The sequence below is a fragment of the Setaria viridis genome, chromosome 4, assembly GCF_005286985.2.
Source record: "Setaria viridis chromosome 4, Setaria_viridis_v4.0, whole genome shotgun sequence".
Lineage (NCBI taxonomy): Eukaryota > Viridiplantae > Streptophyta > Magnoliopsida > Poales > Poaceae > Setaria > Setaria viridis.
In genome coordinates this window covers 36,588,623-36,651,753 of record NC_048266.2, presented here as the reverse complement: position 1 = coordinate 36,651,753, position 63,131 = coordinate 36,588,623, and the positions used below count along the sequence as shown (strand labels likewise).

Below are 63,131 nucleotides of genomic sequence, written 5' to 3'. Positions count from 1 at the left end.
ATAATGGAGAATACACAGCTACCTCGGCTTACCGGGTGCAATTCATTGGATCGACACAAACAAAACATTGGATCGACACAAACAAAACTTTGGAGCAATTGTAGGAAAACATGAGCTCCTCCAAAATGCAAATTCTTTGCATGATTGTTGTTACAAAATAGGATGTGGACATCCGATAGACTACAAGCTCGCAGATGGGCTAACTCTGGAAACTGCCCCTTATGCAGAAGAGCACCAGAGACCACGGCCCACCTTTTCATCGAATGCAGATTCACCAAGCGGGTTTGGGGAGACATTGCCAATTGGACAGCCACAAGCAACTTGCTTCCACATAATTGGCCACAGAGGGTCTCAGTACATCAACGGTGGTTGGAACTGGCTACGACGGTGTGCACGGATCAGCGCAAGCTTAAATCACTCATTATCCTAGTGCACTGGGAAATATGGAAGGTTGCAACGCTAGGATCTTTGACCGCAAAGAATCGACAACGCAACAGGTCACGCAGCTCATTAAAGACGAACGGTCCATGTGGATGATGGTCGGGGCGAAGCACCTAGCAAACCTGCTGCACCACTCCTAGTGTTGGTTCCCTGATTCATCCCCTCGGTGAGGGGTGGGGGGATCGTAGCTTCTCTATTTTTTCTTTCTCTTTTTTACAGCTATGTTGTAACCATATACATTTTTGACATGTCTAGTCCTTCATCCTCTTTTTAATATAACATGCACCTACCGGTCGTTGAAAAAAAAAACTTGAGGCGACATGGTTTGCGTTGTGCGAGTGATGATCCAAGTTATTCCCAGACTGCCTAAATGATTGGGGTGAGCATCGCTACTGCACCAGGAAACAGTCCTGGATCTCAGGCACTTGCAAGCTGGATTAGCATTAGATAGACCATCATCAGTAGACAGTAGTAGTACCACTACCACCAAAAGTTCAGAGTGAGGCGCTGCTCTAACATGAATCCTGCACGGTCTACTCTACCCTAAAGCGAGCCTTTAACTAACACCCTTTCAGGCGCCGCGCACCTCACTGTTCGTGTTCGGCACTCGGCAGTCAGGGATCAGCTGGTCACTTCATCAGCTTCAGATTTCAACACCAATAGTGGACAGAAATTAAGCTCCTGCAGCAGGCGATTTAAGGCGGTCACTGCATCCAGCTCAATGCTCGCAATGGCACTGTAGTGCCTCTAGATTCTAGTAGGTCTCAACTATACTGTTGCAGTAGAATCCATGCACGAGCTCATTGCCCGAGTCAAAATCCAGACCCTGTATGTGCCCTGTGGGTGTTCGTTGTTGTCAGGCTCCACTGCTTCTTGTCAAAGCTTCGCTCCACTTCTGGCTTCAGGTTGCATGTCTCCCAGATTCAGTCATGGCCAAATTTACCTTTTGCTACTACATTACTAGATATAACTGACGACCAAAACTGCTGAGATAAAAACTGGTGCTTTTGAACAGCTCAGACCTAGCAAGGCTCATCTGCATTCCCTGATCTTGACCAGCCGACGCGGTCTAAGTGGAAGCAGCTGGCCTGCTGGTCCATGGATTTGAAGGAAGTCTCTTTAGCAATGTCATTGACGCATCAAAGGTCGCAGTACTCCCAAGGGTCTATATACTACACTGGTCCTCTAATCATATGCAAGTTTGGCGCCCTAGGGGCCGGGCCCACTCTCCAGTTGTCTGTACTCGAGCAGTCTAGCTTACCAATTATGTAGGCACTGATGGAGATTGTGCGCTCGTTTGGACGGATACAGTGAAAGCTTTGCCTATTACAGCCTGCGTTGCTGCATCTGAATGAGTCCAATTTTAACCTGATGCGCGTGTTGCAGCTGAATGAACCTGTCAGAGTCTGGGAGATGCAAGTATGACCGTGGAAAGACAAACAGAACATGAGCTGCTCGGTATAAATTTCATGCTGAGTAAGATTTCGATACACCTTGATGGTCTGAATAGGACTGCTTTTGAACTCATATGGTGTGGTTGGACTATGTGGGAGAGCAGGAGTAGATGCATGTACTAGTCCTGTCCTCTTGTTGTTTCAGGACCATTTGTAATCATCAAGGGATTAAGCAGGTATGGCGCATACAGCTATGGGAGGTCTTGTATCATTTACCGAAAGGCAATGATGATGTTCCTCTTATGGTGAATTTGCGCAAGCAACATGTGTTGCACGAAAATGGAGGACCAGATAGCTGCAATCTTGGATCTCTTTCCAGTCCTGGCCTGGGCCAAAACAATCATCTCACTCCATGCAATTCAATTGTCTGCACTAGCCCTCCAGCGTTTAGTGCTACTTACACAAGAACTGCAGAAATACAAACCGAAAGAAATCCACAGCTGAAATCACATGTTATTACTGCAGAGTTCACTAGCTAGACACATGAAGAAGGTTCAGTATCTAGAGCTAATTTGAACTGCCAGATGAATATCTCCTGCCTGTCTGTTCTTGTTGGTTTTGCTCAGGCGTAAATTCAAAGGAAAGACAAGCTGTTTCAACGGCAGTTCAAGCATGCTAGGTAGCCACCGATAGAGGCATAGAGCGACCTGGCCCCACCTGGATAAACATCAGGGACACCCATATATTTGGCACGTTGTCAAACATATAAATCTGACAATGGGGCTCCTCCTGTTGTGAGGCCCATCATTGCACCAGAGGCACACAGCTAGCTCAATCATGCATGGACACACATAGCAGGAGTGACAGGGAGGAGTAATTTATCTGAAACCAAAGTCTCTTCAGACTGTAACATCCTACTAGCAGTAGATAACCATCAGGAAAAAAAATGGTGAAGGAAATGCAGTTCTCTCCCTGTTGCTCGAAAATTGCAGGCTTGCAGCTGCAGCTCATCAGTTTCATCAGTCATAAGGTTAGAGCAGTATCATGCTCTGGTCCATCCCAGTCACTCACAGTGTAGGCAAGCGCATCTCCCGTATGATTTGTGCTTAAGTGAGCAGGCAGAGAGATCCAGCCACAGGACGCCCCAAGGGACATCATGAGGCGACATATAATAGACTGATGTTGGCTCCATACACTTCATTTTCATCTACACCCTGTGCAGACAATAAAAGGTCCCTTGAGCCAAGAACCAATCAGCTGTACTGTTACACTGGCAACCACTTGGTTCTTGCTCGCAACTGTGAGATTTGTGGCCCAGAAACTCTCCTCTCCTCTTCTCTAGAGTAAAGCAACTAGATTAATCTCGTCAGTAAAATGCTTGATCCCAAGAGCCTTTATCAGGCTTGTAGTTTTGCACTCGTGGCAACTGATGAGAGAACTGCAAATATCTCTGCGACATTCAGATTGCTGAATAGTCGCTACTAGCCTGCTAGGCTGGGCCATGGCCCGCTTGCTACTCGAAGCTCGAAGGGATAAGCCATGACCACGAGTCACTTCCCTGCATGCGCTGCCTTTTGTTCAGAGAAAAGGGCCACGAGATGCTCCAACAAGCTGCCAGGTGCAATCGGCAGAGCGGCCAGCTCCGTTCTGATCCGATGAGTAGCCGCCTAGCCGAGGACGAGGAGCGGCGGCGGTCAGGAAGAGATGGCTGGCTATTTGTCGGTGCGGCCACCTGTCGGCATCGGCGCTCCGGCACCTCGGCTTGCAGCGACCGAGAGGCCGCTGGGAAAGCTAGCTGACGAATCAATTCATTGTCCTTGTCGTCGCGTCCGCGCGTGGCCCTGGCCTGTGTGCCTCCGTGACCGCGAGCCCTGTCACCTTGCGCCGCATGGAGACTGGAGTCAGCCGGACGAGAACGAGAGCATGGAGTGGAGCAACGTGTTGAATTACCAAGATTGTGCGGACCGTGTGTTCATCTAGTATCTTCTTGCCGGAACGCGGAGGTTTTTTATCATCAACCTCTGCTAAAAAAAACGCGTATCCTGCAATGTCGGTTGCATGCTGAAAGCCTGGGCCTTTTTCGATCGCCATCGTGACAGATCGAGACAAGTATGGATCTGTCGTGCGATTAATGGAGAGAGAGAGGTTGCTGTTGCTGCACCAGTAGTGCGAAACATCTGGCGACTGCAACATTTACTTGCCGCCATGCCGATCCGGCTTCCGGCAGGTGATGCCATCAACGGAAGCGGGCAGCTAATTTTCAGGGTCCGTTTAGTTCCTGAACTCCCAACTTTGACACTACGTAAAAAGAAGATTACCCATCATATTAAACTTGCGGTACATGCATAGAGTACTAAATGTAAACGAAATCAAAAACTAATTGCATAGACATAGAGTACTAAATGTAGACGAAATCAAAAACTAATTGCATAGAGTACTAAATGTAGACGAAATCAAAAATTAATTGCACAGTTTTATTGTACTTTGCGAAAACTAATTGCACAGTTTTGTTGTACTTTGCGAGACGAATCTTTTGAGCCTAATTAGTTAATATTTTGACAATAATTCACAAATACAAACAAAACGCTACAGTGTGCTATAGTACTACAACAGTGATTTTGTATCTTCAAAGAATCTTTTGAGCCTAATTAGTTAATATTTTGACAATAATTCACAAATACAAACAAAACGCTACAGTGTGCTATAGTACTACAACAGTGATTTTGTATCTTCAAAGTTGGGAGACTAAACAAGGCCTCAATTGTGTGTTCAGTAGACAATAAACTGACTGACCCAATATCAATGCCTGAAAAAGAAAACAAGAACTGCCGATCGATTGACAGAGTTTTCAATTTTTTACGCGGGATATATGAATCCCTCGAGAAATCCAACCAACCACAAACATCACAACTTCCAGTGCATAAAGGAGAGCACATGTTACGTGTACACAGAGCAGCAAGTGAAGAACACGTATGGGTTTTGATATATTACAGACGGACATGAACACCAAGTGTTTGATGATTACATGACACGAACAGGGGGTGGCGGAAGCAGAGAGAGGCTACAGACAAGACGGAAGAATTTACCACCAGCTACCGCGTTACAAGTCCCACGAATTGCCAAATCCTTATTTATTTACCACACTGACGACGCCACCATGGAAAGAAATTCCATGCCCTTTCGTCCTGATCCGGGCGGTGATCGATGCAGCCGCCGCCATTGCAGCGGAGCTTGATGCAGAGGGCTACTGCTGCATGGAGCACTCGGCGGGGAGGCCCTGCGCGTAGCGCTTGGGGTCGGTGCAGTAGTTGTAGATCATGTACTTGCGCTGCACCCAGCGCATGCGCTGCTGCAGGGTGAGGTCGAGCTCCTGGTTGTACCAGTCGCCGGCGGCGGCGCCGGCGGAGCCCTCGGTGCCTACGGTGGCGCCGCAGCGGGTCTTGCCGCCGGCGACGGCGACGCAGGCGTCGGCCCTGAAGTTCCGGTAGGAGGCGGAGAAGGGGGCGTGGGACCAGTCCGTCTTCACGCGGCCGCCCTGCGTGGCCCAGTCGTCGGCGTTCCAGAGGCTGGAGTAGAGCCGCATCGGCTGGTTCTTGGGGAACGCGATCCCCTTGCTCTCCAGGTTCCGGAAGTCCCTGATCGGCAGGTCGTCCACCATGAAGCTGCACATCCATCCATCGACCAAGAACATTGTCAGTCAATCGATCGACACTCTCTGATTGATCAAGAACAGAACGGAAGTGATGAACAGCAGCTTACATGACGTGCTTGGGGTTCCAGAGGATGGAGTAGGTGTGGAAGTCCTTGGTGGGGTCGAACCAGAGGCGGAACTGCTGCTCGCGCTGCCCCTGCCCCTGCGTGAACACGTTGGTGTGCAGCGTGTAGGGCTCGCCCGTGACGTTCCCCAGGAACTCGAAGTCGATCTCGTCGTGGGTGTTCCCCTGCGACGACAGCTGCAGAGGTACGGTACACATTGATCGATCGATCAGCCAGCAGGCCAAAAAATCAAACAAAACGCACATGTGATCCTCATCATCAATGGGTTCTTACGTAGTAGGCGGTGACGGTGCCGGCGGAGTTGCCGGGGACGAGCTTGAGCTGCATGTCGATCTTGCCGAAGAGGTACTCGTGCTTGGACTGGAACCCCGAGCCGGAGGTGCGGTCGAGCGTGAGCGTCAGGAGCTGGCCATTGTCCCGGATCTTGCCGCGGCCGTCGCCCCAGGTGATGTCGAACTCCTGGTTGAAGTTGGCGGCCGCAAGCGCGGCCGAGCAGGCGAGCAGCACGCCCAGCACCAAAGAGACCCGAGCAGCCATGGTTGTAAGGAGAAGATACCAGAGGAAGAAGATGTGTGGAGCTCGAAGGAAAGGAAAAGGAGAGATCGAGCTGGTGTTTTGTGAGTGGAGAATGCGGGGGGCGTGAGGGGTTTTATAGGGGGTTTGGGAGAGATAAGAATGGCAGAGCGTGCCGGGTGGATGGTTCCGCGATCGATCGAGTAGCCAGCCCAGCCAGCGAGCCCCAGCCGTGTGATCTTGGAGGTAATGCGTGTGAGTTGGCACCAGAGGTGGAAGAGCAGCGCAGGACGCTGCGGCGGGGTAGCAGCAGCGGCTTGATGAGGGACAGGGGACGCCACGGCGACGGCACAGGCACACGCGCAGCAAGATATTTAAAATCGATCGGGACGTGCAGCGGATTCATCAATCATCACTGACTGATGCATGACAGGGCCCCTCGCCCCCTCCTCGCGAGCTGGATTTTCATTTTTACTTGCAGTACTAGTGCTACACTTACCTCGCTTTGAACGGTGAAACCTGCTGGGATTTTTGTTAGAAGTCCATCAAGTAGCTTTACCGGTTTCATGTATGGATTGTAGTCGTTGATCACAATTCACACCGTTCGCATATGTTCGTTTTGTTTTCCTTGAGAACACACACCATTGGCATGTTGTACCACTGCAATTTCCCACTGCACCTCTTGTGGACATGGAAAGTGTTCCAAGCAGAGTGAGGTGCTGTTGAACGTGAAGATGCAATGGTACATTCTCACAAGTCACAACCATGTTCTGGCTGCTCATTCTAGGTGCCTGAACTGAACTGGTCGTACCGACAGTCGACGGGTATGCATTTTGTAATAAAAGTACTCTATAAACAAAGAGACTAATGCGGCGAGGCGCTAAACGCAAGTCAAGTACAAGCACCAATGCGTGATAAAAAAAAATGGCGTTGTGATGACTGCTGGCACTATTGTACGCACTGCATCAGCACTACCGCAGCCCTATCTTGATTCTTGCGTTGAAACCATAACCTGTCAGGATATTACTCTGTCGAAGGCCATGGTCCAAATTTTTCAACTTATTTTATCAAAAATGTGTTTTCTTTAACTGAGTGACATCATGGGCCAATAAGATAGTGCGCAAATATCACAATGTCTACTGTTAGGTATACTTGGGATATTGCTGTTAATAATCCTTATCGTTTTAGTTTTGTACAAATTAAACTATTCTAAAATCTAAATAGAACATGCTAAAATTTATAGTACCAAATAAATACGCATGATGAGCTTAGCTAAGATGATTTGATATGATATACGTTAACTTTTTCTATAATGTTTGTCAAATATGCTACATTTTCGAATGGATGGATCATGGAGTAACACTATTTTTTTTTGTTTATATCCTCGAAAAACTCAGTTTATCATCATTTTGCACCAACGCAGACTGCACCAGACCCATATGTGTTTAGCATCCACCTAGAGCGTACAGAGTACTCCTGTCTCGGATCAGAAGATTAATAAACGATGAAATTATCCTGAGTACTGTTGGTTGCTGAACTTGAGAGCATCACCTCAGTCCTCAGCATAAAACAGCATGCACGTTTCTTCGGAAAAAGAAAGGGGGGGGGGGGGGGGGGGGGGGGGGACTTGGTCTGGCCGTGTCATTCTTCAAGTCCACCTTAAGCTGACACGGAACTCATACAGCACATCCACACCGTGTAGTACGTACGTCGGACGATGCACTTACTGCCCTAACCACCGCAGATCATGCTGGCAAATACATGGCACGGCGTGGTTAAGGGAGCGAGGCACTACGGCTAGTATTTTCTCACGGCGGGCCGTACCGTACCGTACGTGCCTCCTCTCCTCAAGTTGGCACGATGATGGGGGGTAAGGGTTCCTGTGACATAACATAACTTTCCCCGTGCAAGAGGTAGAGCCGGACTGGTCCAAGAGCTAAAACCTCCAAGCTCACAAGTGAACTCGTGAAAATCCTAGACAAATCTACGGGCATGTACGGGGCACAACGGGGCCCGTATGTATGCGTCGTTGCTATCCTCTGCGTAGCCAACACTAGAAAATCCAAAGTCTGAAAGTCCTTGTTTGACATCAGAAAAGGGTCAAGCGAATAATGCAAGTGCGGTAGCGGCATAGCGCGCACGGTGGCACGGGGCACGGCCAAAGACGACACTACTGCCGCTCCGTACGATACGACTCCGGCGGATCTACTGCTTCCTACGAGCTCGTACTGCCACGGCGCCCTGGGTGGGTGGATGGGGGGGGGGGGGGGGGGGGGGGGGGGGGGGGGGGGGGCAATGATCGGGTGCCAGCTCGATCGATCGTCGGTTCGATGATCGGCGGCACGGACGACGGGATGGGCCAGACCGCCATACGCCCATACCATCACCACCGATCGATGCTGCTGGTGTCATGCACGGTCACGCATCAGGCGTTGCGAGCTGGGGCCTGGGAGGCTGGGATGACGAGCGATGGATCGGAGCAGCTAGCTTAGCTTAGCTAGCTGGCGAGGCGAGGCGTATTGAATTTGGGATCGGACGACGGGGTTGAAAGCTCACACGCATGGGCGTGGCCGCGTGCTCCCCCCCCCCCCTGTCGTCGCCGGGGCCAGATCATAGGGGGCCATGGGGGGCGCCATTGGGTCCGTCGCGTCGAGTCGCAGAGCGCGGAGTTAGACCCCTGCCGGGCGCACGGGGCGCCCCCCGCCGCACGCCTTAAACGCTAGCCGGGCATCATCAATTTGGCCGCAGTGAAGTGCAGCCACGCGCTATCATTGGCAATGGCCGATCGCCAATGATTTTTCCATTTCATGAGTATGGGGTTGGGTTCGCTTCGTGGGCGCTGGGCGTGTTGATTACTTGGTTACGGACGGGTCGCCGCGCAATTACTTGGCGTGGTACTGCTACGGGCGTACGGGAACGGGGTCTGTCTGGATGACACCGGCAAATGAACCATCAACGAAGGACTGCTCCATGTACATACAGTGGCAACGAGCGCGCACGCTGCCTCTGGAACGAACGTACGGATCCGCGAGATCTCCCGAGACCACGGATCGAGCCGATGGACTCGAGCGCCGACCGCGTGCGCAAGGGCACGCTGGCTGCGTGTGCCAAGCCGGGAACGGGCGGCATTGCCACGCGCGCGGCGCAGGAAGATATGGCGTCGTCAGGCCCTATCCATGGCCCGGGGCCCCCGCGTGGGGTCTCGTCCCCGCCCGTGACGGCAGTGCGCGGCGGCTGCTTTCCAGCCTGGTTTCTTCCCCCGGCCCGGTTCGGCTCTCGATCGGTCGCGCAGGCCGCCGTGGCCGTGCATGCACCCCGCCGCGTCTTCGCGCTCCGTCGCCGACTCGTCGTGTCAACCCTGCTGCTCTGCTGCGGGGACGGGACGAGGGGCTGTGCTGTCACGTGCTGTCCTCGCCTGCACGGCCGTGGCCCGTGGTCCCGTCCCCACATCCGCGCGCAGCGGCGCAGGCCCAGGCGTGTCGCGTTGCTACTTCTTCTGCTGCCCCAGCTCGGTGCGCTGCTCGCTTATCCGATCCATCGCCTTTTGGCTCACGGGGTACGGGCCACGGGTCGGTATCCGGACTCCGGAGCCCCCCACCGACGCCGAGGTTCGGTGCACCTTGCATGGTGGCCATCGCTCGGCAACGGCAGGGGCTCTCGAGTCTCGCCTCCGGAAGCCGAGCGACCCATATCCGATGAATGGATCCAATCATCCAGTCCAGCCAAAAGGGTTTTCTAATCTCCATCGTCCCGTCTCGTCTTCACCATCACCAGCTAGGTGTGTCCAGGCGGGCAGAGGCACAGCTGCTGATTCGAATCATTGTTTGGACGCAACGCCGCGCCCCCATTTCATGCACGGCATTGATGCCCCACGGGAGGGCGAGGCAGCCGTCGTCGTCTCTCACCAGTCTCCCTCCCTCGCCAATGCCCATCCTCGGCCGGGGCCCCCGCATGCTGCGTCACCAATTGATCCACGTCCCCTCTCCCGTTTCATTCAGCGTAGGACCGACAGCCCTGGAAACGAAATGAAATCTAGTAGGCTGCGGGGCCAATCGCGCGCGCTGCGTCCGAATCCGCCAGCAGGGAAGGGCTGCTGGCTCCTGGCTGCCATTGCCCATTGGTGATGCACGCACGCACACGCACGGGATTGCGGCTTGCCTGGGCGGGGCAGGCTCCCTCTGTGTGGCTGCGTACGGCGGGGGCCGAGGTGGGAAGGCGACGCGGGAAGGACGTACGGCGCTGCGCATGCATTGCATGCTGCGGGCTGGCGAAGCAAATGGTGGCAACCAGCTGTTGCGCTAATCATGGTCCGGCGCTGCCCGTCCGCTGGGTCCCGGCCGCCCGGCGTGTCAGCGTCGTGCTCCCCTGTCGATGCCCTCCACGTGGCGGCTGCCGGTTCGTGCATGTTTTCTACTCGCCTTCGCCTATACTCCGTACCTACTAGTATCTGGGCTGCGAACATGCAACCATGAACCCTAGCACTCGTATCCGTAGGAGGGAGATTAGGATTAGAAAGATTTATTTCACACGGTTTAGCTCTCCGATCCATCAACTCCTACGATTACTGTTGCTGGTGGACTGTGAGGAGCCTCACCAGTCAGTCAGCACGCGAAAGGTGAAGCTAGCGAGGTGAGATCCAGCCGAACCAAGTGTAGCACTCGCAGTTACCTGCTAGCTGCCGGCGCTATTTTGATCAGCTCATCCTCTTTTCTCCGCGTTTTTTGCAAAGAAGTTCACTTCTGCTTTCTGTGATCCAAGCCAGCTCACTTGATTATGAGCACCAGTTTTTTTTTTTTTTGAGGGAGAGAGAGGAATTAGCACCGGCTCCAATCTGTGTATCCGTCGAACAGGCCCAATTGTTCTTAGGTGAGTGTGGTGGATCGGCACGTTTTCGCTCGGAACTGGCCCATCGGGAATCTCCTCGCCCTCCATGCATGGTGGGCTCAAGCCCGTTGTATGCCACCACAGGCCTAAAGGATAGAAGCCCATACACGAGAAAAATATCCAGCCCACCTCTAGCCTTCTACAAAGTTGCACGCTACTTGGGCCTTAGCGTTCATGTGTTCACCGGCTTGGCGGCGGCCACCGCGCAACCGCCATGGCGGCAAGCTTCCGCGCCCCTCGCGCGGCGGGGAACCCCCGTTCCCGGCAATCGATGCTGCTTTCTTGGAGGGAAATTGGGATGAGATCGAGTGCCGAGGGCTTGTTTGGATAGTGGTGGATTGAAGTGGAATAGAAGGAATTGGAAGGAAAATTAGTTTATTTTAGACTCAATCACTTTCGTTCCACTTCAATACTGTTCCATCCAAATTAAGGCACGGACACTACCAATTCACACAGTTGAAAGCACTCTAGCCACTAGGTGTCATGATGAACGACTGAAAACTGCCATCAAGTGCAAAATGCCCACTGGCTTCTTCTGTAGGCTTCATATCGATCTACAGGCTCCTTTACATTTGATAATTCCACACCAAACAGTTTCGGAAATCGATGAAGGGTACAACGACACGCAACTGCACGAGTCGGCGAACACTTCTGTAGTAAGCAGTTAATTTCCTGCAAGAGATTGGCGATCTAGCCACACGTACAGAGTGCAGACACAGAGCAAGCACCAGTGGCAAGATTTTGAGAACGGATATATATCAAGCGCTTAAACACAATTAGAATTGCCAATAGTCACGGTCTCACGGAGCAAAAAGGTAACTGCAAGTTATTTTTTGAAAAAAAAAATGAACTTTTCAGGCAGTAGGATATAGAGAGAGAATATTTCAGACAAATCAATAAAAGGATCAGATTTGTTGCAGAATATAGCATGCAGATGTATATTCCACGGCATGCTATGGTGCACGACAGCTTGAGCTATACCATCATATGCAGATGCCAGCAGGAGCAGGTTACAATCATATGCAGATGCAGATGCTTGCCGTCTGTGGAGTTGTCACTTCCCCTCCAAGCATAACGGTGTGGTCGACATCTGGTGTAATATTGTTTCAAATGGCATAAACCCTATCTCCTCACTCAGTTGTAACTCCTCGTCTAAGGGCAACATACTCTGTAAGGAGCCTCGCTCCGTCCATTACCGACTTCTGCCGGCATCAGTGGTAAAATCTACAGATGGGGATACTCATCCCCTCCATTGTTCCTTAAAAAAACAATTCTGAATTTCTGATGCTATGCGCCGCATCAACTGTTGGTGCAGTGTTTGGTGCTGGCCCACCATCAGTACTTCGCGACTAAAACCCAACCCGCACCCGGCCCAAAAGGATAGCAGCCCATACACTTGGGCCTTCGCGTTTCGATGCCTCCTCTCGTTTGTCGTAACCCCGGCATGGCCACTTCGTCATCTCTCCCAGTCCCACCGCCACCGGCCACCGACCGCCCTCGCCTGAATAGTCGCAATCAGGTGCCCTGGGCAAGAGTTGAGCATCACATTCATCAAACTGATGAATCATATCGATTTCTGCAGACTTTTCAACAGTGCGTCTCGTGCGCGCAGCGCATGGATTCTTCTGTTACCCCATAGTTCCATGGCACGGTGTATTGCAACTCTGCACAACGAGTCACTGAAGGTTTCGTTCTGTAACTGTAAGGATCAGACTTTATTCCCTGCAAATTGGCGATCTCGTTCTACACAGTTTGTACATTGGAAGAGAGTGATGTAAAATTGTAAACACATTTATACGCAGATCCAAGCAGGTGCACGCCTGTAGAGGTTTCCCATCCTGAAATTTCTGATGTTACGTACCACACCGTCAACTGTGTGTGGTGGCGGATCTGAATCTCCGGGAGCCCTAGCAACGCAGCCAATGCTGCGTGCCATTTATGGCAACGCCGTGTACCCCCAGAGCAGAGGCGAGCGAATGATTCGACGTCTGAAAAGCACGCACACCGCTCGGCTGCAGAACCCAGAAGCAGTCGTACGTCCCGGCGAATTACACTGTCACGCCCCACGCAGGACGACGACGACGGAGCCATTTCATCCAGGATTGCTATCCCATCACTGGCGAAACGAAATGTCACTGCCTCATCCACTCTACGATGATGTAGGATCAGCTAATCATGTGGTACATGCCGGACACATATACAGGCAGGATTCCTTTGAAGTGTGGAACTGAAGTTTGATTCAGAACTGAAGCTCCCTTACTTTGAAATATCGGTATCTGACTTGCCTGTTTTTGAACTTGAAAGTTTGATTCTGAAAACTTAGTTTTTGTGCAGGCACGGCTGCGTGCAAATCGACTGCCGCACGTCAACGACGTAGGCGGCATGCGTTTTTGTCAGTTCCTCGGAGACACTAGGACTTGTTGCTGATGCTTGTCTCACTCGCCAGTCGCCACCACCTCATCAAATCATGGAAGCTAAAAGCGGAAAGGGATAGAGGAGCAGCTGGAACAAAGGCCAGAAACATAAATAAACTTCTCACTTTATTTGAGCCAGGCTTTGCTACTTACAATGCTGCATCTACCGGCCCATCCCTCGCTCGCTACGTTTTTAGTATGAAGCAGGAGCGGGTAGCTGTCTTGAGACAAACGCTAGAGAACGCTGGGGACGAGCCAAGAAAAGCTTTGCGATCGACATCATCGCGCAGGAACCACAGGAGAAGTGATCGATCATGGGCGATGGCTGCAATTTGCGACTGCAATTTGGACGTTTCAGTTTGCCTTTCCTGAATACTCCTCTCTCCAGATCAGTCCACACTGATGTATGAAAAACATGGAGGGTTTTTGTTTTTCTTTCCCCTCCATGTGTGAGTGCAGAGTGCAGACCATATGTGTAGTTCCCGAGCAGTAGTACTATGTATAGTACGAGCCGCGACAAAGATCGAAGGCAGAAAACCACGCAAGGAGGAGTCACTGTTTCAGCGCAGCAGCAGGAGTTAAGTAAGGCATCACGTCACGTTCGCAGAGCTGAAAGCCATTCAACAAACCATCGCCTTTTACAGTACGTGTATGTGTACAATACAGTAAACTGTACTTACGCAGTGCAAAGTACTTGGTAGACTAGTAAGTTGATGAGTACGTTAGACAGTGTGGTATCTTTTAATAAATACGGCAAATTTGACTGTTCTTTTATTCCTCCTCCCGCGCGCAATGAGCAATGCACGAGCTAGAAGCTCTCCTCGATTTCTTTCTCTGAACTTGTATTTCCTCGGCAACGCTCCTGCAAGCAAAGTTTCCTGTTTTTGAACAAGGTGTCCGAAGCTGTCAGTAGCAATTAACGGCATGTGTTGCGTGGTCTGTGGAGCAGAGGAGCTGAGAGCTGCACGTACTACCGATGAGGCGAAGACTGAAGAACTGCCACCTCTATGATTTCAGCGCAACGCAGAGCAAAGCAGTCCAGTTCCTCGGGGTCGGGGACATCCCCCCACCAACCGTACCGCTGCGCTGCTGACTCCTCAGCCATATGCGTTCATGGCATACGAGCTGGATCGACCAGTCTACGCACGCTATCCTCGCTTACCCTAGCCTAGAGAGGAGACCCCCGGCACCACTGACCACTCTCACTTAGCAATTGAATGGGGACTCGTCCAGCTGAGCTCACTTTACTGCTGAAGAAGGCGGCATGGGCAATTGGGCATGTCCATGGGTCGCGCCTTCTTGCTTGCATTGGAACATCCTACTCGTACTGCACGCAGGGCATCTAGGCGCCTCGCCGACGCCTTGCGCTGCACCGGTGAGCATGGAAACGGCAGCAGGTCAAACGCGCCTGGCCGGGTAGCATTCCTCCGTGCGTGTCTCGTCGACGTCGACGTCGACGCCTCCCATACCGCGCGTCCGCGCCGGCGCCATCCACGGCGGCCTCGAGCCCCTCGATCCTTCGCGTTGCCCGGCGCGTGCCGGAACTGGAGCTCCCTCCTTTCCTCCTTCATTTATCACGGCAACGCACGCACCTCCGGGGCCGGCCGGGGGTCTTTTCTCGCAAAGTGAGGGAAGCGACGGGGGAGAGTGAAGGCTCATCAATGTGGTTCGGTGGGTGCGGCATGGCGTCGCTACCTGCGCTGCGCTGCGCCGAGGGATGGGGCTTTTGCTCTTCTGCTGCAGGCGTCTCTTTTTACTACTACTCGGCACAGTCAGTACCTTAATCTTCACCATTACTTACACCCTTTGCTTAATTTTCACCTCTACAAATTCTACCTTAATGTTCAGGGAAACTCCGATGTTATTGGATCCTCTAACTACTAAACGGCAAATCCTGCTCTGCCTCTCAGTGCGGAGTTACACGCGGTTAGCCGGGCTCGTCGCTGCAGCAAAACAATTACTGCTTGGTCGCGGTCAGAGGTCACCACGCGCGCCGCGCGCTGTTAAAACCCAGGGCCGGCTCGTCTAGCTGCTCTTCCAAGAGTCAGTCGAGTCCCCTTCGTTTCGCCACCGCCTCACCTGAGCACCTGCCCGCCCGCCAGCCCGTGGCTCTCCCCATCCCGTCGTCTCCTCGCACGTCAAACTCTGCGCGCCCGTGCGCTGCCAAACCAAACCAAAAACCAACCTCGACCAGGCGCCGTGAGCGGTGATCCCCATGAGGCGGCGGCGGTGGGCGCGCGCCGCCGGCGCGGTGTGCCTGGCCGTCGTGGTCGTGCTGCAGCTCGTCGCCGCGGGCGAGGGGAGGCGGCCGCTGCTGCCGCCGGAGCGCGCGCGGGGACACGCCCACGCTCACAGTGGGAAGGGGCTGCCGCCGCCGACGGGTAGCACATCATCGTCGCTGCCCGTGCACCATGACGTGGCCACAGCCGGCGCGTCCGTCAGCTTCAATGCCGCTGGCGCCCGGTGCAAGAGCAACGGGCGAAAAGCTGGCGGCGCTGCCGGAATACCAGCCGCTGCTGGTGGCGCTGCATGCGCCGAGGACGACGACGACGACAAGCGGCGCATCCCGACGGGTCCCAACCCTCTCCACAACAGATGATCGCTGCTCCTAGGCCGCAAGGAATCGGTGCCAAACAAGAGTCAGAGCAAGAGCAAGAGGTTCAGGGCCTCAGGGGAACAGCAACATGCACAGCCAGCAGGCATGCATTGCATTGCAGCGAAGCTCTTGCCGTCTTGGTATTTGCGAGTTCATCCCCTGTTCTCTCTTCCTCTGTTCATCATGAACACGGACTAGATAAGATAGTGATCTAGCGGTAGCTCAGTTCAACGGTGAAATTTTTTGGATGGTTAGATTCTTCTACCCATTTCCTCTTCTTTTTTCGAGCTTCTGTCAGCCAGCACCCGGTGTATATTCTGCCTAGCTGTTGGTCTCTTGTCGTTCTGTCAGAAAAACAAGAATTGCTGGGCTCAGCTCTCTCCCAGCTTTCCTCCGCGGGGTGTTTGTTCCGATCCTGGAAATGGAAGATTCTTCTGTTCATCATATCTGAATTGCTTCTCTCTGTCCGGCCGGCACATAAGCTTCACAAGGCACACGATCCTCTCTCTGAACGCAAAGATTTCCAGGGATCCTACGAGTATCATATCTCGTGTAGGGCCTCTGTGATCATGGCAGGAAGGGTAGAAATTCTAGTATTGGGGGACGGTGAAAAAAAAAACATAAGCCGTGTTTTTAATTGCTAGCTACTCGGATAACACTGTTCTAGCCCATCACCTGAACTGCTCTCTTCGAACGGGCAAGTGTTAATGGCCTTGTACCCTTTTGCCTGTCCTTGGTCTTGATCAGTATAGCATGCCTGTGATGCTTGAATTGAAGGCCACTCTGCACACATGTCTTCTCAGATTTAGTACTGGCGCCAGGACAATTGCTGGGCATGATAAAAGTCAGCCAGCCAAGCTGCCAATGTGTGTATCTCTGACTCTGAAGATATATGATCCCAGGAAAAAGGCTGTGGCCGTCTACGGTGACCGCTGCTCTGCTCCTAGGTGCAATTGCAATGAGTAGGAGACGTGCTCTATGGGATTGTTCTTGGTCCAGAACAAGAAATCTCTTGCTGCCAGCTCTTCAAACTTTGGTTGGAGATGCAGTGGTGGTCCAGCAACAATCTCCAATCCAATCCGTTTGGTTCTTGGCAATGGCTCCTGGAGCCTTTCTGTGGATGGCAGGAGAGTAAAGTTTTTACAGATACAAAGGCTGTCCCCATTCCTATCCTAGTCTATTTGTGGTAGGAGTAAAGGCTTGTGCTCCTGGGCCTCAGCTGGTTCTTGTCCTCGGGGAGGCTGGGAGGGAAATGGCATGTGAACTCTGTAACCATCCAAAAGCATGTACCGGCAGCAGCTGCCGTCGGGGTTTTCATTCATCGGCTGCTGGAGATTGGGTGGTCCAATGCTCTGAACTCTGATAGAGCTCAATGATACCACTACAGATCATATGAAGCGAAACCGCTGTATCATCGTCGTGCACATATTGGAATCCACGATTCAATATGAAAACAGCCTTCCCAGTGTAACAAACCAAAAGATAGAACCACCATAACATTATCCACCAACTACTGGCTTAGAGTGCTCGGTTGCAGCGACTGTTTGCAAGTCCATGATAGAAGTCATTTCTACCAATTGAAAGCCTTACCACATACTGGCCTACTGGGTGGAAGCTGGGTACAGTCAACAAGGTAACCGGCATTTTAAATAACCAATACATTTACAGTTTTACAGCTTCCTGATAAGAAGAAACAGCCTCTGATCCAGCTCGAAGCTAGCTGCACTGGAACTATCGCACCTAAGCAGCAGCAGGAGGCCACCAAAAGATGCATAGATCTCCCTGGAATGAGGGTATGGGGTATTGAGTTAGAAAATGTAGCACATAACAAACTGGGAAGAAACACTTAGCTGAGAAATAAACATTGATTCGGGTATGCCAAGAATGTGCGCACATCAATCTATATTGCAATTTTGCTCACTGACATACTTAGGGCTTAACAAGATGAATAAAGTTTAAAATGTAGCAATGCCATGCACTCCAACTGTTTCACAAAATAAACTGCTCCAAGTAACTAAGCCCACTATCTGTAATCATGTATTCATAGTTACTGCTCAACTGAAGGTCTATAACCCATACATCAGATTCGTCTATTAAGACTGTCACTTTAAATAATCTTGCTTCTTCCTTTGGGTAGAATAACCTTGCAATTATTTTCCATTTGTTTGAGACTGCTAGACAAGAACATCTAGTATATAAAACCTAACCCATGAAGCTTCCATTGATCAAATGACATGATTTCTTCAACAATTAGCAATAGACGGGCACATGGCCACAAGCCAAGGCAGTATAACTAGAGACATTTTACTTTCAAACGCCATGTATATCTCTGAAGTAATTTCATCTTAAAACATAAAAGAACAACCTTAATCAATAAGACTACCTTAGAAATTAAAATTTAACAGGATCCAATAGACCATGTACTAGTGCTTGCTAAGAATTGGCAAGACATTAGGCATATATCACGAGAAAAACATGACTTGCATCCTCATATTTATGTACTTCAGAGACTGTTACCATGTGGGATCAATCATCCCTGTTCCAACTTATGTTGAGGAACATTTCTGTAACTTTTAATTAGTTATACAGGATTTTAGTAACTTGGTAGTGCAATTGTAGGTCACAATCACCTTTAGTGGTTCATATATATGAATTTAGGGCCCAGAAAAATGTGCAGAACAAGGAAAGAAACCAGTGTAACACTAAATGATGTAGCATCGTACACACAGAATAATTGTCCAAGTTTAAAGAAGGCATACACTTTAGTAGATGAACTGGTGGAACTGTCGTCTGAGATCTTGTAAAGCTTTCCATGCATGACATAGTCAAACTTGTCAGCAAGTGTTTTCCTTCCAGCCTGAATGAAAGGAATGGAATCATATTATTAATCCAATAAAAATTGCCTCACGGAAGACAAGTCAAAAGAAACAAGAAACATATCGTGGCACCTAGAGCACATTCGGATCTGTATTTCCATCACAAAATTGTCACTATGCCAAGATCAAGTTATGAGAGGAATTAGGTTCGTTGCATCACCTGTGTGTAGTAGCCAGTGTCTGGTGTTCCATCCAGATTCAGAGTAGGAGCTATCACCATGTTGAATTTGTCGCCAGCACGCAGAGGAAAGATCTCAGTAGCAACATCTAGCTGCATGTACACTTGCTCGTTATGAGCTTCGACGCGAGTGACTGTCCAAGCACAACATGGGGAAAAAACAACACTACATCAGCCCATATTTGAAGCAAGAGAAATCCGAACACTCATGTTTCAAGCACTCAAAGGACTGCATAACATAGAGCAAAGTAAGCAATCACTAACAACTACTTACAGGACGTATTCGCAGAATTGGAACAGGAAAGCACATCATGGACTCAAGATTACTGTAGAAAAGCTAGCGATAAATTACCTTTGTCGAACTTCTTGCCATCAGGATCGAGCCTGCTCACACTGAAGTTCTCGTCGAAGAGATACTCGACCATTTCCCCTGTAACACGAATTAAGTTCACAAATCACAACAAAAAAAAACACAGAGAAGTTCAGCATAGCAAATAGCAGTCTACTGCAGTTCTATTGCATAACATGGCAGTCTGAAATTGAGGAAATTATTATGAGCATGATAGCGATAAAGTGCCGCTTGGAACTGAGGCTTCTACATCCTCATTTCGTCCACTCTCAACATCAGCCCACACCCACAGGACCGAAAGACACAGACTTTGTGAGGATGCAGAAGCTAAGCCTACGCAGCTACGCTAGCAGTACTTGAATACCATATACTAGCGGCAAGGAAAAATCAAGGGAGAAGAGCACTGGATAAGGAAGGGGAGCAAAGAAATCTAGCAAGAAGGACACTAGACTGGAAGGGGGAGAATGAAATCAAGCCAGAAGAACTGAAGAAAAGAACAGGTGTCACTGGAGCGGAACGGGAAGAAAGAAATCAAGGAAGAAGAACGCCAGATCGAGAACTGGAAAGCCAAGGAACTCACCGGAGGTCACCGCCGGATCGCCGACGGCAGGTTCGAGTGGTGGTCGCAGGCGGACAGGCGCACAGGAAGAGCGGGCGGCTGCGTCCGGCGTGTGTTGCGGCGCTGCGGCTTTGTGCGGTGTGAGAGTCGGGGGCTAGGGCACGCAGGGAGCCGTGTGTAATGGGGCAGTAACTGGGCCTGGAGTGGGCCGTATCCAAGAACATTCTCGGAAAATCCCACCCACATCCGTAGACGTACGTGATACAGGAAACTAGGGTAACCTCACGGATTCGTGCAACGCAGATTTAGCTTCGTGAACGGCTACGTACAAAGCACCAGCGCAGTCCATCATGTTAAAAAAAATTACATAGATGTGATGGTTGCTTGTTAGCCTACGTTATAACACTGATTGTTTTAAGCTTGCATCATTTGTTACTCCACATGTACATGCTGTTGTTGTTGTGATTGTTAGCCTATGCTATGACATTAATTGTTAGCCTATCCACGTTACAAAATGATTGTTACTTTTATCAAAGTTACAACCATTTTGCAAGCACAAATTGATTACATAGGACCAAACACAGGGGCAAACTAGAAATGTCATGGACACAGGATATTAAGATAATATATTACCTTCATTTCGTTGTTGCATCTCCGAAACATCAACATTGTGATCTACTTCAGGCACATCAACATGTGCATCTTCCTGGAGTAGATGGGAGTGAGCTTTGTGGAGCTGATGGACTTCATCATCTTATAGGACTTGGACTTCATCTTTTTGGAGATGATGGATGGATTTCATCTTCTTGCTCATCCGGTAGTTCTTCATTTAAATCAAGTAAGGGGTGTCCATCTCTTTCATCTAGTATTGCATTTAGATCAATAGACATGGCTTATTATGAAGTGGATTGCAGGATGGAGTGGATGTCTTTCGTTTGGGTGAGTTGGAGCTTGTGATGTGTTTATATAGTGGGGTACTACTACAATGGAGCTGTTCGAAATTTGAATCTCTATGTAATTGTGTCACTTTTCTCTCTGTAACAGTTGGCTGATCGCCCTCAAATAGGAAATCGGTCGGCCCACCAAAGGTCCATCATGGAAGCAACAACCTGACCTAGTTCATGAGGAAAGGATTAACCTATCTTATTTGTTTCCTATTTTGATTTTATTAAGTTAGGTGAAGATATGGTGATAGAAGATCTAATTGGGCTTTTTGGACCTGGCCTGAGTGAGCCATGTAGACGAACACTTTTCGCTCTAGCCCAACAACCAGCCCACTGCAATATTCTAGTGTTGAACAAAATTTACCGAGCTGTCACCACGAAGTTCCCTAGTAAAATGGTTTCGTCAAAAGAATGATGAGATGTTTCGAATTTGTTCAGAGTTTCTATTAAGTTCGCATAGTAGCTCTGCGCAACAGTAGTACTAGCAGATATAGTAACCTGTCTATACTTTTTACTGGATTGTTCTTATTAATCAAGAGTGTATGCTCCATCAAAAAAAAAATAGTCAAGAGTGCAGCTCATTAGTTCCTTGGCCGCCACGGCTCCATTGACGAAACTTGCGTTGATCAGTTGGTGCAAGTTCTAATCCATGGCTATTCTAATCATTATAAAAGGGAAGTACCAAGGAAATGGCTATTCTAATCCATGCAGTACTCTGGCAACTGGCAGTGCCACCAATCATGTTCTGATCCCTGTCAGAAACAGCGGACGGACGCTCCGATGTCTATCACATCGAATATTCAATGATAATTAGAAGTATTAATTTTAATTGCATTGAAGTGTAATTCACAAGACGAATTATTAAGTCCATGATTTGATAACGTGGTGTTACAGTAACCATTTACTAATGATGAATTAATTAAGCTTAATAGATTCATCTCGCGAATTAGCACAGAGTTCTGCAGTTAGTTTTATAATTAGCACATGTTTAGTTCTTCTAATTAGCATCCGAACATATGATATGACACTATTAAAGTTTAGCATGCAAGTCAACTTGGCTCATAGTTTTTGAGCGACCTCTACTGACCCAACTTGCGTCAGATCATTGCGCCATCGTCACCGACGCGACCTCGGATGATTGCGAGTTCAGAGACGGTTCCGGCGAGCTATATAAACCCACGAGATGGCACGGATGATCCAAACCGTATGCGAGTCGCATTCATTCACAAGACACACATCAACACAGTCCATCTGACCATCTCCATCGATACGGTGGCACAGTCACGTCAGAGACAGAGAGAGCCCTTACCTTCTTGCGAGCTGCGACGGCATGAAGGCAGCCATGAGCTGGGGCTCCCTGGGCTCGTTCGTCGCCACCGCCATGGTGGTGCGCGCGGCGGCTCGCGACGTCCTCCCGCCGGAGGCGCACGGGGCGCTCCGCGCGCTGCTGGCCCGCGCCGCGGCCGCGTTCGCCCAGCCCACCGACACCATCGTGGTGCACGCGGTGGACGCCAACGGCGTGCCCAACGAGCTCTACGAGGCGGCGCAGCTCTACCTCGGCGCGCGCTGCCTCGCGTCTGCGCCCGCGCTGCACCTCCACAAGGCGCACGGCGCGCAGGAGGCCGTCGCGTCGCTCCCCGACGACCACGCCGCGCGCGACACGTTCCGGGGCGTCCGCGTCGAGTGGACGTCGCGGACCGGGGAGGCGGCGGGCGGTGGCACCGCCTACTCCTACTCGCCGTTCGGTGGCGGCCGGCGCGGGGGGTTCGGGGGTCCCCCGGGTGGCGGCGCGGGGTGGCAGCGGCGGTGCCTGCGGCTCGAGTTCCCGCGCCGCCACCGCGACTTCGTGCGCGGCGCGTACATCGACCACGTCCTCGCCGTCGCGGCGGCGCTGCGGCTCAAGATGCGGGAGCGGAAGCTCTACACCAACAACCCCAGCATGTACTGCGGCGGCAGCGGGATGGACGACCACCAGATGCTGTGGTCGTCGCACCCGTTCAAGCACCCGTCCACGTTCGACACGCTCGCCGTCGACCCGGCGCTCCGCGACGGCATCCGCGCCGACCTGCTCCGCTTCGTGCGCCGCGGGGAGCACTACGCGCGCGCCGGCCGCGCGTGGAAGCGCGGGTACCTGCTCCACGGCCCGCCGGGCACCGGCAAGACCAGCCTCATCGCCGCCATCGCCAACCTCCTCGAGTTCGACATCTACGACCTCGAGCTCACCGCCGTGGGCTCCAACTCCGATCTCCGGAGGCTGCTCGCCTCCACGCGCCCCAAGTCGCTCATCGTCGTCGAGGACATCGACTGCTCGCTCGGCCTCTTCGACCGGACGAGGACCTCGTCGCCGCCGAGCCAAGACGCCGAGTCCGACGACCCGGGAACGCCGGGTCCCGTCAGCATGTCACCATTCCCACCTCATGGCCGCCGGGAGAAGATCAGCCTCTCCGGCGTGCTCAACTTCGTGGACGGCCTCTGGTCGTCGTGCGTCGGGGAGCGGCTCATCGTGTTCACCACCAACCACGTCGGCCGCCTCGACCCGGCGCTGCTCCGGCCCGGCCGCATGGACCGCAAGATAGAGCTTGGATACTGCAAGGGCCACGCGCTGCGCTTGCTCGCCAAGAACTACCTCGGTGACGACGATCGTGAGCCAGCCGATGACTGCAGGTACGAGGAGCTGATCGGAGAGGCGGAGAGGCTGCTCGGGGAGGTGCATTTGTCGCCGGCCGATGTCGCGGAGGTGTTCATGGGGTGTGAAGGCGACGGAGCCCACGCCGCGCTGCAGAAGCTCGTCGCGGATCTGAACACCAAGAGAATTGCCCAGAAATGCGCAGTCACTGTGAGCAATGACGACATCTAATGATTGCTATCAAGTTGTCTCCTGTCAAGTGTCAATGTGTCGGCGTCAGGGATTGGTGGAGCACGTCAAGCTTCGATAGAAAACGATATAAGAATAGGATTTTAATTTGAAGAGTGAAATCTATTTTTATTTGGAGGGTGAATTAAGGGGGTGTTTGGTTACTTGAGCTAAAGTTTAGTCCGTGTCATATCGAATATTCGAAGGCTAATTAGGAGGACTAAATATGAGTTAATTATAAAATTAATTGCACAGATGGAGGTTAAATAGCGAGACGAATCTATTAAGCCTAATTAGTCCATAATTTGACAATATATTGCTACCATAACTATTACTAATGATGGATTAATTAGGATTAATAGATTCGTCTCGCCGTTTAGCCTCCATCTGTGCAATGAATTTTGTAAATAGTCTATGTTTAATACTTCTAATTAGTATCTAAATATTCGATGGGGTAACACCCCCTAAGTAAAAATCTTTACCACTTTTAGCAAGGATGCATCATCACCAGATATAAACATAAAACCGGGGATCAAAATTCCATGGGGCACTTGTTATGTCAGGATGTGGAGTGACCAAACTTGACTGGGAGTCATACAAAATTAGGTAGCGTGAACCACTACTGGTTTGATTTTGGCTGCATTAGGTATGCCAGACGTGGGTATGATCCGGCATGACCTGACACCTAATGCCGGCCATGTCGATTATTGTGCTCCCTCTTTTGGTTCATCCCAAACACATTCTTTCATCTAAAAATGGATGATACTTGGAATGATCAAAGTTTTTCTTTAAATGCATGTTCAAAATATATGCACGTGTGATAGGAAATTTTTTCTAGAGGGCATGACAAAACCTGGCCGATTTGTGAAATGGACCTGAAGAATTTATCTTTCGTGAAAGACTGAGCCATCCTCGTAGTTATTTGCCACTGGACATCGTTTAAAAAACATATCTGCATTTTGTAAAGAGAATTTTGCAAATGGCCTCAAACCTTTCCTTCTTTTTCCTCTTCTGTTGTTTGCCAAAGATTAGTATCTGAATTTATTTGAATTTATACCAAATGACCTCAATGCTTGCCTTTCAACTTTTTTGAATGGAAAATGACCATTCTGTCTTTGCTGAAGTCTAACTTGAACCTGCCTTGAATCCAACCCCTTTGCAAAAGGGATGTAGTTGCGACATCTTGCTATGACTATTTTTTAGACTAATCTTACTATGACTAATTGGATATTTCTTTTGCCTAAATCTCCACAAGAAGTAATAGAAAAAATTAGAGAAATCCTAGAAACTCCAAATTTACTTCTAAATTATCCACTTCCTTTTTTAAGAAAAAGGAAACATAAGGTAACTGCAAAATCTACATCTAAATTGCACACATGCCGTCATAGAAAAAATACAGCGCCCTATGCATGCCTCTAAATATTTCACATTAATAATTCTTTGCTTGTTATTTTGGAATCAATACTCCATGACAGGAATTATATAAATTGCTATTTGCATTATATTTGGTATGGAACATTCTAGCATATCTAGATTATTTAGTTGTAAGCTCTCAATTTTTAATATAAAATGTAAATTGCATTTAGAATTAAGATCGATAATAAAGACCCAAAGAGAGTTTGGCATAACAAAAAACTAAGTTTCAAGTTAACATGCACAGTTAGCATATTTCCTTATGAATACCAGCAAGTAAGATATATAGGATCACAACATATGGGGTGCAACAAGAACTAACTAGCTCCCTTAAGAAAAAAAGTAACTAGTATAGCTCTAGGCCTCTAGTTATGGTTTCAGTTGAACACATGTCTGGAAAACTAATGAGATGAGAAGGCATAGAGAGCAATGTTTAAAGGAAGCCTATCACAATGTCTATATGTTATTATGCTAGAAAGAAAATAAATGAGATAGTAGAGATGCAAAGATAAATAAATGAGTGAGTATGCGCAATGAAAGCCTAGCACAATATCTACAGTGTATGTTATTATGCTAGAAAATAAATAAACGAGGAAGGAGAGATGCAAAGATAAGCAATCTTGACTAGCCCTAACAGGACTAGTTCTCAGACTTTTTTGTAACCAAGACTATACCATGAAAGTATCAGTGTCCACTGATGAATTAAAAGGATCAATTGCTGAACTATCTTCGGTCTTCCACCTTGCAAAGCAAAAGATCATATATCCAGAGGATGGTGCACAGCTTTCTTGTGCCTTTCAGTGCAAGCAATGGACGAGCTCGGCCATGTCCGTATGCGTCGTCCTGCCTTGTTGTTCAGCATCCATTGCCTACACAACACACAATCGAACACAACACGAGAGGCAAACCAAAAAACAACAAAACATCAACACTGGTCCAGTTCTGCTGAGTGCCGAACCGTCAATTCCCCAATTTGCCAATGCCGATGCTCGTGATTCTCTCTATACCAAAGTAAAAGGAACAAGTGATCAATCGAGCATCAGCGGCGGACGACGCCAGGAACGGGCCTGTCATCCTCCAGCCGCCTCAGCTTCAGCGGCTGCTGGTCGGCGGGCTCCGGCGAGGCGCCGGGCCGCTCCCGGCCGCCCGCGCCGCGTTTCCTCCTGCCCTTGGCCGCCGCGGCGCCGTACGTCGAGCAGCACCCGCGCCTGCTCAACCAGCGTCGCCAGCCCGGCGTACTCCCGCTTGGCCCGCTCCACGAGGCCCGGGTCCTCCCGCCCCAGCGCGTCCAGCAACTCGCGCAGCTGCCGCCAGCTCAGCCCCGCCAGGTACGCCGTCACGGCGCCGCTAGGCCGGGCGCCCGGCGCGAGCAGAGACGCGGCGTGCGTGGCGTCCTCGGCTCCCACGGGCTGGTCGTCGTCTTTGTCGTCGCGGGTGGTTGCGCCCTGCTGCCGCGCCAGGCCCACGCGGAGGTCGCGGCCGCGGAGGGCCCGGCCGTGCAGGTTGCGGCAGGCGCTGAGGGCGGTTTCGTCGTCGAGGTACTCGACGAAGGCGAAGCCCCGGGGCCTGGTGGTGTCCTTGTCCGTGGCCACGCGGAGGGACACCACGGGTCCGATCTCCTCGCACGCCGCGCGGAGCTCCTCCTCGCTCGCGTGGTAGGGGATGTTGCCCACGAACACGACGCTGCTGCAGCGGCACGAGGCGGCGGCCATGGCGGCGAGAGGCGTGGATCTGGGCTGGTTGAGCTACGCGTGGCGACTGGGAAGCCTGGTTATGAGTTTATGACTGCGCCGCCGACGTAAGGTGCTGTCGGTTCGAATCGGAGGCGGTGATGGCGCGCGCGGTGGCCAAGACGGGCTTCGGAATTGCCGACTCCCTTCCGTGGCGTGTGTGGGCCTTCCAGGCCTCACGCGTGCTGCTGACACGGCCGAAAGTATTTCTTGGCCTGCTGGTGAAATTTGTTGGGCCAACTAAAAAGTATTCGTTGGGCCAAGCTGCAGAATATCCAAGACTGGGTCTTTTGTGAATGATTTCGGTCTAATTTTAGGCAAATAAATTTCTTTTAACAAATTGACCATAGAAATTGGCAAAGCCTAATCCCTATAAATAATACAGCTCATTTTTAATAGAATATTTTTCACAGATTATTGCATACCTTTTCATCAGTAGAAAAACTGGACAAAATGCCCTAAACCTGTACCTAGTAAGCTGAAAACAGTGCCACATGAGCACAATATCTCCCAACAGTTTCCATTTCAGCAATGGACATGCAGATAAAGAAATTGGATGCTCAGTGGCTCGATCCTGGATTATAACCCCCACGAGCAGTCGAGTACGACAAGGTCCCGCTACTCAATCGCAGCACGTCAACTCCTAAAAGCCAAAAAAAAAAAAGGCTCAGCACCTCGACGTGTAACGCGATGCGCAACTGAATCTCGACGGCGGCGCTGCCATCCCGGGGTGGCTCAGGTGTCCTCCCCCGTCGCCGGGCTCGTGCCACGTGCCCGCGCGTGCCTCTTCCTCGCGCCCCAAAGCCAGCAGCCAGCTGACGCGCGGCGCGCCACCACCGGTGCCGGCAGGCAGCGCGCTACACTACGCAACGCGCCGGCAAATCACTTCACAGCTCGAGCACAGTGGCCCGGGAGATCGAGGCCGGGCCGGAGCAGAGGGAGGGCAGCGAGGACCACGACGAGACCAAAACCAACACGGGCGAGACTACGGACAGGCAGGGGAGCGACGCGCCAAGAAAAGGAAAGGGTGGCGGGGGCGTCCACGAGCCCCCTCTCGGCTGCCGCCACGTCGCCCGCCGCCCGCCACCGCGCATCGAGCCCGTCCGCTCCGCCCTTTTAGGCCCACGAGCCCTGCCTGCCTGCCTGCCTCCTCCATTTACGGCGCGCGCATGAGAAGCTCCCGGGGCCGGCCATTGTTTCTGGCCTCGCCGTCGTTGTTGCCGTGCTAGCTGCTGCCGGGACGAGGGAGCCGTCATCGGCCGTGATGGGGCTTGCCGGGGAAAGGTCGCCCGTCAGCGGCGGAGGGTTCAGGTGCCATCACCGTTCTCGCTGCTTCCTTCTTCTTGCTCTGCCTCTGCCCGAATCTTTGGAAACATTTCATTGACATACTAAAGCTGTCACTATCTCCGGCCTTGTTTAACCTGATCGAGTTCTCAGCGAATCCGTGACTGCCATGTTATGTTTTGCTGATGAGGAGTACTAGGATCCTAGGTGCATGATGTTGCCTTTCTGTTTTCCATCTTTTTCAAAACGTTTCTTGCTACTAGGCTATGTTAAGTGGGGAGAGAGTCAGACTTATCTGCAAACAGAAAGAAGCAGGCAGGACCAATATTTTAGCATGCATCTAGAATATTTTCCTTTTCATGGATCTGCTGAAACTGTACATTAACCATCCATTTGCACAGCTCCTAGCGATTTTATGTACTATGGTTAATTGTTGATGTCCAATAAGCCTGTTTCATGCAAATGCTTCTGTTCATCCTGGCAGTGAAAACGGCAAGTTCAGCTATGGCTACGCAAGCTCTCCTGGGAAAAGGTCTTCCATGGAAGACTTCTATGAAACCAGAGTAGATGGTGTCGATGGAGAGACAGTTGGGTTGTTCGGCGTTTTCGACGGTAATAAGATGCAGCCTATTTCTAATCGAAAATTCATGACACTTTAACATTTTTAGGTGTAGACAATGTAAGCGAGCAACTTCTAGCGTCAAGCAAGTAATATTGACTTGTCCTATACCAGCAATTTCTAGTGTCAACCAGAACAGACATTTGGTGGGGGAAATTGGCCATGTTCCCTTGTTTGATTGCTAACCGATTTCTTTCCCCGTGTAGGCCACGGTGGAGCTCGAGCAGCAGAGTTTGTCAAGCAAAACCTTTTCACCAATTTAATCAAGCACCCAAAATTCTTCAGTGATACCAAATCTGCTATTGGTACTATAACTCTCTGCACTTGCTATGGCTTTTAAGAATTCTGAAATTTGGAGTCTGAATGCTGGTAGTGTCCTCCTGCAGCTGAAACTTACACTCACACCGACTCAGAACTTCTGAAAGCTGATACCAGCCATCATCGAGATGCGGGGTCGACCGCCTCCACAGCTATTCTTGTAGGTGATCGCCTTGTGGTTGCAAATGTTGGGGATTCTAGGGCGGTCATATGCAGAGGAGGGGATGGTAAGTCAAACCCCATGGTACATTATTTTGCCAATGTTTCTGGCATTTCAGCTTCTTTGACCTTGTTTGCCCTTCATTTGTGATAACTAGCTTGCAGCTAACGTGTTGTAGAATTCAAGTTTCTACATGCAACCAATTTGTTTAACGGCATGTTTGCTGGTTAAGTTAGTGTAACTAAACTGTCGCGCGAAGCACAACTGGCCTTTTGTGATCCAATTTTCTGGCAACCCATGAGCTTCATTCTTGTTGGTGCTGCAGCTATAGCCGTGTCAAGAGATCACAAGCCAGATCAGACGGATGAGAGGCAGAGGATAGAGGAAGCTGGTGGCTTTGTGATGTGGGCTGGTATGTCTACCTCCTTGGTTTACTGGCCACCAAAATACAAGATATCGACTCGTAAATCATCGATAACTTTGATCTGTGAAAATTTGGCAGGAACATGGCGTGTAGGTGGTGTTCTTGCAGTTTCTCGAGCATTTGGTGACAAGCTCTTGAAGCAGTATGTCGTCGCTGATCCAGAGATCAAGGTTTGCGAGCTCTTTGGTTTCTCTGCAGCAATTGATGCACATCATTATTTGAAAAACCCACTGTCTGGTTCAGGAGGAGGTTGTGGACAGCTCCTTGGAGTTCCTCATCCTTGCAAGTGACGGGCTGTGGGACGTGGTGACCAACGAGGTAAAACAACACGAAACCCTTCCTCAGAAAAGTTAAGGTGTCCGGTTCGATGAGCTCATTTGAAGCCAAGCTTTCTTCATGTTCTGCCTCCTCTGCTTGCAGGAAGCCGTGGCCATGGTGAAGCCGATCCTGGATTCAGAGCAGGCCGCCAAGCGCCTCCTCGCGGAGGCCTCCCAGCGGGGCAGCGCCGACAACATCACCTGCGTCGTCGTGCGCTTCCTGGAGCAGAACAACGGGATGGGCAGGGTCACCAACAACCAAGCCTCGTAAAATCATCACAGCTTGCTGTTCTGTCGTGACACCCCACAAGCATACATTTTTACTTTGCTTTATGCACTTTGCTTCATTCTAGATGCAGTCAACCAGCGTGATGTGCATGTTTGTTTTATTTTTATGCTGCAAGTGAATGTAAAACGAACGTCACTTGCGTTTGTATCTTGGAATGAAATCTGGGAAAGAATGGAATCGATTCCCCAATCAAACGTTTGTTCAAAGTTCAAACTACCATTGCCAGTGCCAAAGCATGATGGAGATTATTTCTGCACTGAGGGTGATTGTTGGGAGTTGCTCAGGTAACCGCTCAGGAGGAAATAATGGAGATTATTTCCCAGGCTCACCGAGCAGAGACCTGCTCTCGAGACTGAAGATTATCATCATTGCAACACGCCTTCTCATCAGAAACCAAAACTTGTAAGATTGCAAAAAAGGAAACAAGCACCATAAAATAAAGATCGATGGATCCAGGAGGCGTTGGGCTCGGACTACTTTTAAGCTCCGCAAGGCAGGTGAGAACCCGCCATTCAGACGAGCGAACCATGTTTTTTCGTCATCGCCGCCATTCTCCCCTCGGATGAACCATCAAATCAAACAAAAACAAAAACCAAGAAGAAACTAAAGAAGCAAAAGCCAAAGATAGAAGCAAGGACAGCACAACTCGCATCGATCCCTGACGAGCGGTGGGCGCGGCACGGCGGCGCGTGAGCGTAGGCGGCGGAGCTGGCGCTGCGAACCCTAACCGGGGGGCGGGTCGCTTTATAAGCCTGTCATTAGGCGGACGCCCACGAATTTGCGTTTATTTCCGAACATGCCACCCGTCGAGGCGGGCGCGAGTCCGGCCCAGCCGCCAACGGTTAAATTTCTGCGGCTGCTGGGCCATCTGATGAAACGGTCGGGCCCAAGCGGTGAACTGCACCCGAGGCACTGATTGGCCCACGAATTGCACAACGAACCAGCTCGATCGACGACCATGGACCACAATGAAAAAGGGCCCAACCTAAGCAGATACGTTTGGAACTGGCTCTGTGGCCCAAGACAGTAATCCCGAAGTCCCCTTGGGCCTTGGCTGTGTGTGCTGTGTACGTATTTCTCGCCCTCCCCGATCGGCCCGTCTGTTTCCTGGGCGCGTCCCTGTGCAATTTGAGGCTGGGCTACAGCCTACGGTTCTGTTTAACGGGAAAGGAGTAGGTGTTCCGGCGAGCTAACGGTAGAGAGGCCCGTTTGCTGCCTTCATCTTCGGCGGCATGCGCGCGCGGTAGAACGGTTGAGCCCAAGGTGCTAAGGCCCGCTGGCTGCCTACGGCGCGGCTTTTTGACCAGGCCGCCTTGCAGTATTTTCTCTGTCTGCTCGAGAAAAAGTTACTATTTCCAATGGATAAGAGTTAGGCATTTTTATAAGAAATATTAATATTTGAACAGGTCAAATTTAGCATTTGACTTACAGTTAGTCAAATTCGATAAAAAGCCGATTGCACAGCTAATTGGATGATAAAATTAGAAAACTTCTCCAAATCCTAATACACCTTTAGAAAAAAAAATTAGAGTAATCTAAAATATAATTTACGAATTTCACTGGCACAAAAGTCGCACACTTGGAATTTGGACAGTTACAGTATATGGTCTGCGCAAGAGAAAAGGACGGATAGGTCAATACGTGCACCGCACCTGCAGGTTTTCCCCGAGTACGTGTACGGCCGCTGCACAAAGTAAACGGTAGCAAATCTCATCATCATCACAACAAGAAACTAGAGTTTTTTTTTCCCTAGATTAGAAAAACTGTCCCGTCACCTTTGAAGTTTGGACCCCAGCCGTGCAGTCCGTGCTTCTTCCTGTGGGAGAGAAGCCGCCGCGCCGCTCGTGCGGGCTGCGGACGACCGGAGGAAGCCGCGGCACGTACGACACGACCATTTCCGCCCGCGCGCGCGCGTCACCCGAAATCTAGCCCTGATGCGCGCGCCAGCGGCGGTCCAAGATTTTTCGGCGGAGACGGCACGGGCGGGACACCGACGCGACGGCCGATGGTCGCCGGCGCCCGGCCGCGCATGCATTCGAGGACGAACGTACGATCGACGACTTCCTCGCTCGGCGATGGAAACCTAAATTTTTCTTCGAGACGTGAAAACTTACAGGCATGTGGGCGTGTGAAGGTGTTCGATTTTTGCCTGCACAGGCAACTCGATCGAGGAGTGCGTCGTTTGGTTGAAGCAAGTTTTCAGGTCAGACATGTTTTCTCCAGGGGCTGGAAGCAAACAAGCCTGAGAGTCCTTGTCACCCTGTCACTCACTCCACCGGAGAGAGCTTCGTAGAAGAAGATTAGAAGGAGATGGAGATGGAACCATCGGTTTCTTCAGAGCTCTGCTGCTGGTGGTCTTCCTCGTGCGTGCGTGCAGGTGGAGCTCTGTGCCCTGATTGACCGTCCAACAAGCACATTTTGGCCGGCCGGTCAATGAAATGACCAGCAGTAGAGACATCAGACATCCATGCTGACGTGTGGGCAGCAGCTGAACCTGTCTGCAGGAGAAAGGTATAGATGAGTCAAAATCCTGCACTGATTAGTGTTCGATTAGCATTATTATAAGCCGGTTGATGGCACGAGGCGGCAGGGATGCATGGGTTCTAAGGCGTCTGACGTCTCAGTCTCAAGCTCCGGCCCAGATGGAACAAGCAACGTAACAGCTGCCGCGATTGAGACGACGTCTCTGAAGCTTCTGGGAAGGGAGGGCACTGCATGAAGCTGAGGCAACAGTCTGATGAGTTCGTGGATTTTTGTCTCAGGAAAAGAAGCATAGTTTAGTTTGTCCAAAAGTTTAAATCTGGAGGAAAATGGCAGTAGCAGTTCAGATGATGAGGACCGTTTCATAGGAAGGCTCGTTCCTTCCTAGGAGATGACCTGAAAGCACTAGGAGTTGAACTCTTCTGACCTCAAAACATTAGGAGTTGATGGAATTCTTCTGACTAGACAAACCGTGCTTCATGCAACCCCGATTACTACTACTTCTTATGGACACGCGTGCTTCGAAAAAAACACAATAATGGAGAGACACGTTTTTGTTTAATTTCTTGCCGATTTGAGATTACCAGGGAGGGAAAAAAAAATAGAATATAGTCTTTGCCTCATATTTTTCATAATATTCCCTTGAACAAACTAAACTTTCCACGCCGCGTTAGCATTTCATTTTTTTTTACCGCAATTCAGCTTTCTCGGCATTACATGTTTCTCGAGGCGCGCTTTATTTATCCTCTTTTTTGGCATAAATAAAATAACTCCACCTGCATGCACACAGGTGAATCATGTGAAAAAGGTCAGGTTGAAAACCCAAATCCAAAAGAGCAAAACAAAAAAAAGAAGAGCTGTGGTAGGAATCTTAATTAGGTTAAAAGAAGACCTCGTCGACAGCTTTGGTGGCTGCCTATATACACACACTGTCTGTACACTGTTCAAAACTCATTGATTCGACGACTGAAACGTAGGCATCGAAGGGTTGAATCAGGCGACCCATGTCTTTGAACGAATCAGTCCAACAAAAATACATTATCATGCGAAAACAGTGAAGAACACCGGACGAATCTTTCCAAATCAGCATATGTTATCACGAGAAATCAGCTAGAGCGTTAAAAGTTCAGAAGCTTCTGCATCAAGGGTAATAAACCCCTCCTTTTTGACCGCTTGAATTTTCGAGCAAATGATGGGGAGATCTCAACCACCTCCACCCCAGTAACAATGCCATGCCGGGTGCCGCAAGAGGCGCAAGTGATCGCAGTAAGAACACGGCCGGGTTCCTATGAAAAAAAAAGTTGCTGCCCTGAGATCGATGGTTTCAGAGTCTTTGTTCTGAGCTAGCCGGCGAGATTGGCAGACAAAGGGTTGTTTTGTTCTGGCTTGCGTGAACGGTTTGGGGTTGTACGTGTGGGTGTGTCGCTGATCATATTTTCAGCGAATGCGGCACATCCGCCGCCGCCGGACAATGACCGGTGCATCCTCGCCATTATCGATGCAGGTCGAGCTCACTTAGCTCGTTCGGTTCCATGAACGGAACCATCTAAATGCGGACAAGGACAAAAGGTACAGTACTACGAGAGTGTCCTAGGAATAATCAGTGCAGAGAGATTGGGCTCAACTGTTTCTTCTTTCTGACCTGTTGTATGCTGTGTAACTCTTGACTTTGATATCAATCTTTCCCATGCTTTGCCCTTGTTTAGGTCACCTTAACTCTCAACTTTAGCACTATGCAAAAAGAAGATTCCCCATCATATCAAACTTGCGATACATGCTGCATGGAGTACTAAATGTAGACGAAATTAAAAACTAATTGCACAGTTTTGTTGTACTTTGCGAGACGAATCTTTTGAGCCTAATTAGTCAATGTTTGGACAATAATTCACAAATACAAACGAAACGCTACAGTGTACTAGAATGCTGTAACAGTAATTTGGCACCTTCAAAACTTTGACAACTAAACAAGGCCTTTGGCAGATGAGTTGATGCCTGTGCAGACATGGATCATATATCCATCATCATCATGCACTGAACCTGTGCCGCTTGCTTGATCTCCAAGGCCAGCGAAGGGACTTGTAGAGGACACAGGTGATGCACTTTGAACAGATTCTCAGCCTGCTGCGTTTTTTTCTCCAGAGTACATTCAGACAAGATAGACGTGTACCATTTGTATTTTAATTTGTTTTCAGAGAACATAACCTGTTGAGTTCACAACTTGCAGTACTATGCTAGCAATAGCTAGCTGACTCTCATCACACGTACGGCCTTTCGTTGCTAGTCTCTCATTTTCCACAGAGATAAAAAACGAGGGGTTATTCATCTTTTATTGCTGCCGTCTACGGTTGAAAAATGAGAGCCTCTTAAAATGTCGTCGGTTTCAGGAACCATCGATGCTTGCATCTGATTCGCGGGAGACCGGGAAACGGCCCTCCTGGTCTCAGCCGGTTGCCTTCCTCGTGTCTCATCTCAGTCCAATTGGAGCATTAACTTGCGGGTGGCAGATACAATCCATCTCTCTCGATCCCTGTATTCAAGTAAAACGCCCTCTCCTTGTAATTAGAATTAGAATTAACCTCTGGGTATTCTTGTCGTCTTCAATTCGCACACGAAACTGACTTCGTCCTGCCATTGTTTCCTTCCCAGGCATCAACAGTAGTCGCCTGCCTGCAGCTATAAAGCAACGCCGAACCTTCGTACGCCGGCTACTACTCACTTGCTCCCTAATCCTAGCTACCATTTGTGAACTGCTTCCTCTTCATCTACCCGGGCGACCTGTGAAGTCTCGGACACCATCACCATGTTTAGCGCTAGACTAGCCATGGAGGCCGAGGATTTCGGGAAATCATGGCTTGGCCTAGGGATAGGCAGCGGCGGCGGCGGCGGCGATATGAAGAGGAGCCACGGCGAGCGGAGGTCGTCGGCGCTGCAATTCGACTTGCTGTTCCCACAGAGCGTCAAGGAAGAAGCTGCGGTGGGCACTAATGCAGAGAAGGGTGCTCGGAAGAGGTTGAGGATCACCGACGATGACGGCCGCCGGTCGCACGAGCTGAGCCCGAGCGACGACGGTGGCGACGGTGCGGCGACGAGGAAGAAGCTCCGGCTCACAAAGGAGCAGTCGACCCTGCTCGAGGACACCTTCCGCGCCCACAACATACTGTCCCACGTATGCATGAGCTCTAACCTCGTATCAGTTACTTTATTGGCATGAACATGATGTAGTGTGTGTAGAAGTAGAACATCTCTGACGAAAAGATCGCTTCTCTCACGACGCTTGACAGGCTCAGAAGCACGAGCTCGCTCGGCGGGTGAATCTAAGCGCGAGACAGGTAGAAGTGTGGTTCCAAAACAGGAGAGCAAGGTATGTGCCAGGAAATTAAGAGAACAAAGATAAACATCTGCGCTTGCTGTCTACCTGCATGCTCTGAACTTGCGATCTCGTGTTCTGATTCTGCAAATCTTTCAGAACAAAGCTGAAGCAAACGGAGGTGGACTGCGAGATCCTGAAGCGCTGCTGCGAGAGCCTCACCGGCGAGAACCAGCGGCTGAAGCACGAGCTCGCCCAGCTGCAGCGGTCGTCGGCGGCGGCGTCTGGGCTCTACGTCCAGTTCCCACGGGGCGCGGCGGCGGCGGCGGGCGGCGTCTGCCCGTCCTGCGAGAAGGTCACCGTGACGACGAGCGGCGGCGAGACAAGCAAGAGCTCCAGCAGCTACTCCTCCTGACTTCTCAGCGAAGCCGATCGAAGCATGCTTTGGTGCTTGGTTTCGATAAGCATGGCCTATCTGATTGAGACTTCGAGGTTTCATGTGAGATTGTGTAGATAAGTGTGCATGCATGGTATATGGTCGGAGAGACGGAGACAAGCAATAACTTTGACGCCCTTACACACAGTCGCTTTAGTTATATAATATGATCTGCAATTCTGCATGCTGATGCAGGATGCAGCATGCAAACCTTGTGCTATAGAGATGAGATATAGCTGTAATACAATCAGTTATGAAACTGATTAGAGTTTTAGGACAAACCCAAAGATCATGTAGCACACTGCAATTATAAAGCCACACGCGAATTTCTTCTTAATTTGTTATGCCTGCTATGTTTCATTGGAGTACATATAGCAATACTGTATATTACTAACCATGCATTCAGTCATCGCTAGTTCTGGGATTGGAGAAGAACATAGCCTTTTTGATTTCTTGTATTTGTTCTCTATTTTCGTATTGTCGTCTTTGATATATCATTTTACTTCAGCTGCTAGCTGATTACAGTCTCCCCAGTGGCTTGGCATAATAACAATACTCATTTGCCAGAGTTGTGAGCATTCTGATAGATATTTCATGCATGTGTATTTCTCAAGTACGGTTACCCCTCACGAGTCAACTGTTATTACCTGTTACCAGTTTACCGCCTTCTATATGTTTCGTAAGCAGCACCCGGTTTTGCTGTCCACCTACACAGTTTTCTTCTGGTGGGATCAAATAATTCCAACAGTGTGACGAAAATGATCAGAAAAGAAAAACATGAGGAAATCATAGCACCTCTGACTGGACTACATGTCTAACAAGGAAAAAAAAAGGCGGTACGTTTCTCACACTTGATTGCAATCTTATCTCTGAGGTAGAAAAAAAAGCATATAAAAGAAAACATGTTTTGTCAACACTGGAATACATACCAAGCTACTCCCCAGCCCAATTAAACCCAACCCACCACAAGTAACCACCCCTCCCCTGCGCGAGGGCAACAGCCGGCAGGGTGGCGGTGGCGCCCATGGCGATGGAGGCCTACGGGAGCGGTAACTGTGTCCGTAAGCACTGGCTCGTGGCCGTGTGCTGCGGCTCCTGCACTGCCGGCGGCATGACGAAGCAGATCCTTTCATCTTCGCAGCAGTTTGGTAATTTTGATCGTATCGGTGGCACCTTGGCGAGGCTTACGATGGCGGCGGCGCATGTTATGGGACGTGCATCGTCATCTTTGAAGGCTATGTTGTGGTGCGTGTGCAATGATGGCAGCACGGGGACGCTCAAGCCTGAGATGGTATAGGCGTGGTATGTGACGCTCCTCATCGACAGAAGGTTACGCTGTGACAAGGATGGTGTGCTGCAATGGTGGCGCAGTGGCTTGCGTTCGTCCCAAAGGTGTTAGTGTGGTATGGAACACACTTCGTCGATGAGGGCTGCAATGTTTGTTGTGCTACGTGGAGGCATAGCCGTTTGTGTTAATCAACGATGGTGTGGTATGGGACACGCTTGGGTGACTTTGGGGCAGCACTTGAGCGAAAGCCATTGTTCATTGATCCAATGGACCGACGACGGTGACGCCTTTGGGCGTCATACTCCTCCTGTGAGGCGTCTATCATGGCTGCTCCCCCTGTGTCTTGGATTCTTCTTGTTGAAAACCTTGTCCATGCAGGACGGGCGGCGTCGACACCAGTGGCATCGTGCCCTCATTGGAGGCATCATTTTCGGAGTTCTCATGTCTTCTCTACTCAGTGTTAGCCGTGGAAATTGATTTTGTCTATCCAGTGGTTTGTGGTCATAGCCTTAATTAGCGAGCTGATGAAAAAGTCTGATGGAAGTACCTCTCATTGTTTGGAATTGGTCAAGCTCTGATAGTACTCTTGCCCTACTTGGTGTGAAGATGGATCATCAGGAATCGACTTTACGAAGCAAGTCATGAAGGATGACTACTCGAATTGCAAGTTGAAGGATCCTTTTCTTTTTTGTTTTAAGCTACATGTCTCTTACATGTACTGGCGTTGTACTAGTGGCTACCTTTTGTAATAATTGTGGTCTCATACATCCTCTTTTATGGGTGTCTCAAGCCGGATTTTCATCCATTGTTAAAAAAAGTAACCACCCCTCTCTTCAACTGCTTCAGACAAGATAACCAGCGGCGAGGCTAGGGAATCCTCAGATCACAAATTCACAAATTCGGAAAGTGGACCGTTAACGGCCAATGAGTCCAGCAACATGTGGCCCACAACAGGAAGTCCACCAAATTAAAATAGTAAATACAAACCTATATTCATAATATTGTGTTCTACATAACTAAACTAACTATGTGTATAGAATTTTGTTCCATGACTTCGCATAATTTTATTTGTGGTGTATAAACTTTGTTCAAGCTAGGTGTACAACTTGTTCTGCAAGCAAAATATGCGTGATTTATTGTAGAAGTATAAATTTTTGATTCCTCATATACAAAGTTTCATTCCATTTGGACACCTATTGCTCCCGAATAATTCTTGCCAACTAGACTAGGTGAACATTTTTGTGTCCCATGTGTACAAATTAAACTTTTTATACCATCTATGTAATTTTTTTGGTCTATTTGGATATTACTTGTAATAAAAGCATGCCAAACAAACGGTATAAGGACCTCAGAAACCTACATGCTTATAAGTCCACTAATTACTATCAAACAGTAAGTGTGAAAGGGTTACCATTGCCTGCAGTGGAGTGGGTACGTCGGTCTGGGAGGATGATAGTGCTACGCCATTGAGCAAGGATGAGAGTGCTAGGCCATTGAGCGAGGTTCATCACGGCGGAGAGATAGGGGTGACAAATGAGCAAGGATGGAGCTAGAGTAAAGCCATGAGGGAGCCCAATGGCTAATTAGTGGGGCAAAAAAGCAAAATTGCCATTCATTTCTATATGGTCAAAATTCGTGACATTGTTACTTTACATCAACCATTTGAGGTGGGGGGGGGGGGGGGGGGGAGGTCCCCCTCAGCCTCCCTCTTACGTCGCCACTGCAAATGAGCAATGAGTTCTCGAGCATCAACTGTCGTGCACCTCCACATAAGCATCGTTGCCTGAGGTAAGGAATACGTGATAGTAGGGTAGCAGCCAAATACCACACATGACATATGCAGTAATAACTAAGAAAATCTCACTAAAGGCGCCAACCAAAACATGCCCTAATACCTGCATGTCATTGTTAGGCAGCCATGGCTATCGGAGTGTGAATTTAGTGCATGTGAACTTGTAACTTCAGGACAATGCATGCGAACTTCTTAGAAAAATAGTTGATCATAACTATATAAACCGGAGGATTGAATGAACGTCATTTATTTGCGGAAGGAAGTTGTACTTCTGAAAAAGTCACGTCGAACTGACAGCGATCACTGAGAGCTAGCCCAATAATGGGCGTATCGCCCAACAGGTCAGCATCGTGTGTCGAGCTGGAAGAGAGAGGGGATGAGAGCGAAGGGAGCTTGGCGCTGCATGCGTCGATCAGCTCCTCACAGACTCCAAAGCACGGAAGTAATTTTGCATGGGGTAAGTGCTTATGCAAGACGAGGTGGCGTGAAATGATTGGAAAATAGATGAGAAGCTGGGACCCATAAAGAATAGAAAATACTTTTACATTTAAGTGGAGACAAGCAGGAAGATTACCGCTGTATGGCTTGACTATTAGGAGTTGTTGTGGCTTGTCTTATAGCCAAGAGCTTGCCTCTGTTATTAAACTTGCTCTGATGAGTCTGGATGAGGCTAACCTACGAGGCTAAAACGAAATGGGCATGAGTAAAGGTATCCAATTCCACTCCACGTGCGTACTTCGCAAAGTGCAGGGATTAAGCATATGGAGTTTGTGAGTCTGTCATTGCTGCTGCCGACTCACGTAGGAGTGTTGACAATCAAAGAGGACTGAACTGAACAAACTCCGGCGCCAGCAGGTCAGATCATTTACAACATGCACACCAGTGAGATGCTGCTACAGCGCTGTCGTTCTCGTGACACAACAGGGAACCTTAACTTTGTTGGGGGCACATCGTCGGACCGGATCGATTAGAACCATAGAATGAAAAGCCGGACCGGAGATTGAACCGGCCAAGCTACTGGTTCATTGGTTCACCGGTCCAACCAGTGGCTCACTAGTCAAACCAGTGGTTCATCATTTATCAATATAATACTTATTTCTCATGATTTATATGAGTAATATGCAAGTTTTATTACCAAAACATATCACATATGACATTATAGATAGGATTACATAGAAATAACATAATAGTCTATTGTTCCAAGTTCCAAAACTGATGTCCAAACATCGAGTTGTTCACTGATTCATAAAAAACTGGTTCACTAGTTCGACACAAAACCAATCGGTTCGATGGTTCGCACCGATCCAATTGCATGACCAATCTTTTAATTGAACCGAACCGGTCTGGTCACCGGTTCACGGTTTTTCCGGTGAGTCTATTTTTTTTTCTATGATCAGAACTGCTGCGGCGTTATCCTGAAAGAATCGAGAGGAAGCCGCGCATGACAGGTCACACAGTCCAACAAGCGATGCAATTGGGCACAAGCGCAACGCTCCAACATGTGAAAAACTTTCCCAGGAGAGACGGGCCCGCTCCATGAAACGCCACGGTACAGCGTCCCGGACACGACGCCGTTGGAATAGGATATCGCCGGCTCTGCACGCCCGACTCATCGGCGTGCCGACAGCACCGCGGCAGGGACGGCGACGTACCGGCGAAGGCGAGGACGACAGGTCGTGCTCGGCGACAAACCAAGCTGCACAGTGCAGATCGTCGTCCCTCGTGTCGTCGATCGTTAGCTCGTGATGATGTGGACGGCATGCACTTAACACTTTGCCACTTTGGTCCCGTACTGTTTGGATGCCGACTCATGCATGCTTTATTCTCTTTCTTTTTTGAGAAAAATGTATGCTTTCTTTGCTAATTAAAGTGCTCCTGCTTATCGCCATTAAGAAGATAATAAGCATGCTCTCAGAAGGCTTGGGTTTTTCGCATGAGAAGGCTGTACTGAAGCATCTATAGGTTGTTGGTAATATTATTGGCACTTGCATTAGCAAGTGCTCGATCAAGTTTGCCGCCGGTGGCTACCGGGAAGCTTCAGAGAAGCTTCACGGCACGATGCGTCTCTTTCCAAGTCATGACGAATTGGAAAGGTGCTCGAAGACGTAGCTGCGGTTAGTCGGTCAAAAAGGGAAGGCGAGAACACATCAAACTTGTGGGGATTGACACGATCATTGCTCTTGGATTTTAGGGATCACACAGTTTATCACGTACGGTGCAGTGCTGGTCGATCATACCATCATGGCATCGGCGAGCCACGAACTCGTGCTGGCTCGTACATCTGTTCCAATTATTGGCTCGACAAACGTAGGTGCCAAGTTTTTCGGTCATGTGCCTGTCGTTTGCACGTAGATTGTAGCGTAGGGAAAAGCGGCTTTAGATGACCGAGGTCTAGTCAGATGATTCTTCCGCGGTTTGTCCCTTCCGCTGGAGCGGATCAAAAATGGCTCTGCCCCCTTTTTTTTTCACTTGTCCCGTTCGTTCACCTCTCCACACCTAACCATACAAGGCTTTCAGAATTCCTCCCAAGCTTCAGAACGCGCCAAACCAGGCACTGCTTGACACGATCGCACGCGCGTAGGGAAAAAAAATAGTAGAGACGGAGTCAGAAATCACATAGAATATAAGAGAAAGTCAAGTAGTGACATTTTTAAATACCTTATAGTTTAACATGGCAATTGCACGTGCACACAAAATTGCATATAGAGCATAAGGGGGGCCATGGCCCCCATTAAACCCCATACTAGCTTGGAACCCGGCAGTCTTTGCAGGCCGAACCTGCTTGAGCAGTTGAGCCCCATGTCAGCTCCAACGTATTTGCTAAGGAGGTGCATGGAGGAGAGAGAAATTGTTACAAGAGGTGCAATACGTTGGAACAAGGTGCTAGCTTTTTTGGCGCTCGAACGGGATCATATAGCATCTGCCGAGCAAGCTCCATGTCATTGTCCACACAGCACACTTGCACACCCAGTATTATTCCTTCCCCGTCAGCCTCACGATTCGTTCGTCATCCACACCACAACTGACGTGTGCTGATGGCGTGTGCACCGTCCGTTTCCTCGGCCTCCGACGATGCAAGGCCCAAAGAGAACGTGAACCAGCAGCGTCTCTCATCGGCTCGTTTACGGTGGTGGCAGTGGCAGACTAGCTCGTTGCCCCGGCAGGTCAAGTCGTCCCGTCCGGCCCGAAAAAAGCACGCGCGCGCGATCACCCAGCAGAAACGTGCCGCCCCGGCACACCTCGCCGACGCATCCGCGGACAGCCAAACCACTCCACTCCACACCACTCCGTCCCCACCCAACCCGAGGAGCCGACGCCCGAATCGCCTCCGAATCCGACGACGACGCGCGCATACCCTTCCATAAAACCCCCACCTCACCCTCCACTCCCAGTCTTCCACCCTGCTTCCATAGAGCAAGTGAGCAACTGAGCGAGCAAGAAAGCCGACCGTCATGGAGATGGTGCTGGACTGGCGGTCGCTGGGGTCCCTGCTGGCGACGCTCATGGTGTTCCGCACGGCGATGCGGGACTTCCTCCCTCCGGAGGCCGAGATGTGCCTGCGCCGCCTCCTCGCGCGTGTCGCCGCCGCGTTCCGCCCGCCCAGCGGCACCATCCTCATCGACGAGGCCGACGGCGCCAGCGGCGGCGCCAACGACCTCTACGACTCGGCGCAGCTCTACCTCGGCGAGCGCTGCCTCGCCACGGCCCCCGCCGTGCGCCTCCACAAGCCCCGCCAGGCGCACCGCCCCGTCGCCTCCCTCCCGGACTCCCACACCACGCACGACACGTATCAGGGCGTCCGCGTCCGCTGGACCTCCACCGCGCGCACCGCCGAACGCGGCGCGGGCGGCGGAGGGTACAGCCCCTACGGCGTGTTCGGCCGCGGCGGCCACGGCGGGGGCGGCGGCGGCGACCACCGCACCCTCGAGCTGCAGTTCCCGCGCCAGCACCGGGACCTCATCCACGACCACTACATCCCCCACCTCATCGCCGAGGCCGCTCGGATGCGGCTCAAGTCGCGGGAGCGACGGCTGTACACCAACCGCGCCACCGGCCCCGGCGATGACCACCACCGCCTCTGGACCTCGCACGCCTTCTCCCACCCGTCCAACTTCGACACGCTCGCCGTCGACCCGGCGCTCCGCGAGGAGATCCGCGCCGACCTGCTCCGCTTCGCGGCGCGCCGGGACCACTACGCCCGCGTCGGCCGCGCGTGGAAGCGCGGGTACCTGCTCCACGGCCCGCCGGGCACGGGCAAGACCAGCCTCGTCGCCGCCATCGCCAACCTCCTCGAGTTCGACGTCTACGACCTCGAGCTCACCACGGTGCCCACCAACTCCCACCTCCGCCGCCTGCTCGTCTCCACCACGCCCAAGTCCGTCGTCGTCGTCGAGGACATCGACTGCTCCCTCGACCTCTCTGACCGCAACAAGAAGAACAAGAACGGCAATAACGGCGCCGACGACGAGACCGCGGCGCAGCTCGCCGCGATTTCGCCCGCCGCCGCGGCGGCCATGGCGGTGGTGGGGCGGGAATCCATAAGCCTCTCCGGGGTGCTCAACTTCGTCGACGGCCTCTGGTCGTCCTGCGTCGGCGAGCGCCTGATGGTGTTCACGACCAACCACCCGGAGCGCCTGGACCCGGCGCTGCTCCGCCCCGGCCGCATGGACCGCAAGATCGAGCTCGGCTACTGCACGCCCCCCGCGCTGCGCGTGCTCGCCAAGAACTACCTCGGCGTCGGCGACGAGGGCTGCGAGGACGCCGGCGACGACCCGGACACGGTGAGGGACCTCATGGCCGAGGCGGAGGACCTGCTCGCACCCGCCGCCGGGGTGCGCATCACGCCCGCCGACATCGCCGAGGTGTTCATGGGCTGCGACGGCACGGGCGCCGCCGCCGCCCTGAGGAAGCTCGTGGGCGAGCTTCGGCGGAGACGTGACGATTACGCGGCGGCCGCAGCCGTAGCGCCGGGCGAATCGGGGGAGGATACGACGGATTGTTGAAGCCAGGGAATTGTCGTACGTGGCGGCGCGGCTATGACGCGTGGCTGCCTGGTCAGCTTTCCACTAGTTTGATCGATGCTGCTGGGCTGACGATGGAGTATGACGGGGCACTTCGTCTGTACTTGTTGGTGTTGTGTAGATAGGGTGTTTGTTTGCCTCTCGTTTTGTGTTGGGTTGTCTACTGGTTTATGTCGTAGCATGTAGGCGATGATGGACGCTGATCAAGCAGGCACGACGGCACAAACGAACATGGCAGAGCTCGTTTATTTCGTGCAACAATGGTTTATGTTGCTAAATTTCGTTTTCAGCCTAGGTGTAAATAAAGTACTGAAAAAGGCAGGCAGACTGCAATACTTTATCATGACTAAAAGCAAAAAAAAATTGAGCTCCACCTTCAGCAATTGGTCCTTTCAATTCCTCGGTGGACACTGATTTGTGGTTTGGTCTTGGTTTACAAGAAGACATGAACTAGCCTCGTTAAGCTTGCCGAGTGCACATGCACCAGGAAAAAAGTAAAATTTCAGCGATCAACTATTACTAACTTTTATCACTTGTGAACAACTCCCTAAACGCCAACGTGTGCACCACCGTCCGACCCAGCAGCCCATGCTTGCACTCGAAGGACAAAAGCCAACAGGTCAATTCAAGCAATATATCTAATACTAATACATCGTGTGTCAAAAGCCTCCCGACACCCTTCATCCTTCATGCGCTCGATTACAGCCCTCCGTGCGTTGGTCTTCTTAACCGCACGGACTATAGGCCCTTGGATCCTCCCTTCGCCCCTCCACGCCCCCTCTTCACCTCCGAACAATCCGCGCTACCTTTGTTGCTTCGTCATGGGGAGCTACGGCCATTGGATCCAAGCAACCTTTAGAGAATAGTTACGGCTGTGCACATGGAACATGCATCACATATGGGAAAGAGAAGGGAAAAGGGAGCATCAACTCTAACGAGGTGAAGGATTTCTCATCATAGTCTTATTTCGGGTGGATAAGCCTCAGGTGTGGTAGCTGTCGGCAGAGCTCGAGGCGACAACAATGAAGGACGGTAGTGATGGGCGAAGCATACCCATCTTCCAACTCCGCTCTTGACCCCCAAAATGGATTGGCCTCTATCTCCTCTCTCTCTCTCTCTCTCTCTCTCTCTCTCTCCTATTCCGGTTTCCGTTGTCGGCAGTGACTGGAATCACGACGCCTATTCCAGCGAGCCACATGGCGGCGCTAGGGCACGAGGTGAGCGCCACCACCTACATGAGTGATGTCACTCCCTTCCATTCCCGTTCCACCTACGTCACCTCTTCTCACATCTTACTCCGACAGATGGGCCCATGCCCAAACGCCATTCCCTACTCCCGTCAACCTCAACTCCCTCCAATGCATGGTCCCGCCGGTTCCCATCGTGTAGACTGCGCCCAACCCACCCCCGTGCTATCCGCAAATCACACACATGCATAACACGCTGCCTCATTCCATCCGTATCGCTTCCCCTCTCTGATCCGCCTTCCCCACCGCTCCTCGCTCTCGGAGATCCATCGAAGCCGCCACCTCTTCAGTGTTGGCGTCAAGCTAGTTGCTACGAGGAGGCAGACCCGAGAATCATCAATACCGGTGCATCTCTCGCTGGACTTGGCATCAGATGTTGTGATGGCGGTTGGTTACCGCACTCAGCAGTGATGTCGGATAGGGAAGGTACGGTGTAGGTGTTGTTGGGCATAGACAGATGGTTGAGCCTATCAGCAGTGGCCATGTGCATGAGTGGTATCAGCTCTGGGCAGCCTGACAGGAGCACAGAGACAATGGCCGGACACCATTGCGGGCGGCAGGTGGCCTTGGTATGAGGCATTGGAGACTTTTGCAACAGTTAGTGTTATTTCTGTTCATTCCTTCTTTTCATCGAGAACCCTTTTTAGTTTCTATGTAGATCATTGTTCGTCAGTTTGTATTAGCAAATACTTCGAGAAGATCATGCTCTAGTGAAATTCCAAGAGGCAACATGTGGGCTATGCCTGTCGCCATCTGCTCCTGTGTGTTAGCTGAAAAAACTTATTGTTGAGGAAGCAGCTAGCAAATCTTTCAAAGAAGCCAAGCAATCCATTGATTTGGCAGACAATGTTATCAAAGCAAAGGCTGGAGGTCGATCAGGCGATAGGAACACCATTATATGGCTCGACAAACGTGAGGGCAACTGTGTAGGGAGAAAAATTGAAGATTGCAACTATGTGAGAGCTAGCAAAAATTCACATCTAAACATACATGATAATTCCAACGAAAACATGAATGAATATAGGATGCAATCACCTACAACCATTCAAAGTTGGCGGCTCAAATAAAAACTTGATTGGAAAAATTAAAAACAGTTGCAACCTGCTACTAATAAGTTGTTGGCGGCAGTTAGCATGCCAGTTTGGCTTTTCCCTCAGAGTATTCCATCCAAAGTTTATCAATCCATGGATCGGCAGTGAACTAACTAGGGTTTTCCATCTAATCTAACAGATCTAATCCTAACATGAAGCATAGATTCCATATGAAGAGGGTAACCTTGGTGTAAAGGTAAATCATGAGAACAGGTCGATCACATCCACAGATATGTATAAAAAGATAACAGGCAGAACAAGCATATTCATGATAAGAAGAAAGTATAAAAGGAGACAACGAGTCGCTAATAGATCGGATGACATGAAGAACATTGCTCATATAATATATGTATTTAGATCATCACCACCAAGTACATACCATTGATGATTATAACTAGCTCCTGAACTCCACCATGACACAACCACGCAGGGAGGCCATGGTGGCTAGGGTCAGCCTAAGCCATCTCCTAGACAACTTCGAAGACTTGTAGCAGCTCTCAACTCCCTCTGGTGGATGTCCTTCATTTCGTCGAGTTCTCGTGGATGGATGCTGGGGCTCGGTGAATTTTCGGGGTACTTATAGTCCGAGGAGCGCGTGGTGAAAATTGAAAGGCGAGAGGAGCAAGGAAAGCCTCAGGCCGATTGGCCTGGCCCTTCCTTGTGGCCTCTCACGCCATCCTTCGTCGCCAAGTCTTCTTTGATGATATGGAAACTTATTTTTACTTGCATGCGAGAATTGCACGTCGATAGCCTCGGGATAAGGATGCATCTTGATATCTTTCCAAAATCCTGCTTGCTTCCATCTTTGATCCTAAAGTGATCTTGCCATATCTTGGGAAATTTAGCTCCTAAGTATAATTGGAGGAGTCCTCACCGAAGGTGAGTATGATCGAGGCCCTAAGGACCTTAGGCCGATCGACCTGGGCCTCTATAGGCCGATCCGCCTAGGCCTGTTGGCCTTCCTCTTTCTCTGGGTTGTTGCTCGTCCAGGGCCTTATCTAATTATGCTCCAATATAATCCAATTTTCTATGAAAACAGAATGTCCTCCAAAATGCAATGCATATGCGAAACCGGGGTTATTTTAGGTGCCAAGTGGCAGGTTAGTATAAGAATATGTATGAAAACACCACTTAAATGGCACTAAAAAGGTGTCAATAACGAGCATCAACATCAGTCTAGTATCTCTTTTCATTCTCCTTGGAAGTTTTTATTTTCTCTTGAGCTTAAATTTTGCACGATGGTAGATGCCTGCATCCTCCACCCGTTCATATTTTTGTTAGAATTTTTCGTGTACTTTTAGATGTGGATTTTTGTGTGGGAGCGAAATGCCTAGGAGCAGTAGAGATGCTATGAAGACTAATATGGTGAGTTTTTTTTTATTTTTCAAATCTTACCCACGATAAGGTTTTAATGGCATGCTTTCTTAGATTGTGTATCGGAGCAAAATGTGTCGAATACTTGAGATACTCTCTAGGTAAGATATGGTTAGTTTTTGTCTTCTCACAAATTACTTCAAGAATGCTTTAAGCATCATATAATTCTATCAATCTTAGTTTATGTGAATCTACGAGATATGATTAGTTTTTTGTCTTCTCAAATATTACTCTCACAAAGGCTTTAAGCCTCCTACAACTCTGTCAATATTTATTTTGATCAAGAAAAATATTGTATTTGTATTTATTATATGCTCGACCATTGTTTTGTTCATATTCACCTTTTGTAATGAGGGTACTAAATTATTCTTTTGTGTCTGCAGGATGATGCCTAAGCCACAAAAATGAGGAGGATCTGCACCTCGCATGTGCAACGACGCTGCTTGAGCTCACCATGGCCACACCTACTTCTTCATTTTGTGTGGAGGCAAATGCGATGACAACACTAAATATGCTCTCTAGACAAGATATAACTAGTTTTTTATCTTCTAATAAATTACTTTTATAAGTTGATTTCATTAATTTGAAATTCAAAAGTTCTTAACAAACTCTATGTAACAATTATTTATTTAAACCCAAATAGTTTTCTAAACCCAATATGTTAGCTGATGCCATTAGTTTGAATCCAAAATTTATAAATCCATAGTTTATACAAATTATTATGGCATAGTACTGGGCTCATTTGTTCGTGTCTTTGTTCAAAACCTGGCCTTGATTTATTAGATATAACAAGTACTCTCTCCATAATATGAGGGGACAAGGTTGAAGACAATGGAAGGAGAAGAGAGAGCTTAGATGGAGAGGAAAGAGAATGAGATGATGAAAAATGTAAGTCTATAGTCCTCTTGTCCCTTGGGCTCCTTTTATTCATATGTAGCGTGGGAAATGACAAATTTTCTCTTGTTTTTTTACAAGGAGCTGCCTAAGCCACATGATTCTACGATAGTCTAGCCATTGTCATCAGATAGATATTATTGCACGAAAGTAGCAAAAGTCATCGTATTCCATTCTAGGCTAAACAAAGCCTTCCATACACGTCGCATGGCCAGACATAAGGTAATAATTTTCTATAGAAGGGTTTCCTGCAGCACACATCCCAAATATTAAAGTTAATATGACAACAAAATGATAAACACTCCAAATATTGCATTATATGGTTGAAGCATATCTCACCAACTTAACTTAGGTATCATATGAACATTAATTCCATCTCAAAATAAAGGGGTGCACTAAAAAACCAACAAAATTAAGTGAAGCACACGCAACACTGTTATAAATAAGTACATCTTTTATAATATATATATAATAAGTACAAAAGTTAGGAGTAAATGTAACACATAAAATGCATGAAAGATGACACAATTTTCAGTCCACTTAATTTTTACTTGCAAGCATGAGAGTTTCACTGAGAAGATATCGAATTCTCCTACAACTCAGACATGATATTTCTTTTATAAGGAAAAAGCCTGTTTTACATGCTCCAACTATCACGATAGTCTTATTTTCAACCACGAACTACGAAAATGGACACCAAGTGCTACCAGCTACTGAAATAAGAAAAAATATTTCTTTAACTGGTCTCTAGGGTGGATTTCAATTTTTTTGAAATAGAAGAAATCTTGTTTAATAAAAAATTGTAACTATTTTATTTTACTCCAAAAAAATGAAACCAGTACCAAAAGTTTTTTAAAAAAATGTAGCCTATTTGTTGTGCTCATATTGGAGTTATTTAGATCTTATCTGTTCATGCTCATGCTTGTTCATTATCGAAATCAGGGGTTTTTAGTTGATTCCATGATGTTTGAACCCCTATCTTATTTGAAACTTATTACATAATCATGCAATCAACATAGCGCTAGCCATGCAAATGCCTGAATAGGATCTTTATGAGGTGGAGCGTGTGTCACTATCTAGATCTTCTGTCCACTCGGACCGCTAGATCCTCTTGATCGATCTCTTGGTCTAGTAGAGAGAAAAGCAATAGTATAAATAAGTAATAGGCACGGCTATGAGCAATTAAACAATAAAGGTAAATTAGATAACCAATAGATAGGTTACAATTTTAGATTACCATTGGTGTCCTATTTTGTAGTTCAGGATTAAAAATCAGACTATCGTGATACTTGGAGAATGTGAATTGACTTTTCCTTTTTTTTAAAAAAAAAAGAGAGATGTCCAGCGACTAATAACTATGAAGATGGCGTCTCTTATGAAAACTCAATTCTTCCAGTCCATTTCACCAAGACGGCTCAGTTTTGTCATGCCCTCTAGCAATATTTGCCTATTATACGTTGCACAAACTCTGAACACGTTAAGTAACAACCATTTTTAGATGACATGTTCGTCTGAGGAATCAAAAGAGCGTACATAGCTCTTTTACGATATACAATACTACTAGGTGGTGGTATAGAGAATAAGCCTTTTTTGTATGAGCACAAATTATATTATTTGGATATCACGCTATTTTTTCCTCGCAGGTCGTTTTCCCGCACGCCGCCTCACGGTCGTCGACACCGACGGCCGCTACCTCAGGCCATTCGCCACGTCGGGCCAGACCGTGGACGCGCTCCTCCACGCCGGCCGCGCCCGGAACGGCGGCAACCGCTACTACATGGCCGCGAGGACGTTCCAGACCCAAGACCTCCCTGTGGCGCTCCTGCCTGGGCACCGGCCACCGGTCGCCGCACCCCCAAGACCGGAGGGCGCCTCTTCCCGGCGCCCCTGCATGGCCACTAGCCTAGCGCGCCTGCGCCCAGCCACCTGAGCCACCTGACGGCCACTACGAGTACCAACGAAAACGCGGGAAAAAGCCGCGGGCGACCTCGCAGCAGCAGAAGGTGAGCCCATCCGTCATCCGAGTACCAAGGCAAGCGCCGGCAAGGGGTGGTGCCGACCTCACAGCATCAAAAGGTGATCTCAACCGTGTACCAAGATAAGGGGCGGCGGCGACCTCATAGCAGGAGAAGCTGAGCCCAACTGTGCATGCTTAGTTCATTCAGCTAAGTTGATGAGGATTGACATGTACCTGTAGTTACCTCAATATTTGATTGGGATTTTAGGGGCTCAAGTGGCATTTTGCTAGCTTAGTTTAATTTCTTCACCATCATTGGTGATGCATGTGATATAATTAAAGTACATATAGGAATGTATGAAAAAATGATGAATTTGGACAAAAATATGTGATATAAACAACTGGTCCTGATACTCTTAATTCATTCATCTCTGAATTTGTGATGATCTGGGGAAATTTATATAACATACATGCATATGTGTGTGCTTTCTTCAAAGTTATTAGTTTCTCACTGATTTTAACTTAATAATACATAGACGTATATGTATTTGCTTTTTTCAAAGTTTTTAGTTTCGCAGTGATTCAATTTAACATCGAGGCCCTCTCGCTGAATAGATGACAGTACAAAATAACAGAGACAGAAATGAGCATGGATGTTAATATTAATTCACTAGAGTAGTGGTGTAACTATCATACATAGAAAGCTCCAGCATAGAAAGTTTGGTGCAGGGCAGGTCTAAGTTCCCTGCGAGCTAGTAGTAAGGCACATATTCTTGACATCCAATGATTAGACATGTGTCTTTAGTTGGCACATGAGAAAGCATATACACACACATGGTTCAAGGCTTAGTTACTACAAATGCCAAAATTCTATCACGCAAAAGTCTAACGACCCCCCTCCATTTCTAGGGCTCATCTTCAGGTTGCATCTGCATAGGTAGAGGCATCAAGCCAGCACTGCAGAAACTTCACGATAAGCTTTGATGCAGGAACATTTATCATCAATTGATAAGCAGGTCAGCCAACAATGTCTTCCTCACCTTGACGACAGCATCCTGAACATGTAAAAGGGGTAAGCAATAATCAGGACATATATATGAGTATGAATTGGTAATTAGAGTTCAGTGAGGAGAATACCATCATGAAGTTCTTCTATCAGGAGCTCATCTCCGATGTAATCAATTGTGGATGCAAAGTATCCTTACGAATGGCCCATTCAAATGCCAGCTTTATGGATGCTCTTGTATATTTGCCATGAGAGAGAGAGATGAATTCTTACATTTTTGCCAAAATCGCAGACGTGACAGGTCAGGTCGGATGGCCAGCGTGGACAGACCATGCGGAATGACCCATTTACCCCCTTCTAGCCAACTCCTTGCCACCTCGTCTCCTTATGACAGCCTGGGCCCACTCGTCATCCCTAACCTCCCTCACTCCCCCATCTGCTGTGCGTACAGGAGCGGGGGTCAACTGGGGCCTGGGGGCTCTGGACGACCTCCGCGACTGGGGCGTCTGGTACTGCCTCGCCGCCTCGTCGCCCTTCCTGCCAGCTCCTCTCTCTCTCTCTCTCTCTCTCTCTCTCTCTCTCTCTCTCTCTCTCTCTCTCTCTCTCCCCTTGCGTGTGCTAGAAAAGATATATCTGCATGCATGTTTCTCTCCCCTTTTAATTCCTTCCCTCCCACAGAACAAAACAGAATCAATCGAATCAAATTGAGTCAATTCAATCCAATCCAATTCAGTTCATCAGATCGAGGAGATCAGGACGCATTGGCAACGGATGGCAACATGCATGCAGATATTTGAAACAATCCAGCAGCAGGCCGGCGAGGTGAAGGTGACCATGCATCCCCTGCTCGCTAAGACAATTGCTGTCCCTCAACAATTCTGAATCTTCATTAAAAAAAAACAATTCTCTCCTTCTCAGTTGCAATCACGGCCGCAGCAGCGCATTGGTGACGCCACCGCTGGATGGTCCTGCGGTCCCTGCTCCTCGTGGCTCTGCTCCACCGCCTCCATTGCCTGGCCTTCCTCACTGCCTCGTCGCCGTGTGGCCTCAATCCTGTGCCGAAACTTCATGATCTGTGAGAGCAGTAGCGGGGGGATTGAGGGAGCGGAGGAGAGGAACACGAAGTTGGGGCTGGAAGTGCGAGAGGAGGCGCGGAAAGGCGCGTGATTTGAGCTTCGGCGGGGCTGCTTGCTGCAGAAGCAGATGGGGGAGGAGGGAGGTTAGGGATGACAAGTGGGGCCCGACTGTCATAGGGAGAGGGAGGTGGCAGGGAGTGGTTTGGCGGGGGCAAACGAGTCATTTCGTATGGCCTGCCCACGCTGTCCGTCACGTCTGTGATTTTGGCAAAAATGTAAGAATCCATCTGTCTCCCGTGGCAAATACGCAGGGGCATCCGTAAAGCTGGCATTTGAATGCTGGTCGTTCGTAAGAATGGCAGAATATTAAATATCCTTATAGAAATGCCACTGTCGAGCAACGATCCGTTGCAAATTTAGCAGAATTGCGTGTGCAAACATATATGCAACAAGTAACGATCTATGTGAGTGATCCAGCTTGCTACCACAACAAATTCGTCTGCTCTGACCCCTAAGTCCCTCACTAGCAGCACGGTAATGAGCAGAGTCGGTGATGGTAGCGGCGGTGCGCAGGCGTGCAGCACCTCCTGAATCCTCCACTATCAGTCTCCTGTGCGCCCATATCGCGGAGGAGGGGAGCTGGAGTGGCAGAAACAATAACGGCGGGAGTGTGGGGGTGCGGCGCGTGCCCCGCCCGGATCCGGCCGCTCCGACGTATACCCGTCGCCCGTTGCCGCCATCCCGCGCCGGTCGATGCTGTTCGTGCAGACCCACCCTACCCACCGGTGGCTGATGCTCGCGCTGGTCCGCGCGCCATCCTCACCACTCCCGTGTGCTCGCCCGCCGTACCCCACCGCGCTGTCGTCGCGCCGCCACCAGTGCGAGTGCGAGACGAACGGACGAGGAAGAAATGAAAAGATAAGGAATAAAGGAAAATGAAGAAATGAAAATTAAGAAAGATTTGATATATTTCAATAATATCACTTGACATATTTCCAATCATACTCCTATACCACCTATACTACTCATGCATACTACTTAGTAGTATATAATTAATCTCAACCGTCATATCCTTTTATATTAGGTATTTTGAACACTAGTATAACCTAGTATTGTTAGTATAACCTAAGTAGCGTGTGACACGATCGGCGTTCGGACCAGTAGTGGTTTACCCTACCTAATTTTGTTTGGTGTCATCGGTCGAGTTAGGTCACCGAGGTCACTTCACAAATCACAACCTGACATGAGACATGCCCCCATGGAATTTTCTCCTCGGTTTATCTGCTGACGGTGCAACTTGCCACAAGTAGTTAAAAGATTTTTACTTAATTCACTCTACAAAGTAAAATAGAGTTCACTCTACAAATTAAAAGCCTCTTGTGATGTGGTGACCGTGACACTAATCTGATGTTGTATTGGCCACCAATTCCTGACGCCGACGACATTGGTTGCACCTGATGATAGGTGACGACTTGATAACGATCGATCCCTACACGTCGTTGCTCACTGCGCACTTCTGAGCAATGCTCTTGGTGTTGAGATCGTCGACGAGCTTCTGCAGCGCGGCGTGGGCTCCATCGCCGTCGCAGCCCATGAACACCTCCGCGACGTCGGCCGGCGTCAAATGCACCTCCTCCAGCAGTCTCTCTGCCTCTCCCATCAGCTCCTCATACCTGTCGTCATCAGCTGGCTCACGATCGTCGTCACCGAGGTAGTTCTTGGCGAGCACGCGCAGCGCGTGGCCCTTGCAGTACCCGAGCTCAATCTTGCGGTCCATGCGGCCGGGGCGGAGCAGCGCCGGGTCGAGGCGGTCGACGTGGTTGGTGGTGAACACGATGAGCCGCTCCCCGACGCACGACGACCAGAGGCCGTCCACGAAGTTGAGCACGCCGGAGAGGCTGATCTTCTCCCGGCGGCCATGAGGCGGGAACGGGGAGACGCGGACGGGACCCGGCGTCCCCGGGTCGTCGGACTCGGCGTCCTGGCTCGTCCGGTCGAAGAGGCCGAGCGAGCAGTCGATGTCCTCGACGACGATGAGCGACTTGGGGCGCGTGGATGCGAGCAGCCTCCGGAGGTCGGAGTTGGATCCGACAGCGGTGAGCTCGAGGTCGTAGATGTCGAACTCGAGGAGGTTGGCGATTGCCGCGATGAGGCTGGTCTTGCCGGTGCCCGGCGGTCCGTGGAGCAGGTACCCGCGCTTCCACGCGCGTCCGGCGCGCGCGTAGTGCTCCCGCCGCCGCACGAAGCGGAGCAGGTCGTCGCGGATGCCGTCCCGGAGCGCCGGGTCGACGGCGAGCGTGTCGAACGTGGACGGGTGCTTGAACGGGTGCGACGACCACATCATCTGGTGGTCGTCCACCCCGCCGCCGCCGCCGCAGAACATGCCGGGGCTGTTGGTGTAGAGCCTCCGCTCCCGCATCCTGAGCCGCAGCGCCGCCGCCTCCGCGAGGACGTGGTCGACGTACGCGCCGCGGACGACGTCTCGGTGGCGCCGCGGGAACTCGAGCCGCAGGCACCGCTGCTGCCGCCCGCTCCCCATGCCGCCGCCGAGGCCCCCGAACCCGCCGCGCGAGCCGCCGCCGAACGGCGAGTAGGAGTAGGCGGTGCCACCGCCCGCCGCCTCCCCGGTCCGCGACGTCCACTCGACGCGGACGCCCCGGAACGTGTCGCGCGCGGCGTGGTCGTCGGGGAGCGACGCCACGGGCCCCGGCGCGCCGTGGGACTTGTGGAGGTGCAGGACCGGCGCGGTCGCGAGGCAGCGCGCGCCGAGGTAGAGCTGCGCGGCCTCGTAGAGCTCGTTGGGGACGCCGTTGGCGTCCGCCTCGTGGATGACGATGGTGTCGGTGGGGTGGGCGAGCGCGGCAGCGGCGCGGGCCAGCAGCGCCCGCAGCGCACCGTGCGCCTCGGGGGGGAGGACCTCCTGCAGCGCCGCGCGCACCACCACGGCGGTGGCGACGAGCGAGCCCAGGGAGCTCCAGCTCAGGGCCGCCGGCGGCTTCATGCCGTCGATGGCAGCTCGCAACGTCAGCCCTGCCCCTCTCTCTCTCCCTCTCCCTCTCTCTCTCTCTCTCTCTCTCTCTCTCTCTCTGAACTTCTGAACTTCTGAAGACAGTGACTGCAGCGATGGCGAATCATGTAGCACGTGTTATGTACAGCTCCTCGAGGAACCGACTCGTGCTCGCAATAATTTGTCGTGGAGTCGGTGAGGGTGGCGGGAATAATCTAACGCATTTCACTGACGCCGGCCGCATGAGAGCTCGGTTGACTCTGCTTGACTTGCCGAACGTTGCGATGCTCGGTAGCCATTTCCATGTTACTTCAAGGGTGGTTATGGTTATAGTTATAAAAGTGTGAGGACCAACGTTTCTTGGAATCTGAAAACCGTAGTGGGTTTGGTGGGCTGCTTCGTCGTTAACGAAAGCTTAACGGTCAAGGAAGTAATGAGCAATGTACCTGACGAGGAGTGCTGCATTATGTTGGAGGTGGTGCGTGGACTAGATTAGCAATTCGCTGGGCGCTTTCCAAATCGCGACTCGAGTTAAGCACGTCAGAAACCACGATGAACTTGGACCGACGCTAGTTTCGTCGATGGAGCCGTGCGCCCGTGCGGGACCAGGAAACTAATTGGTTGAACTCTTATCTTGATTACTATTCCCTTCGTCCTAAATTATAGATCATTTTGACTTTTCTAAATTTATATATACTATTATGTCTAGATGCATTTAGACATAGGGTATATTCAAGTGTATAGCAAAATTTATAAATTAAAAAAAGTTAAATAACCTTTAATTTCGAACGGAGAGAGTAAGAGTGTGTTTGGTTGCATGCTGGCATGATGCATGGTGCATGCATGGATGATCCTGGATGGGGTGGTTCAATCAATTTGCTTGTACCATATGGTTCACTCTAATGAGTAGAAATAATGTATTAAGTGGAATGGTCTCATCCTGGATGAGTTGGTCCAATTCACCCAACCAAACAAAAGGATCATTATTATTTTGAATCATTTGATACATGAATCAAATGATACACCTAACTAAACACACCCTAAGTAATAAGAACGTATGGACATGTTACTTCGCCCTTCAGTTTAATAAAAGAGTTACTCTGGTAATACAATCACACAAAGCTTCTTTGCGAGTTCACGTTCACGGTTTAAAAACTCCTTCGGAACAGCTTGTCCTTTAACTTTTTTTTCCTTTTGAGCAAACTGTTTTCCTAGGGAATTTTGTGGCGACAGCTCGACAGTTCTGTCTTTTCTCTCTCTCTCTCGTGTTTTGTGAGTACTGTACATTGCAGCAGACTGCTGGGTAGCTGGACCAGGGCGAAAAGTGTTCGTCTTCACGGTCATATACTCGCCCCAGGTCCAAAAGATCCTAACTGGGTCTGGGCCGTGCAAGTCACCAACGGGCTATTAAAGTCGAAAGCATGGAAGATGGGCTGTTGCTGGGCTTTTCTTGAGCTGACTGATTTCCCATTTGGTCAGTGAAGGCCTATAGGATCACACAGCCGAGAGCACGTGTTGGCCGCCGCGCCGCGCGCGCCATCGCCGCCTCCAATTCGAACCGACCGTACCCTAAGCCGGCGGCGCCGGCGCTCCTCATAACCAGGCTCCCCAGTCGCCACGTTGCTCAACCAACCCAGATCAACGCTTCTCGCCGCGTTCCGAATCCTTGTCGCCGCCATGGGCGCCGCCTCGTGCTGCTGCAGCAGCTAGCGTCGTGTTCGTGGGCATTGGGCAACGCCCCGTGGTCTCTCTCCGCGTGGCAACGGACAAGCAGAACCTCACCAGGCGAAAAGGGCTCCGCCTTCGTCGAGTACCTCGACGACGAGACCGCCCTCAGCGCCTGCCGCAACCTGCACGGCCGCCGGCCCCTCCGCGGCCGGGTGCTGCTCGCCGTGGCCTCGGCGCGCGACGCCGCCGCAGCGGCCAAGAGCAGCAAACGTGGCTCGGGCGCCCGGGAGCCAAAGCCGAAGCGACCGGCTGGAGGATGGCCAGCCCATTGTTCCTAGCGTTGTCCGCCGCTGATGGTCGATTGATCAGATCGCTGTGCATATTTCCTTGTCCTTTTTTTCGAGCCTTCATCGTTCGTTCACGAGTATCGGGCACAAGCAAATTGGGCAACTGACGGCACAGCAGTGGCGGGCACTGCGGCCCCCGCCTTCACACCTGCCGACGCCAACGCTGACGAGGCTTCTTCGCGCCTTCCATGTCACTTCTCACTCACTGACCCGCTAATGACACCACGACTACATGCCGCATACGCGACAAATAACGATTTATCGTATATGCGGGGTTACCTGTCAGCTCTCTCTTCCTCCTCCTGTTAGGACTTCGAGCTAATGCCGTCGCTGAGGTTAAGGCTTCGGGTTTGAGGCTACCAGGGGAGGCCTAATCGCCGCCGACGGGCCACAGGTAGGCCTCACGGGGGAGGCAGGTTGCGGGGTGGTGCGGTGCGGCGGTGGGGACGCCATTGGCTGAGGTCGGCAGCTGGACAACCGGTGGGCTAGGGACGGGCGGGGTGAGGGTTGGAGGTGAGCTCCTCGGTGGAGCCGGGGTGGCGGTGGATGCGGCGGCGTGAGCCGTCGGAGTCGGAGGAGGAAGGTGGCGGGGGAGTCACCAGGTTACCGCGCGGGGGGAGGAGGAGGGTCGACTCGCAAGAGATGATGCAGAAGGACGGTGCGGGGCGTGCGGGGAGGAAGGTGGTGGCCGCATGGTCGTGGGCCACGTGCTTGCTGCCTTCAGCGGCACGTCTCGCGCCCGCCAGTGACCACTCCACCCGACCGGTCCGCGCACGGCGCGCTGGGCAGGGCAGAGCCTGCGCGATCCTTTTCACCCCGCCAGGACAGCACGGGCACGATCCAGATCTACAGAGATACTACCTGTCGCCATGCCTGCCTGCCCACCTTCTCCTCCTCGTCCCAGGAATTTCGAGGCGGGTGGCAGCAGCACTGGCAGCCTGCATCTGAGGCTGAGCGTTGAGCGGTGCCGGACATGGCAGCAGACGATGAGTGCAGCCGTGCAGGGACCAGAGGAGCACTGGCGACGTAGTAATGCCCGGTGACACGGGCGTGACTCTGATCTGGAGCGGGGATCTCGCTCGCTCGCCGTCAACGGTCTTTTTTGAAACTTTGCCGTCGCCGGTCTCTCCCCCTCTCTCACCATCGCCGTCGTCGTCGTTCGTGTAAAGCGCTAGCGCACGGCGGACAGACGAATGAACTGACAGGACCATGCAGGCGGCCACGCACGCAACGCAGCGCCCGATCTGCTTTCGCGGATCCTGACGAGACGGTGCGCGTGCAAAAGGCGCGCGGAGGCGTCACGTCGCACCCAGCGCTGTGACCGAGACCTTTGCAAAGTCAGGAGATGCCTTCCTTGCCGCAACAGGTTCCGTGCTCGGACTTTCCGGCCGCATTGTTTGGCAAACCAGCGCTGTCCCTACACACTGATCTGGACGGCCTGCGTAAAAGATCCTTTTCCTTTTCTGCGTAAGTACTATGAACTAGTGCTGTCCTAGGGCTCTGAAATTCAGAGAAGAAACACGGAACAGCAGCAGCTCTGCAAATGTCTATGCAGATTGCTGTTTACGGAAAGGGTTCAGTGAGACGAGATCTAAGAACTGAGCAACTGAATCGCGGCATGTTCTTAGAACAAGGGGTTTGACGGCCTTCACGGCCGAGCAGGCAAGATCACTAGATCAGGCCAGATATTTTCCAACAAGCAGAGAGGCAGAGATCAGGGACGTGTGGCTGGCTGCAGCTAAAGACAAGCCGGGGCATCATGGTTATGTTACGAAACGCACCCAAGATTAATATACTATTAATTCCGCACGCATCCATCAGGCTTACGTAGGTTCTCATCACAACCAAATGAACTCGACTTTTATGCCTTGTCTTTACCCTGCCGGCATTTCTCTGTCCTCCGGCTCCGGCTCTCGCCGTCTTTCTCCGACTGATGGATGGATGGTTTTTGGCAGCGCATTCTCGCATCCTCCGCGCCTATTTTCCTGAAGAAGATGAAATCGGAAATGTCAGTTGGTTTACCAGTGGTGTGTACCTTGAAGATATTCGTCCTGTTCGGCTGGACTTATAAGCCGGCTGAAAAGCTGAAACGGCTGATTTGTTGGGAGAGAAAAATACTGTTCGGTGGCTGATAAGCTGAAGCGAACAGAGCGATTAGTGCATACTACTGTGCTCATCTATAAATGTACAATGTAGTATGCCTCTTTAAACAAGAACTGAACAGGTACACTGCAGGGTGAAATGCGGAAGTTTTTGTGTGGTCAGGTGTACATCCACACCTCACAGGAGGTGGTTTGTTAATTCTCGACGACATCATCAGAATAAGTGCACGCCAAAACTGAAAATCCCAGGCCATTTTTAAATGCGAACAACTGCTTACCTTATCTAGATGGGAAATGCTATACAGATTGGAAATGTCCGGTGGTTGTACGAATCAAACTGCTAAAATTTCTTCTACTTTCAAATAGTATGCTAAAAAATTAGTGAATTGCTTTGCGAAGTGATCACGTTCAGATGCCCTAGACAAATGAAGGCGCCAGAAATCATGTTCTCTTGTCCAAAACAAGAAACTTTCGGACCACCGAAAGGCAATATGTAGTTCAACCAAGAAACAAAACATATGTTCGTCTCTGACACCACTGTTACACTGCTCTAGAACGTTTAGCTAACCCACTTGTAAAATGCATCAAACTATCGAGACCGGGCTGAAGGTTGATTAACGGCCCACCTAAATGACAAGCTGGTCCTAAATGTATGTCGTTATCAATCATCTATCAGGCACATGTCCATGTCTCCCTGCAAGCAACTAAACAACCACACATGCAAGCAAAGGAACAATGAAGGCAATCTTGTTCAAGAAAAGTTTTAAACCCAGCACCAACCCTCCCGTCCTTAACAAGGGAAGCAACATGCTTTCCCAAGAGACAGATCGTGGTCCATCCATCTGCGACCAGAGGTACAGAAAACAGGTAGATTTTAACAGGCGTTACAGGGAGCATAATGGGGGACAGCATACGGCAAATCCACCAACGCACATCTACCCAATTACTCCCATGTACCCCTGGCAGAAGTGCCCAATGTGGAGAAAATTGCCTAAACTTCTCTTTCTAGCCCAGTAAGAGACTCCAACCTACATTCCACATTTTCACCTACTATAGCTATAGAGTATGCTCTGTACAGGCACCACAGGCTAAACAAGTGAGGAACTTCTGAAGGACAGAGGACTGCGGTTGCATACACGTGAAGAGTATCCAAATTTGCAACCTTTGCATGTCCTGAAACTAGGGGAACGAAGTGGGCACAGTGCCATATACTACCAAGAAGAAACATGAGATTATCTTGACAGTGATTGGTATTGTCATCAGATTTCACAATCTTAGACCATATTAAAAGAAGTCACATCAAGACAAATACTGCCCTTTGTTTTTGCCAATGGCCGTACTATTTAGCTCACAGCATCAGATCCCTAGAGCACACTTCCCATAAGCAATGACAGCAGCAATGGTCCTTGTCATCAGTCATCACAGTACCAAACGGAATAATCAAACCCCACAAAAAATTGCTCGCATACCAAGCCTATTCACTAAACAACTCTAAAGGAATCAAGGATGCGGCGTTGAAGACTAAATCGGGCCAAAGCCATTGCCATCAATTCTCATGCCTTGTAAGACTCAACTGCCTCCACTTAACAATCCAGTCCACCCTCAGATATCAGTTAATGACATACCTAACTAAAAGATGAGCATGTGACCATGTGCTACATAAACAAAAACTTGTCATCACGAGCTGGCACATGCTATCACAAATAATTGCATTTCTAATTCAAAATCAAAATCGCGGTCACCAAATAATTGCGAGAAAACTAATGGCGTTACTGTATTTAACAATAATGTGGGGATAACAATGGCGTAAGGAATTCAGCCCTCACCTCCGCTGTCTCGCCCCGGGCAACTCATCGACCTGCCGACCTTGCCGCCGGCATGTTCTTGCTGGCGGCTGTGATTGACCACCTTGGCCGAGCTGACCCTGAACCCTGCCCCAGCCCTGCCGGCTGTCTCAGGCATGGCCTCATCGGGCGGCAGCTCCACGTACTTTGCCGCGCTCATCTCCATCTGCGCGATGCGCACGGCGCCGAAGAGCCTCTCGGGCAGCTCCTCCTCGGACTGGGACTCGACGAGGAAGCCCATGTCGATGGTGACCGAGGTGACGGCGCCGAGCGCGAGGTGCAGGATGGCGCTGGCGATCGCGGAGCTGCCGATGTCAACGTCGATCTCGAGGTAGTCGTCGCCCTTGTGGTAGCGGCAGGTGAGCGCGCGGCCGAGGAGGCACGCGGCGTAGTTGCCGACGGTGGCGCGGACGAGCCATGGGCCCTTGACGATACGGTTGGCGATCTTGAAGCGCGCGTTGCGGTAGGCGTCGTCGCCGTGGACGAAGCGACCGAGCAGCGAGTCCGGCGGGATAGGCGCCTCCGCCGCGAAGTAGAACACCGCGCTATACGCGTCCGGCCGGCCCGGCACCTGGGAGGGAGAATCGAAGGACGCGTCACAATTCAGAACCAAAAAAATAAAAAAGATCGAATCTCTCTCTCTCTCTCTCTCTCTCTCTCTCTCTCTCTCTCTCTCTCTCTCTCTCTCTCTCTCTCTCTCTCTCTCTCTCTCTCCTCTTTCGGATTTCACGCGCCTAGATGCGATCGATCGGGTCTGGGTGTGTTGGGGATCGACCTGGAGATTGACGGCGAGGAGGAAGTGCGCGGTGGGGTCCTTCCTGAGGCGCGCGCGGCGGAAAGCGGCGGCGACGCGGTTGTCG

At 50.5% G+C, this 63,131-nt stretch overlaps 9 protein-coding genes across 10 annotated transcripts in view; 4 read left to right on the top strand and 5 right to left on the bottom strand.

The window, feature by feature from the left end:
- Positions 1–4,795: 4,795 nt before the first annotated feature.
- On the bottom strand, positions 4,796–6,252 carry LOC117854148 (probable xyloglucan endotransglucosylase/hydrolase protein 25). Its single transcript, XM_034736447.2, has 3 exons — positions 5,886–6,252; positions 5,595–5,788; positions 4,796–5,497 (listed from the first exon to the last, which is right to left on the bottom strand). The coding sequence occupies exons 1-3, from the start codon at positions 6,147–6,149 to the stop codon at positions 5,080–5,082; spliced, it is 876 nt and encodes a 291-aa protein (XP_034592338.1). The 5' UTR covers positions 6,150–6,252; the 3' UTR covers positions 4,796–5,079.
- Positions 6,253–17,460: 11,208 nt separating this feature from the next.
- LOC117854125 (DNA-directed RNA polymerases II and V subunit 8A) lies at positions 17,461–20,155 on the bottom strand. The gene is made up of 5 exons (XM_034736419.2): positions 20,003–20,155; positions 19,426–19,503; positions 19,056–19,207; positions 18,779–18,876; positions 17,461–17,801 (listed from the first exon to the last, which is right to left on the bottom strand). The coding sequence occupies exons 2-5, from the start codon at positions 19,496–19,498 to the stop codon at positions 17,690–17,692; spliced, it is 435 nt and encodes a 144-aa protein (XP_034592310.1). The 5' UTR covers positions 19,499–19,503; positions 20,003–20,155; the 3' UTR covers positions 17,461–17,689.
- A 1,988-nt stretch (positions 20,156–22,143) lies between these two features.
- On the top strand, positions 22,144–23,943 carry LOC117853315 (AAA-ATPase At3g50940). The gene has a single exon (XM_034735709.1). The coding sequence runs from the start codon at positions 22,256–22,258 to the stop codon at positions 23,780–23,782; it is 1,527 nt and encodes a 508-aa protein (XP_034591600.1). The 5' UTR covers positions 22,144–22,255; the 3' UTR covers positions 23,783–23,943.
- A 2,319-nt stretch (positions 23,944–26,262) lies between these two features.
- LOC117853686 (uncharacterized) lies at positions 26,263–28,116 on the bottom strand. The gene is made up of 2 exons (XM_034735981.2): positions 28,066–28,116; positions 26,263–26,937 (listed from the first exon to the last, which is right to left on the bottom strand). The coding sequence occupies exons 1-2, from the start codon at positions 28,114–28,116 to the stop codon at positions 26,263–26,265; spliced, it is 726 nt and encodes a 241-aa protein (XP_034591872.2).
- LOC117851639 (probable protein phosphatase 2C 59) lies at positions 27,816–30,552 on the top strand. The gene is made up of 8 exons (XM_034733495.2): positions 27,816–28,233; positions 28,691–28,818; positions 29,032–29,130; positions 29,212–29,370; positions 29,629–29,715; positions 29,806–29,897; positions 29,971–30,045; positions 30,148–30,552. The coding sequence occupies exons 1-8, from the start codon at positions 28,187–28,189 to the stop codon at positions 30,313–30,315; spliced, it is 855 nt and encodes a 284-aa protein (XP_034589386.1). The 5' UTR covers positions 27,816–28,186; the 3' UTR covers positions 30,316–30,552.
- A 4,764-nt stretch (positions 30,553–35,316) lies between these two features.
- Positions 35,317–36,957, top strand: LOC117853913 (homeobox-leucine zipper protein HOX18). The gene is made up of 3 exons (XM_072292958.1): positions 35,317–35,980; positions 36,096–36,175; positions 36,281–36,957. The coding sequence occupies exons 1-3, from the start codon at positions 35,615–35,617 to the stop codon at positions 36,534–36,536; spliced, it is 702 nt and encodes a 233-aa protein (XP_072149059.1). The 5' UTR covers positions 35,317–35,614; the 3' UTR covers positions 36,537–36,957.
- A 6,003-nt stretch (positions 36,958–42,960) lies between these two features.
- LOC117851389 (AAA-ATPase At3g28580) lies at positions 42,961–45,041 on the top strand. The gene has a single exon (XM_034733197.2). The coding sequence runs from the start codon at positions 43,090–43,092 to the stop codon at positions 44,638–44,640; it is 1,551 nt and encodes a 516-aa protein (XP_034589088.1). The 5' UTR covers positions 42,961–43,089; the 3' UTR covers positions 44,641–45,041.
- Positions 45,042–54,547: 9,506 nt separating this feature from the next.
- On the bottom strand, positions 54,548–56,877 carry LOC117852036 (AAA-ATPase At3g50940). Its single transcript, XM_034733954.2, has one exon. The coding sequence runs from the start codon at positions 56,302–56,304 to the stop codon at positions 54,793–54,795; it is 1,512 nt and encodes a 503-aa protein (XP_034589845.1). The 5' UTR covers positions 56,305–56,877; the 3' UTR covers positions 54,548–54,792.
- Positions 56,878–60,088: 3,211 nt separating this feature from the next.
- Positions 60,089–63,131, bottom strand: part of LOC117853843 (protein ENHANCED DISEASE RESISTANCE 2-like) — a 3,479-nt gene continuing 436 nt past the window's right edge. Inside the window, exons 1-3 of one of the 2 annotated variants that reach the window (XM_034736128.2) lie at positions 63,047–63,131; positions 62,254–62,842; positions 60,089–60,310 (exon numbers count right to left, since the gene is read on the bottom strand). The exon at positions 63,047–63,131 is cut by the window's right edge and continues 430 nt beyond it. In XM_034736128.2, the coding sequence (XP_034592019.1) occupies positions 60,303–60,310; positions 62,254–62,842; positions 63,047–63,131 (682 nt within the window). In that variant the 3' untranslated portion in view covers positions 60,089–60,302. Of the gene's footprint in view, positions 60,311–61,659; positions 62,083–62,253; positions 62,843–63,046 lie in introns of those variants that run through there. The other variant, XM_034736127.2, reaches the window with a different exon arrangement.

Coding starts and splice junctions, on each gene's coding strand:
- LOC117852036 (XM_034733954.2), bottom strand. CDS start 56,304: ATGAAGCCGCCGGCGGCCCTGAGCTGGAGCTCCCTGGGCTCGCTCGTC.
- LOC117854148 (XM_034736447.2), bottom strand. CDS start 6,149: ATGGCTGCTCGGGTCTCTTTGGTGCTGGGCGTGCTGCTCGCCTGCTCG. Junction 5,789..5,885: donor GCACCGTCACCGCCTACTAC/GTAAGAACCCAT, acceptor GTACCTCTGCAG/CTGTCGTCGCAGGGGAACAC. Junction 5,498..5,594: donor TGGAACCCCAAGCACGTCAT/GTAAGCTGCTGT, acceptor ATGGATGTGCAG/CTTCATGGTGGACGACCTGC.
- LOC117854125 (XM_034736419.2), bottom strand. CDS start 19,498: ATGGTCGAGTATCTCTTCGACGAGAACTTCAGTGTGAGCAGGCTCGAT. Junction 18,877..19,055: donor ACACTGGCTACTACACACAG/GTGATGCAACGA, acceptor CCTTTCATTCAG/GCTGGAAGGAAAACACTTGC. Junction 17,802..18,778: donor ACCAGTTCATCTACTAAAGT/GTATGCCTTCTT, acceptor CCCTCATTCCAG/GGAGATCTATGCATCTTTTG.
- LOC117853315 (XM_034735709.1), top strand. CDS start 22,256: ATGAAGGCAGCCATGAGCTGGGGCTCCCTGGGCTCGTTCGTCGCCACC.
- LOC117853686 (XM_034735981.2), bottom strand. CDS start 28,116: ATGGCCGGCCCCGGGAGCTTCTCATGCGCGCGCCGTAAATGGAGGAGG. Junction 26,938..28,065: donor GCCGTAAATGGAGGAGGCAG/GCAGGCAGGCAG, acceptor CGCCACGCGTAG/CTCAACCAGCCCAGATCCAC.
- LOC117853913 (XM_072292958.1), top strand. CDS start 35,615: ATGTTTAGCGCTAGACTAGCCATGGAGGCCGAGGATTTCGGGAAATCA. Junction 35,981..36,095: donor CCCACAACATACTGTCCCAC/GTATGCATGAGC, acceptor GACGCTTGACAG/GCTCAGAAGCACGAGCTCGC. Junction 36,176..36,280: donor TTCCAAAACAGGAGAGCAAG/GTATGTGCCAGG, acceptor CAAATCTTTCAG/AACAAAGCTGAAGCAAACGG.
- LOC117851389 (XM_034733197.2), top strand. CDS start 43,090: ATGGAGATGGTGCTGGACTGGCGGTCGCTGGGGTCCCTGCTGGCGACG.
- LOC117851639 (XM_034733495.2), top strand. CDS start 28,187: ATGGGGCTTGCCGGGGAAAGGTCGCCCGTCAGCGGCGGAGGGTTCAG. Junction 29,371..29,628: donor CATATGCAGAGGAGGGGATG/GTAAGTCAAACC, acceptor TTGGTGCTGCAG/CTATAGCCGTGTCAAGAGAT. Junction 29,716..29,805: donor TGGCTTTGTGATGTGGGCTG/GTATGTCTACCT, acceptor AAAATTTGGCAG/GAACATGGCGTGTAGGTGGT.